This window comes from Wolffia australiana, chromosome 2 (genome assembly GCF_029677425.1).
Source record: "Wolffia australiana isolate 7733 chromosome 2, ASM2967742v1".
Classification (NCBI taxonomy): Eukaryota; Viridiplantae; Streptophyta; class Magnoliopsida; order Alismatales; family Araceae; genus Wolffia; species Wolffia australiana.
The window spans coordinates 4,961,040-5,022,980 of record NC_135836.1 but is presented as its reverse complement, the minus strand read 5'-3'; the positions used below and the strand labels follow the sequence as shown (position 1 = coordinate 5,022,980).

Below are 61,941 nucleotides of genomic sequence, written 5' to 3'. Positions count from 1 at the left end.
CAGACGAGGGAGGGAGTGAGCAAGTGTGAGATAGCGAAAAGAATGAGAGAGCCAAACATAAGGACAACATAACAAAGAGCTAAACGAAACACAGAGAAAGAGAGGGCGGAACAAGAGCCTGGGACAGAGCGCAAAATGTGCGAGAGAGAAGGAGAGAATTAGAGGCCCACTAAATGAGGGGGCGAGAGAGAGAGAGAGAGAGAGAGAGAGAGAGAGAGAGAGAGAGAGAGAGAGAGAGAGAGAGAGAGAGAGAGAGAGAGACGCAGATATAGAGAGATGGAGAGGCAGAGGGAGACAGAAAAAAGGGGAGAAGAGAGACGCAGAGGAGCGCGGGAAGAGCGAAAGAGGGGAGTAGAACGAGTCGGCGAAGCGCGCGACAGGCCATTAAGAGACAACGACAGGAGCAAGTGGTAATGAGGAAGGGTGGGCAAGGATTGAGAGAGAGATGCGTGGGTTGGTTTTCTGCTTGGGTTCACCGCGAGGCAATACTGGAGAGCGACGAAGTGAAATGCGGCCGCAGCAAAAGGTGAAGGATGTGTTCCTCCAAGGCGGCGCGAGGCGGACCGCCACCACCAGCGGAAAGCGGTGGAGCACCGCCATCATCTCCGACGAAGTATGGAGGAACGCCACCACCACCTTCGGCAGGGCGCCGGACAGAGCTTGATGCAATGGCAGGTGGAAGAGCGTTGGGCGAGGTGTTGGTGGGAGAAGATCCGGTGGAAAAATTGGATGTGATGCCGACTCCGCCAGATGCACTCCAAAGCATGTGGGAGTCCTCCAAAAGATGCGCCTTCGGCACATGACTCGGCAGTGCCGCCAACCATGCCGAGTATGCAGAGAGCCTCAAATCCACCCAGAACGCTCTCTTTGTGAGTGAGAGTGATGGTTTAGGTTTTTTTCTGAGTTTATTTTGTGATTTTAGGTCTGAGTTAGGTGACGTTTTTTGTGACCATAAAGGCTATATATTTTAGAGTGTTTTCTATCCCATTTTGAAAGAGTAACTAGTGAATTTTGTATTTCTTTTCTTTCTCTTCCTAGTGGGATCCTAGGTAGTGTGTAGAGGTGTTATTGGGTAACTCCTTGAGCATTCTCTCCACTAAGTGGGGGTGTTTATCCCAACAAAAGGCCGATGCCGTCCGGAGCAACGAGCGCCACCGCGTACATCGCCGCCTCTGCCACAATTGAAAATCTATCCGAAAAAACAGAGATTACTTAATCGTCACCCTTGTCTTCCCTTCCGTCTTTACTCTTTCTCACTCGTGTGCATTTTTTCTCAGCTGGCCGCGGTAAGCTGCGCCCTTGGTCAACGTAACTGTCATCCGAGAGTTGAAGTTGTGCCCGCAGTCCCCCGTATTAGATGATACGAAAAGGAAACCATATAATATGATGCGGTCCTTCGTATCAAGTTGGAAAGTCCTTGACGTCTCCACCGGCATGCCTGCCTCCTCCGAACTCCCTATATATAGCGTCGCCGCAATCGGAGCTGACCCACCCGTGCCTCGAAATTATCCTTTTACCTTCTCTGCTCCTTCGCGCCCCGTGGTCCTCGCCTTCATTCTCCGGTGCGATGGCAGCAAAGACTCAACTGGCGGCGGCCTTCCTGCTCCTGAACATGGCTTTCTTCACCTTCGCGTCCAGGCAGCTGCTCGGCACTTTGCTCAGGTGCGTCGGTGACATCACCTAGGCCACCGCGTGTAATGTCGCGCTCAGCCTCGTCAAGTGCGACGGCATCACTCCCTTCGTCAAGGGCGCCTGCTGCAAACTGATCGCAGTCCTCACTCCTGAGGCGGCGGGCAAGTGCCTCTGCGCGGTGGCCAACGCGAACCTTCTCGGGATCAAGCTCGCCGTCAACATCCCCGATAGCATCAACCTCGTGCTCAGCGCGTGCGGCAAGCCAGGCAACGTTCTCGGATGCTAAGCTAATCCGTCCCGACGGACTGTATGCCGATGTGTGGCCTTGCTCAAGCCTATCTGAAACCTATCTAATAAAATCCACCCTATCTTGAGCCCCCTAGTCTCTCTCCATGGTGCGTCGTAGAATGCTCGCTGTCGCTCGCCATGTCCTGGCATCTCTCATCCCCAAATTATGAGGGCGCCTCCCATGCTGATAAAGTTGAAAGCGTTGCCTCCTTCCCGCAAGTTGACGCCTCCCAAGTACCGCAGAGTCTGTCGGCATACCAGGGAATCTATCCGCATCCCAAGTAGGCGCATCTACGTGTGTTCTTTCGTGACGATTAAGCCATAGAATCACTGGGACGACGACTTCTGCACTTTTAGTATATCCTAAAATCATAAAATCACCGAGCCCCCTAGTCTCTCTTCGTCTTTTGTTGTTGAATGCTCGCTGCCGCTCGCCATGTCCCGGCACTCTCGTCCCCAAATTATGAGGGCGCCTCCAATGCTGATAAAGTTGAACGCGTTGCCTCCTCCCCGCGAGTTGACGCCTCCCACGTACCGTAGGGTCTGTCCGCATACCAGGGAATCTATCCGCGTTCCAAGTAGCGCATCTATGTGTGTTTTCTTGTGAAGATTAACCCATAGAATCACGTGGATGACGACTTCTGCACGTTTAGTATATCCTGAAAATCTTAAACACTTTTGCTCCCTGCTTAGTACGGAGACCCTTAATGCCGTATTCCAACGGCTAGGGCTCGGGCAGAAAAGGCAGACACCAAGAGGGTCACATAAGTGCCCTATTAAAGTCCCATGAGAAAGAACACGAGGTTTGCCGCTTCTTCTCGGCCACCTGGGGTCTTAGGGAACGGAGTGAAAATATCAAATTGTGAAGGATGGGAAAGTGAGTACAGGTCAAAAGGTGCGAGTAGTACCCACATAATACATCAGAGTTAAGGAAAAGACACGTGGAACGAAGGAGGCTGACGAAGCCAATTCATACGGGTTTCATAGGTCCTACCAAAATCTAAGAAAAGGCCCGACCAAAGAGCATATTATTTTTTGCACTCAGCTGCCCTCTCTGTGGGCATGCTGAAGATATGAGCAGCAAACAATTTCTCTCAACAAAACTCTAGTTTCGGGGCCGACGCCAGCAGCTCATCCGGCATCCAGAGTGAACTTGACTAGGAAATTTACCTTTTCAACGGTGGAATAAGGGCAAAACCGATCGGTGAATTCTAAAAATCTTCAACCTCCCAGGCCTCCGTGCTGTGGAGCAACGTATCAACAGCCGTGGCCAGCTACACGGCTACCTATTAGCCTATACGGCTATATGTCCGTCTACTTGTCCATCTCTCCATCTTTGTTTCCTGCTTTCTCTACCTCAACGAGTGGACTGGCCTGTCAGTTTCATTTATCGCTAGACTTAAAAGGAATCTCACTCAGTCCTCAGTTAAAATGCCCTATGCCAACTCCTTTTCAATGCGAGTCCATTTTTGTTCACGCTGCCCTGGACCACTCCTCTTTTCCTAGATCACGCCAAGCACATTTCACTGTCTAAACTGACGTGGATATTCTCGTCCCCAGTACGTCCTCAGATCTTTCTATTCCTCGTTTGTGCATAAGCCACTGAAGTTTCTTCTCTTCCTTTCCGTCTTCTAGCTTCCGAGTATCTTGAGATATGTTTTTAGTGAGTGAGCCGATCGATTGAGGCCTCTTGCCGTGACCTCCCACCATTTATCTTGCTCTTTCTCCTCAACCCACCATTTATCTTGCTCTTTCTCCTCAACCCACCATTTATCTTGCTCTTTCTCCTCTCCCTCTTTTTACCTTTCACTCTCCCGTCTCCGTCTTTTTATCTTGCTCTTTCTCCTCAACCCACCATTTATCTTGCTCTTTCTCCTCTCCCTCTTTTTACCTTTCACTCTCCCGTCTCCATCTTTCTATCTTGCTCTTTCTCCTCACCCCACCGTTTATCTTGCTCTTTCTCCTCTCCCTCTTTTTACCTTTCACTCTCCCGTCTCCGTCTTTTTACGTCGCTCTTTCTCGTCTCCCCACCTTTTATCTTGCTCTTTCTCCTCTCCCTCTTTGTATCTTTCTCTCTCTCGCCTCCATCGTACCTTTCTCGCTGTCGTCTGCAGAGTTGCGGTCTCTCCTCGGTCTTTCTCCTTTCGCATCTCTGTCGTTCGGTCACTGTGTTTCTCTCTTCTCCCGTTCGCTGTGTTGTGCTAGTCTCTTTCGTTTCTCTTGCCCTTTCGTTTCTCCTTCTATCGCACTTTGGTCTCTCTCGCTGCCTTTATTTCTCTCTCCCTGCTCTTTCTGGTATCTCTCTCTCGGTACTCTGTTACTTTTTCTAATATTCTCTCTCGATCTTTCTTTTTTTATTTTTACTTCTCGTTATCTCGCTGGTTTCCTTCTTTTTCTTACTCCTCTTCCCTCTATGCCTTTCCCTCTTTCGTTTCGCGTTCTCAGCTTCGGGTTCGGACAATTGGATTACAGACCTTAAAGTGAATGAGCGTGGAGAGGTTACGAAAAAGGGTACTCGTATCTGTGATTTTGTGTAGGAGCGCGACTAAATAAATCCCTAATCTGAATGGAAAAACTATGCGATGGCTGTGGGTGACCTGTTTCTAGACTACGGAACGGCGGATTAAAGACTTCCCCGTTTTCGCGTCCTTTGGGCTACGGGATATATGGGCCTTATCGGCTTAACTGTATGCCCACACAGACGACTCACACTGCGCAGACCATATCTCACCTCGAGTGTATTTACGCTACTTCATCGGGGAGCTAGAAACCGACATCACGTATGGTCCTCTAGTCCCGTTGGACTAAGGCCGATGCCTACATAAAAATAATTATCAAAACGAGATATCGCCAGCGTAAAGACTGATAACTGATATCAACGCCTGTTACCCACAGGTCGGCCAAGCCGAACATTGGGTCGCCCCTTTCAACATCCAGTTCGGCATCTGACTCGATATCGGCATCGGCAGAGAGTTTTCTGATGATACTACACTGTATTATTCAATCCTCGTGCGAACTGTGTGATATCGCAGTTAAGTATTCAACACTTAATTATTCAATCAGCATGTGATATCGCAGGGGCTACACACAGCAGAAGAGCCCAGGGCTCAAGAACGACAGTTGGACTATTTGACCGATGATTTACGAAATTATGATCAATAAAAATATCGAATCGGTTGATCCATCCCGTAATCCAAAATGATATCGACACATAATCATGCGGATGCCTCGCATCGAACGTTTGGCGACTTATTATTGTTCTATAGATCAGAATGTCGAACCTATGACGATCCATGTCAGATACTCGCCGGAGAAAACGACGTGGTTGGACGTCGCCGGCGAGATCACCTTCAAGCACCAATGACACAAGAAGAAGAAAGGCTCTTGGAACTCAGAAAACATATATTAAAAAGAACTGATTACATCGTCTTAAATAGAGGAGCAGAAGCGGAAGTTAAAATAACTTCCTTTCCCACGTTCTGCTCACATGGGTTGACGTGGAGAAATTCCCACATAACCGTGGAGTTATGCGTCCACGTTTCCACGTGCAAAGGTCACCTTCACAATCTCCTCCTGAGCTTTGTTGTGCTCATGTTGGACATCGACGAGGCCAATCATGGTGCGAAACTCATGGAACTTGCCTTTTCCAAGCGGCTTCGTCAAAATGTCGCTTAACTGTTCTTCACTTCTGATAAAATCCACGCTAATCTGTCCCTTCTCTACTGATTCCCGGACAAGATGATACTTTACTTCAATGTGTTTGCTGCGCCCATGGAGAACTGGATTCTTGATCAGTGCGATGGCAGATGTGTTGTCCATCCTCAGTGTTGGTACGCTTGGGGTTGAGCCCTGCATTTCTGCTAGCATCCGCGCGAGCCACAAGCCTTGACAGACAGCATTGGCAGCCGCAATGTACTCCGCCTCACAACTAGATTGAGCCACCACCTTTTGCTTCATCGATTGCCAAGTAATGGGGCTGCTGGCTAAGAAGAAAATGACTCCAGTTGTGCTCTTTCGAGCATCAACATCACCGGCGAAGTCACTATCACTGAACCCTGTCAGCTGGACCTCCTTCTTCTTCTTTCTTTCAACATGAGACCCCAGCTCTTGGTTCCAGCTACATAGCGGAGAATTTGCTTCACAGCTGCCATGTGATCCTTTCGTGGCTCCTCCAAAACCGACTAACATAGCCAACTGCAAAAGCAAGATCTGGACGAGTATTGACCAGATACCTGAGACTCCCACGATGCTTCTACGCTGTAGCATCAACTAGTGGTTCCTCGCTTCTCTTGCTCAGCTTCAGACGTAGCCATTGGTACTTGACAAGGATTACAACCTGTCATGCCGCTCCTCTCCAAAATCTTGGCGGCGTAGGCTCTTTGGCTGATCGAGATGCCCCTCGTGTTCTGCTTCACTTCAATGCCGAGGTAGTAGCGAAGCAGGCCGAGGTCGCTCATCCGAAATGCGTCAGCCATCTCCTTCTTGAACTTCTTGATGTCGTCGCATTGGCGCCGTGATGACTAGGTCGTCAACATATACTCCCACCACCAACTGCGCATTTGCTCTCCGCTTGGTGTAGATAGCATGCTCCAAGGGACTCCTCCTGAATCCGAACGACGTTAGCGTATTGTCCAACTTCGCGTTCCAGGCCCTTGGCGCTTGATGCAAGTCGTAGAGCGCCTTCTTCAGCTTGAGCACCTTGTGTTCGTTGCCGGCAATAATGAAACCAGCAGGTTGCTCCACGTACACCTCTTCTTGGAGATCACCATTCAAGAATGCCGACTTCACGTCCATGTGATGCACCTCCCACCCCTCGTGCGCCGCGAGAGCGATGAGAAGGCACACCGTGTCGAGCCGTGCCACAGGAGCAAACACCTCGTCGTAGTCGATCCCCTGGCGCTGCGCGTAGCCTTTCGCCACAAGACGTGCTTTGTACTTCACCACGGCTCCGCTTTCATCTCGCTTCACCTTTTACACCCACTTTAACCCGATCGCTCGACGACCGTGCGAGAGATCGACAAGGGACCAGGTGCGGTTCTCCTCGATTGATGCCATCTTCTCCTCCATAGCCTTCTTCCAGCTTGGATTGCATTCTGCCTCAGCAAAGGAAACAGGTTCATCAGAACTTACAGCATGCAGCTCCTCTGCAATTGATGCCCGTGATGCAAGCCCATGCGGAGAAGCCGGCCCGATGATGTCGTTGATGTTGCGGAAGCGGAGTGGTGCATCATCACCGTGATCAGCATCCAGGTTGTCAATACGAACATGGGGTGGAGTGGCGAACTTCACGTCCTCTCCTCCATCTTCGATCGGTGTTGCTCCTCTAGAGTGCACAGACGATGGAGACATTTGCCTGTTGCGCCGCATCATCCTCCGCACGCGTCTGATTTCCGATGGTATACTCCACCATGAAACCGTTGCTGCCCTCCTCGCCTGATTCTGCACCGCTGCACCAGTTCCATTGAGCATTTTCATCGAAGACCACGCCTCGCGGTCGCATGGACACGCTTTGTGGTGGGATCATAAACACGATAGGCTTTGATCCACGCCGTAGCCGATGAAGATCATCTTGCGCGCCGCGTCCTCGAGTTTCTTGAGATGTGGCGTTGTGTTCCGGACGTAGGCGATGCAACCGAACACCTCGGATGGTGCACGCCGCTTCTTCCCGCCACGCCTCGAATGGCGCCATACCATCCACACTCTTTGTTGGGCACCGGTTCAGATGTATACAGCAGTTGCTACCGCCTCACCTCACAGCCAGTCTGGTAGCCCTTCGCCTTGAGCATGCTCCTGCAGTTGCTACCACCGCACCATTTTCGCGCTGACGACCCCATTCTGCTGCGGGCTGTATGGCGCTGTGAGTTGACGATGAATACCTTCTCTCGCAGTACTCCGCAAACTCGTGAGGTGAATTCGCCGCCGATCGGCACGGAGCGCTCCCATCTTCAGTCCGGACTGTTCGCCCAAGCCTTGATCTCCTTGATGGCCGCTGCAGCACGGTCCTTTGAAGACATCATGGCCACCCACATGTACCGCTTCGATCATCCACAAGTAGAAGGAAATACTTGCTGCCGTTGGGTGTCGCCGTGCAAGTGGACCACACAAGTCGCCATGTACTAGCTCCAGAATGCGCTGCGCGCGATACCGCCCTGCTCAGAAACGGCGACCGCTTTTGTTTGCCGGGCGAGACATGCCTCACATAACTGGTCCACCCGACCAACTTCTGGCAACCCACGCACGAGCTCCTCCCGAGCCATCTTCCTCAGGGCAGCCATGTTGACATGGCCAAAGCGCTGCGTTATCTCCAGGCTTCCTCGTCGAGCCACGCCAAGCACACCTGGCCGAATCAGCTTGACGTGGAGGATGTACAGCCGGTTCTCTCCGCGCATCACCTTTGTTAGGATCCGCCCACCTGGTTCATGGATCTTCATTGCCCCCTCTCGATGTCGACTTGATACCCGCCTCGCTGTTGACCGACGCTGATGATGTTCGCCGTCAATCGGGAATGAAATACACCCTCCGAAAGACCGTGCTTGCCATTCTTGCACTGGAACATGACAGTCCTCGACCTTCGATCTGTGCCACCGAAGTCGCCGCTAAACGTACTAACCCGAGCACTCCCGCATCCAGCTCGGTGAAGGCCATACGGGAACCTGACATGTGGTTCGTGGCACCCGTGTCCAAGACCCACATTTCTTCATCACGTGGTTCCTTGTCTCCAAGATGGGCGAACACCTTCTCTTCCTGCAACTAGATCTGTGTCGGGCGTGGAGTGGAGTGGAGGTTGGTACCGAGATGTCGATATGACCGGGGTTGACTCCACAAAAAATAGTGAAGCCCCCTCCTCTTCTTGGACGACGTGGGCCTGCTCCTTCTTGGACTTTGAGCGGCACTCACGAGCCCAGTGGCCCAACTTCTCGCATTTTCTGCACTCATCGTTGGACCGACCAGAGTTGCCCGACGAAACCTTCTCGTTGCCTCGGGCTGGCCCACGCCACGCCTGCCACGGCGTGCTGAGTTGCTGCTTCCTCTGCCAACATACTGCTTCTTTTGGCGCGCATTCCACTCCTCCTCCGTCAGGTACAGCTTGCCCTCGTGGTGCATCGACGACGGCGTCTCTTCAAAGGCATCCTCCGCCGCCTTGAGCCGGCCCGTCAGATCCGCAACAGTGAGCGTTGATACGTCAACGAGTGATGGCGACCACGATCTGCCTGAAACGTTGGGGACACTACGAATTATTTTCTCAACCACTTGGCGCTCTTCGATTTTGTCGCCGAGAGTGGTGAGAGTCACCGCCATGCTGTTGAGACGAAGCGCGTAGTCCTCAACAGACTCTCCCTCCTTGAAAGTCGCCAAGTCGAACTGTCGCCGCAAGTTCTGAGCCGACGTCTTCCTCACACGGTCATCACCGATCCGCATGGTTGCGATAGCTTCCCATGCTTCCTTGGCCGCCTCTCTCTGCAATCACCGCCACATCTCCGATGGCACGGCACTGCAGAGCGCCGACCACCTGCATTTCTTCATGGGGTTCGCGCCGCTTCCTCGATGGCGCTCCAAAGCAGCCGGGCCTTAAGCTTCACCCTCATGAGAAGCGCCCATTCTGAGTAATTGGTCTTGGTGAGCATCGGAAACCCGGTCCCGGCGCTCACCTCACGAATCACCCTCTGCACGATGCCGTCCTTCCTTCCAGCCATCAGTGCGTGTTGATTGCACGGTCACGATTCCAGCGGCTACACACTACCACGATCGACTCCCTGCCCGCAACCCTGGCTCTGATACCACTTGTCAGATACTCGCCGGAGAAAACGACGTGGTTGGACGTCGCCGGCGAGATCACCTTCAAGCACCAATGACACAAGAAGAAGAAAGGCTCTTGGAACTCAGAAAACATATATTAAAAAGAACTGATTACATCATCTTAAATAGAGGAGCAGAAGCGGAAGTTAAAATAACTTCCTTTCCCACGTTCTGCTCACATGGGTTGACGTGGAGAAATTCCCGCATAACCGTGGAGTTATGCGTCCACGTTTCCACGTGCAAAGGTCACCTTCACAATCCATTAAATATTATTTACGTGCTTTCCTTTAGGATTAATCGGCCCCAAATTTGTTTCTCACCTGAAGACACGGCTGCGGGATTGGGAAGCGTGTCTTTGTGTCTTTAGTAAAGACATTGATAAATTACGTCGGTGCGATTCCCGAAAAGAGAGAGAAAGACGGGAGCGAGTGAAGAGTTCGACGAGATAAAGAAGATATAGGACATAGAGGATAAACGAGGAAGAGAGGTGAGAGTTGAGAGTTTATTATTTATTAACATCCATCATCCAACCCTATTTAGCGCCATCTTCCTCCCACCTCACGTATCTCCTACGCCTTCATGATATTGTCAAATGTCTGCCTCTCCATTCATTGGAGAAAACGTACACCACTTTCTGCTTCCTTCATCAACTGAACCATTTCACTTATCACTCTATTCCTACTTCTACCTCCTTTATCACTGTGTCTCCTACGGTTATCATGTCTAGCCTTCAAACTTACCTATATCATTCTAAACCCCAATTTTAATACAAAACCTCGAAACATATATCTTTTATTATCATCCCCCATAAGTACTCGTCTTGTCTAATCATCATTTGTTCACGACTTCCTTCATCTTTCTCTCCCATTTTCATTCGCATTGATCACGATCCACTATCAGTATGATATTGGTCATTTTCTTTTTAAATACATTTTATCCTAATCTTTGATCTTTATCTTCATTCTATAACTATCATTTACCCTCTACGTATTTCTTTGCACCCTCTCAAATCCACCCAAGTGGAGAGAAATATCTCCCTAAGATCCGTTCTCAGTGGATATAAGTTCTGCTCATCACTATCTAGTCGAATTACTCGTGAGTAAATGAATATAAATGTTCTTGATTCAATTTAAATTCTCAATGACGTAATTTTACCCCAAATTTTGAGTCTATCAGTGAGTGATAACGAGAGAGTAGATATTTCCTCTTATCATATCCCCTTATTTATCATATTTTCTCATCACAAGGACATAATAATATGTGATGCAAGTAGTAGATAACAATGGATGGAGATGGATGATGGTGGATGGTAATGATCTACCTCACTGAATCGATTAAAGATAGAAAAATATAAGGCAAGAGACTAAAGTTAGATGCCTATGTTGCACCAGGATCAACACATCTTCCTGATGCATATCAGCATTCCCACTTCTCTGTTGTTCTCCCAACACTCAAGACACCAAGAACAACCATGATATACCGTCCAACCCTCACTCTCTTTAACTCTGCCTTTTCTAGGTGGAAGTGAGTTTAAAGATGTTTTCTACAAATATCAGGGTTCAATTTATAGATCCAACTATATGGAGTGATAGAAGACATGAAGACAAATCTACTCTAACAATGTGAAGTCAATTAGAGTTCTAGATCGTTGCATATCAAGCCCTAAATTTAGATAATTATTGGTCATTTAGTGAATCAAAATATTTCTCTCTCGTTAGTGGTTTCACATCATTTTTAGGATTTATTCTTCGTCAGGGCATTAAATGGAATCATTTGTTAGGATTGATCCACGTCATCATCGAGCGATGGCTACTGACACCCCACATGTCCCTTTAGGAAAAAAGATAAAGAGTGGAAATAATTTTATATAATAATGACATTACTAAATAAAGGAAGATTTTTTCTATGTTGGCGCCTCAGAGCAAACCATGTCAAGATATTATTAATCATGTCCAATAGAAAAAGGAAACATGCACGTCATGTGTCTCATGCTGCGTGATCAGCACCACAATGGTTGACTATTTAATTTCTTTTCAACTTCATCCAATGATCCAAATGTCACACTCAAATTACTAAACCATTCTCTTACTCTATCCTTTAAGGTTAGTCATCATCATAACTTGACTTGAAATCCCTGGTAGTTGATATAAAGAACGGCTTTCACAAAATTGATCTAAATAAGCATACGGATCTTATCAAGTAAACCATGGAAATATTTCAAGGAATTTCTAAATGCATTATCCGCTAAGGGTGCATGCACTGAAGTTTTTGTTTTGTTCCTAATTGGCTCATAGTGCTCTTTAAATCTTCTATTCCTTTAAGGAATTTCACTTTCTTCTTGCTCACTCATGTCAGAAATAATTTCCTTAGTTTCCTTCTGGAACATAATGGTTTTTTTCTAACTCTAGAGAAGTCCATTCAGGCTTTTTAGATCTTGTATCTTTCATAAACAAAAAAAAAAAAAATTAAAGAAAACTTGAAAGTAAATATGAATACCACTGAATGCCACAGTTAATAAAATGTCAGAAAATATTGTAACTCAAAATTAAATTTTACTTGCTCAATAACACTTTAAGGCTAACTGATAAACGATAATTTGTGTTAAATAAGTCATTTTAAGGCTCTGATTAATGCAATAATCTTTAGAAATTGTCCTTACATATAATAGGGTAAGTAAGGGTCAAATCCATAAGGAGCAGGTTATAAGACTAAATTACATTTAAAATATACTTTCAAATTTTTTTTAGGTGATTTTATATTTTTCTAGATTTTTAAATATTTTCTAAAGAGAAAATCAACTAAATGATGGAAAACTAGTCAATACTATTTTAAATAAATGATATAAATATTTGTGTTTTTTCTAATAAGTTATAATAGTTTACTATGACTTTTTTAAAAAATATTTAGTATTTTTTAGGGAAAAAAATAAACTTTAAAGACAAATAGGACCTTATGCCCCACTTCCATGGTGAAATTGTGACAAAAACAAGGAGCGAATGAAAATTGCTGTAACTTTTGCTACAAAAGGAAAACTTTTAGTGTCTTTTGATGTGTTTGAAATCTTGAAGTGTAGGCTGTTCTGTAGAATTTTTTCCTAGAGAAAATGGTGAGAAAATAAAATCAAACATTCCTGAGATCACACCAACCTTGTTGTCACTTCCCCCAAGGCCCAAGTGGTGTTGTTTCTCCAAGAATCTTAATCACGCTTCAAGTTTTTCTATCCCACACTCTTGTATAACAAGAGTAATCTCACACTCTAGTAATCTCACTATGGAAGAAAAGGTATTCCATAGTCTCAACCTGAGGATAGATTGGGCAACAACGGCAGCAACAAACTAAGATAGTGACCAATACAGGTCACCCGATCATCAGTGGCCATGGTGCATGAATCACCAAAGGAAGAATGAGATGTGAGTAATAATCGCCGGATGCCACAATGCATCGACCCCAAGTCTATGTAGCGAATCTCTCTCGAAAGTGATCCCAAGAGGACCAGCATGAGGAATTCTCATCAAGTATGAGTGTCTAGGTAAGGCGATCTGGGGAAGTCCCTATTTTAGTAGCCATAGCCGACGGTAGTGGAATCTAACGAAAGACCATATTTCTCCCTAAAAAAAATTCTTAGAAATTTACAAATTTCAAAACATCATTCTAAAATGTATTTAATCATTAAAGGCTTGACAACACACATATATATAAACAATTTAATATCAATAAAGATACAAATATTTTCATATATAATATTGATACCGTATGCAATCAACTAATGTATGAGACAATTGACAAGTGTACAAAGCAGGTTTTTGGTTACGTAAACTGTGGTAATGGCCTTGAGGACTTGTTAGAAAGCACATCTTAGGCATTAATGTTTTTGACCTCCCATGACCCACAAATATTAGATTTTCACAATCAACTTATTCTACTTTCGCTTGATATGAACCTTTAATAACCATTTTCGATTAGTCTTCTCCACATTCTGAACTATAAAACAATGATAAATTGTAGAAGAATTAATGTGAGAGATCTGTAAAATCGTGTGTGAATATCATTTTGGATTCTGAGATGGATCGGCGCATTCCATGTCTTAAATTATTACTCAAATGCTAATATTGTTATTTTAAAACCAATCATTTTTATCTTTCACGTCGCGTCTGCATATTGACAAACTCAAATTTAGGGTAAAATAATGTTGTTGTTAATTGAAGTCTAATCAATGAAATTTATAAATCAATACTCATGTAAATGCACAAGATAGGGGATGACTATGGGTCATCTCCACATATCATGGATATTAGGAATTTTGATTAACTCTAGATAGTGATTTAGTGAGGATGAGAAGAGATAGATATAGCATAAGAGGTATCACTCTAATCTAAATGGTGAGATGAGAGGAGAGGCACTAGGTGTTGGATGAAGAAGTAGCTAGGATCATGTGAATAGAGTGGATGGAAATGAGGGAGTTAGAGGGAAAAATAGGTAAAAAGAAGATGGTTGAAGTAGCTGATCAACGAGGAATGAGATGAAAGAAGATAGTAGTTTAGAGTTTGTTAGGAAAACAGAGAGGGAAACATGAGGTAGGATTATGACAGCATAGACAATATGTGATGTAGGTGTTAGAAGACGATGGGTGATAATAGATGTTGATGGATGTTGGTGAATGGTGGTGATGAAGTGTATATGATCTACCAAAGCGAATGTGTTCGAGATGGGTCAATGTAATGCAAGAGATGAACATTAGATCTCGACGTTCTAGAGAGTTCAAGGCATTTCTTTGACACATATCTGCCTCCTCACTTTGCTGTTGACCGCCAAGATCTCAAGACACCAATAAAACCCTTGATGGAGCTTCAAAATATCACTCTCTTTCAATCTGCCTCTCTACGAGGAAGTGACTTAAGTAAATTTTTTATAAAGATCATGACTCAATTTACAGATCCAACAATATTGATGGATAGAGGACAAAAAAACAAAGCTATGCTCAAAATTTCAGCTGTATTGATATATGGATTGTCAGCTATCAAAACGTGAATTTGGAAAATTCTTTGCCATCATTTTAATCCATAGATTTCTTTCACCTGGTTCTCATAATTGGGCACCAAATTAGTGTGCTTCCTTAAGATTCCCAATTAATGATTGACACATCAATGCATGTGTACACGTGGCGCCATGTACCCCACGACACATCATTGGGGTCAGCTATTGTTGACCAGTCAAAGGAGAATTTTATATTCAAATAATGCCTTTTACGTTCACATTTAATGCAAAAAATTCAACCTTTTTTATTGGTCCACATCATCATCTGCAATAAATGTCATAATGATCTTGCTGGCATAACGATTTACAAATACCCAAGAAAGTATGGTTATAATGAATGGGAATTCCATGATGAAGTATCATGTCGTATAACCCTGTGTACTGATACCCAAATGAAGATATCATGATATTATTCCAAAGAAGAAGGTTGTGTTTGCTTTTTCGAATCCCAATGTCAGTTGACGATAACAAGGACATATGTTGAACTTGACATTGAAAGAGAAATCCAATATTACGCTAGAGTGACATGTGTTCTTTGGAAGATGATACAGAACATCAGTTTATGTAGTAATGATATATGGTTTTGATTATCATCGTGACATTGACATCATCCTCCATTTCACAAATTTGATAAGGATATGGAGGTTTTTAGAGATTCTCACTTAGGTTAAATTTGTAATTGTTCATTTTCAATCCTAGGTTTATGTCCTTCATGTAGATTTTTGAATGATTCTTCATGTAGATTTATGATATATCATTTACAAGAATTCTATTGATGGAGGCATGATTTAATGGAATAAGGATTGAGTTATAAAGTAAAATATCATAAACCCTTTTCACATAAACGTCAAGAGAAATCTCCTTGATATTCTTCCAAACAACACTTGTATGGTTCTCGTGAAAATTTCCAAAGACCACAAATATCATATCAATACATTTTATTGAGAGAAATTGTGTGCGTCCATGGAACTCTTGGATCGATTGTATCCAATAGGCCTACTGTGCTTAAAAGCACTTTTTGGATGGAATTACACAAACCACCTCTTTCTTCATCTCATGATCCAGAAAGTTACAGTCAATTAAGTGTCACCAATAAGTTTATGGAAGGTTACTTGAGATTATTCACATCAGAGAAAAAAACATTAGCTAAAATGTGTATCATGGGCTGAATTCCAATATCATACTACTTATCATTCAACCAACCAATGCTACTGCATTGTGGATTCCTAGCCAATTCCTTACTTATGCTTTTAGTGGAATGGGATAAAAAATTATCTCAATTCAAGAATCAATTGTCTTAATCATAACATTAAATGAATTAATATCCAGACCAGCATTGCACTTACACCACATTTAATGTTGTAGACAACATTTTTCTCAAGATAAGCCCATACTTAATGAAATAATTTTCCTAATGGCTATTCAAAAAAAACAACTCTCAATTTTTTATTCCATTCACGATAGCAGATAGAACTGGTCCTATCTCATAAAAAATGGGACAACCAGCCACAGCTCCAATACAACAAGTATTTCATGTTTCTAAATTTCATATGGTGATAGGTTATGATAATGCTGATGTGGCCTTACGTACTAACCACTCTGGCGATTATGAATGGCAGGTCTATCCCATGAGAACTGTAACATTTAGGGAAATGGAAGGACCTTCCCAACTATGAAACAACCTGGGAACACATGAATGTGTTTGAGAGGCAATTACCTTCCTTCCCCATTGGGGACCAATTGGTTTTGGGAGGAGGGAGTACTGATAGGAACCGTCATAGTTCCTAGTAGAAGAAACGAGCCAGGAAAACTCATATGACCAAAAGTTTGACTGCACATTGACTAGACAGGTCAACCAGCTTTGACCAAGGTGCGTAAGGTCAGGCAGAATTATTGGCAGTTTCAGTTTCTTCAGTTGACGATTGGACAATTGTAGATCTTGCTTCATCTGGATAAGTAGAAGAGCCGATCAGGCCTTCTTCTGTGTTCTTTTTTTCTTCCCCTTCCTATGTCATACAAATAGGATCTAACAATAAGTCTGTTCAGTAGCCAAAGCCAAAAGTCTGTCGTATAAAAATCTACAACATCATACAAAAAGACACAAACCCGAATACCATAGTCTCTTGAGTCCTCAACCCTTGGTGTGTAGAACTTAGGATGCCCTGAAGGTGATTTAACTTTCATAGTGGGGTGGTTGGCGCATTAGGTGAGCACATGAAGGCAAAAACCCTATGTGGATTTGTCTCCAAGCCCTCACACTGTATTCCAAGTAAATGAGAAATGAAAATAAAATATTCCCCACACACCAAAGGGACCATAATGATCAACATTACAAATACCCTCTAGGCCCATGTCAGACCCATTTTTGTGTGCCTTGGTGTTTTGTTGATCTTATGTCCATATTTACTCATTATACATTCCATATGTTGTTTCAATAGGCCTAAGAGACCATTTGAACCATATGTGAACAATATGTCTGGTTACCTAGCCCATCGCAAAGCCCAAGATAAGTCGTGTGAAAGTGCATGTTCAATGTAAAGCTATTTGGCCTCCTCCCAGCCCATGACTCAATGGATTCTTCAAAATCAACATAGATTTATGTAATGATTTTAATTTAATTTTTTGGGTATGAACCTATAATAAAATTTTTTTACTGAATGTTTGAACATTCATATAGATTAAAAGTAATAAATCTACAAAAAAATCAATGCAAGACATTTTTTAAGCATGCGTTAGAACAATCTTGGATTTTGGGATTGCTCAATGGATTCTGATACTTTTATTTGTCATCATTTCTTGAATCCGCTCTCAAATAAGCATATTTTCCTTTTTCAAAACTGTGGTTCACATCTTTCATAGAGCCTTGAAATATCCTATTTAGGAGAGTCTCACTTACCTTGCTCCTGAAATTAGTTACAATTACCCAATAAATCATGATTATGGTGATAAACCCAAAATGTGGCATGCAATTATAAACATTATAAGATCATTTTGGGATCATTTTATGTGTATTATCTTCAAATTTACAAGAATTTTAATCTCATGCACTAAATGAAGCAAGTGATAAAACAATGCATGTTAATGTAATTTTAACATATTTTACAAGTCCAAGTTTTTCTTACTAAAAATGTGTTTAAAACATTGTTAATATAAATGATAGTAATGCTCCCTCAAGTATGTCAATCTATGCTTTCTGCAGTGAGGAAGTCAAAGTTCAAAAGAGAAATAAAAGAAAGAGAGATAGAGGAAGAAAGAGTATGTGTGTGTGTGTATATATATATATATATATAAGGATTTTAGGTGGGCAGCCAGGGCTGAGTCAGGGCGCAACAATGCCCAAGCCAGCCACATGCGAGAAAACCCAGGGCACTCAAGCCCGCTCGTAGCCGCCAAGCGGTGGCACCCGACATAAGCCCAGAATTCATCAAGAAGCCCACACAGAGAAGCCCACATAGAAGCCCACTAGGGCCCATGCATGCGCATGTAGCCATCCCGGCCTGACGCCCATGTCATGTCAGGTCATTTTAAGTAAATGGACATGATCTCATCCATCCAATCTCTTTTTAGAAGATTGGACAATGAGATCTGTCTCATAATATTTAATCTTTTTCTTTCTTTTTCCAGTGTGTTGATTGGCTTTGACGGATGACGAGGACAGTGGGACCCCTTGACGGGTGATTCACACATGCAGATGGTGATGGGGATGTTGACATGGCAAAATGGGTTCACCAGATTAATCAGGGTCTATGGTTGTGATTTAGTTGCAATTGATTGACAAGTCTTCACAAAGATTGGATGTCCACAGACATATCCATCCATCTCGGCCTTGGCAGTCAACATAAGTGGCCGGACGGTGTATTCTGGGAAATAGAGGGGGGACCATATGACATTTTATGGCCCTTGGAGGGCCCCTCTGGCCAGAAAATTCATCCACGGCCAGCAAAGTTCCTCCAAGTCATTGAAAAGGCAGCTTACAACCCCTAATTTGGGAATCTTCCGATCATGATTTCATGTTGGAGGACTGTTCTGGTGGTGATGTCGAAGGAGGTCTGGAACACCCCGGATCTGCACTAGCACGATGGAAGGTATGAGGAGATGATTACTGAAGATAGGAGGCAGCAATTGGTGCCTCTAAAATCTGACTGCCTAAATTAGGGCAATATAGGTTGGTTTCTTAGTTAATTTGGTAGATATCTACCTCATATTCATGTTTTTTTTCATATATTGGGTTAAAATTTGTCAGTCTTGATTGATATCATCCTGTTTCTATCGTTCATCCTCGTTGAGGCATTCTATAGAACACCTGCAGGATGTCGACAAAAACACCCAAATTTCTTTTGGTTTTCTGCCATAAAAATATATAAATTTAAATGTAGAACTATATAATAAATACTAAAGCTAGATAAGTCATATTCTACCATTATAATGGATGTATTAATCATATATACTCATTCTTAATTACTTTTAATAGTCCCTTTATCTTATCTCTCTCTATATATCTATCTAGATAATTGGTTATATTTTAAACTAGATAATCTCTATTCTCTTACCCAATTCCCCTACACATAAACTCAGGGATAAATATGTATTTCTCTATCCCACTAATCTGGATCTTAGTAAATATATAATTCCTTACTTTCCTATTGTAAGTAACACTTTCTATCTCTTTCATTCATCTTCTTACCTCTGATTAAACTAAAATACTTCTCTCAACTTACTACATACATCTTATTACCACAAAACCTTGTTCACCATCTAACTAAAATCATAATATCCATCTCCTAGCTTCATATGACAAATTATTGATTAAATGAGTAACATTCTATCTCCTATTAATGTTATTTTATTATTCTATCTATTTTATTAATCTTCTCTACTTCTTCCACTACCTACATTAATATCACCCATAACTATAATACCATTCATCCAGTTCAAATATCTTACCTCTTGATTACCTCTAGCATCTATAAAAGGATACAAATAAGTTCTTATATCCTCTCTCATCTTTAGTTCTCTCTAACATCATTTACCCTTCATTATTGTTACACCTTATCTTAGTTCTCTCATCCATCTAATATTTCCTCCTCTGACTAATTACTTATCACTTACTATAGTGAGCATCTTTATTATTATTATTACTCATTATCAATTATAACTCAATCATTAAATTAACATCTAAAGGCCATTTCTTGTGGAGATGACCTTGGTCCTACTATACAATTGAGTGAGTTTTCTATTTTTTATCAAACTTATTCGATTTTGGCAAACTCAATTACAATGACATTATAAACAAGCAATTTGCCATCATCGTAATGTGACTAAGCATAAAACTATCTTATGATGTTTTTAAGAAGAAGAAAGCTCGTGTTCGCTTGTTCGGATGTCAGTGCCAGTTTTGGATCACACGATAAATGCTGAACCAGGTACAAAATGAGGATATAAAATATTCCCATAGACTTACATTTGGATGGTGGATGATGACATCCAATATCTTTTTTGTAGTACTGATATTTGGTTTTTATAATGGTCTTGATATCAATCTTCATCTTTGTCTATGGGATTAGATGACAAAAAAAGATGCCAATTATGCATATTGTTTTTTTTGTTATCTGAAAAATGTTTTAAGTACATGTGAAATACATTAAAATTATAATCTAAAATGAGCTAATAAAATATATAGTAAGTTTAACTATGCAGCCGTAAGTGCAAGAATATGCAAAAAGGGACGCCTATGACCAACCATGGCATAATCAAGAATACATCATTGATAATCACAAATAATGGGCTAATTCTCATTGTAATTTCACGCATTTGATAAATGTATTCTCCATAAAATTATCATAAATCCATTTCACTGTTGCTTAAAATCACTTACTAAATTTATAGAATCAAATTCTATTTTTTGTATTTATTTTACTTTAAATTCTTTTATGACATATATTTTATAACGAAAATACCTTTTATCCATCAGAAAATATAAAATTAGGTTTATTTAAATTTTTATAAGGGGTTATTAAATTTTTAGAATGATCTTCATATTTTTCTAGGTTTTCTCGTTCTTTTATGGAGTTGTCTGAGTAAAAAAATTTTTAAAAATAATTTTTATAAGTTAAAACATATAATTTAATTTTATCTAAACATTTAAAATAAAAATTACAAATTTTTCCACTCCTAGACTTGTGTGCCTTGGTGGTAATTTTTTGACACCAATAAGGAGAGAAAGAAAATTAGATGGCTCAGATTGCTCCGAGTTCAAACGATGATTTCTAACAATCCAAAAGTTGTTTTATGATAATGAAAAATGCATCTTACTTCTAGTCAACTTTAGGATTCACTTGTCTGGATGTTAATATTAGGACATCTTGAATCTAATGACAAAAGGGGAAAAACCTATATCCACTTTAACTGATATCTAACTGTCAGATTACCATTTTGGATATAAGTTGTTTTAATACCAATGCCTACAATCAATACCCATCTTGGTATTGGAATCCACCTTCACCTATAGGTTAGGACATATATAGTGGCAATAGTTTACAGATATATGTTCTCATATACATCATATTATTTTCACTTTTAAAAATAAAATTTCACCCAAGTTGAATAAGCAAATGTATCCAATTTTTAACAATGATACATGGTTAAAGATAATAATTTTATGTTAAGCTCAATAAATTGTAAGCTCATTAAATGCCAAATAATAATCAGCAATTTGTTTTCTACTCTGTATATTTACCACGTATGAGCAATGGCTAGGTGAGACAATGAAAAATGGGGAGTGCATGAGTAATGGTGGATAATTTTATTTAATAATATATTTTTTTCTAAAAACGTATTGCCAAGTTCCACATAAGTCAAATGTAATTGAATTTCCTCCATAATAAGTTTCTTAACAAATATTATCAACACTAGTGATTTTGTTATCCATCACTCTTGCCTTTTATCCATTTTGCATCTTTTCATTATGTAGGTGATGACCATGTGAACACAAACCCTTGATACCGTGCTCTCTCCTTCCACTTGGAAAACTTGATCGGAATTCGAGAGTGTTGAAGTTCAAATATGGAACCTTCAGCTTTTGACATCTATCCATGTACACTTGTGTTTCATATTTTCAAAGATGACATATCCAACTTCATGAATTTGTTGAAAAACTGTCATTTAATTTTTTACATTTGGATCAACAGACTATCAGCTTTCACCTCCAATTTGAATAAGCTCACATAATGTAATTGTCGTATTAATTCATTTATTTTTTTCAAATTCAATTTATTATGAAGCATATGTCCCTTTGGATATATTCAATGTAACATTATTCTTACCACCTTGAATGCGTTCAGCTGACAAAAAGCAGCACCATACAACATATTATGCATAATTTTTAAACAACGTTTTATTAATACATTCATATCATCCTCAACTTAGCATTATTGGCATTCTGAAAAATAACTTAATAACTATACATCTTTAGGTCCTTACCTGTTAGTATAAGTTATCTTTAAAGCCATATAATAATCAAGGAATATGATGGATATTATGTGACCGTCAAGCCAATCAAATTACTGTGTTTTATTTAAGTTCATTCAATGAAACATTTATTCATTGTGAATCATGTGTGATTTTTATAGTGAAGTCCATGAATATGTGCAATGACCTAGTGAATTATGATAATATTATAATAAAGTGATCACTAGTCTTTAAATACGCATTCAATGGCTAGTCAAGATGGACATCTAAATATTCAGATAGCATACCACTATCTGATTCTACTTATATGATATGTATAGTTGATTTTGTAACCATCTTGAATCAAAGCACCAGAACCCCAACAGCTCCTACAAATCATTATTCACTAAAACCCTTGAAGTCATCCATTCCGACTTGTGGGGGCCATCACTTGTGGAATCACATTCTGCTTTTTCTTTATTATCACATTCTGGTTTTCTTTATCAAGAGTCTTCATAGTCGTAGTCCTTATCATATTCAGTGCCATAATCATAGAGATAATCAGAATCATAGTCCTAATCATAGGCATTATCATAGCCACAGACATAATCATAGCCACATGCATAATCATAAACACACACATATCATAGCCATAGTCATAATCATAGCTAGAGTCATAGCCATAGTAATAGTCAATATCAGTATCATCGGCATAATCATAGCCACATGCATAATAATAGCCACAAGCATAATCATAGCCACAAGCATGATAGTAGACATAAGTATAATCATAGCCATGATCATAATCATAGCCACATGCATAATCATAGCCACGATCATAATCATAGCCACAAGCATGATAGTAGACATAAGTATAATCATAGCCACGATCATAATCATAGTCATAGTCATAATCATAGTCATAGTCATAGTCATAGTCATAGTCATAGTCATAGTCATAGTCATAGTCATAGTCATAGTCATAGTCATAGTCATAGTCATAGTCATAGTCATAGTCATAGTCATAGTCATAGTCATAGTCATAGTCATAGTCATAGTCATAGTCATAGTCATAGTCATAGTCATAGGCATAATCATAGTTAGAGCCATAGCCATAGTGTCACACGGTCAAATCTCGAGCTAGGTCTCTTGCTCAAATCTAACATGTGCTGGCCTCAATGCTCAGAGCGAAACACTAAGCATCCTTGATCTCTTGCAGCGGAAGTCTTTGCAATTGCTTAAAGTCGTATAGAAGGGGTTAGAGGAGATGGTGGGGATGCAGCCCCGTTAGGGAATAGGGTCATTGCATTCATATCATGAAAGGTTACATCGTAGTCGGGACAATTACATGGGGAAGACGAGGGGTGATATAAACGAACGAGACGAGGTGCATCGCGCCAAGGTAGTGTTGCCTCTCCACCTTGAGGCTGCCGCTCCGTGCGCGCACACCCCCTCTGCCGCTACACATGTGCCCTCGAGCCGGTGCCGCGCGCCCGCGGGCGTGGCGATCACACACGCCACCCCTGCTTTGACGATCACACACGCCACCCCTGCTTTGACGATCACACACGCCACCAGCACCCGCGCTGACACCTTCGCGCGCAGTCTACGCGACAAATCGACGCCTCAAGCTGGGCGTTGCGTGCCCAGCACTACCCGTAGGAGCGCTACACACCCTCTATGCCGCCTCGGCGCTCTCCGTGCGCTACATGCCTTAGTCTCTTGGCGGGATGTCTACCTACCCCGTGCCCCGCACACGCAATGCGCGCGCTGCCCGCGCGTCCGCTCTGCGGCACCTGGCACAACTCTGCGCGCTGCACCCGCGGCACGCCGCCCCGCTTGCGCGTCCCGCGCCCATGCGTGGCACTTCCTGCTCCCGCGCGGTGCTTGGCGCTCGCGCGTAGCATTGGTGCCCGCGCGTGGCGCTTGGTGCTGGCGCGCGGCGCGCACGCTCTCACGCCTGTCAACCCGCACGCCCAGCACGTGCGTACTTCACCTGATCCGTCCCGCCTAGGGAGTGAATGGGTACGCGCACCATCTATAGTGTATCATCACATACAGGGGCGATGGCCTGAAAGATCAGGTTTGGGCATCGCTACCCATAGATGACTCAGTTGTTAAATATCATGAGTCTCAAACGCGGACACACCCTCCCAATAAGCACGCAGGCCTCTGGGCAGGGAATGTCGCTTAGTTAGGTGCCTAACTCATAGTCAAGTCATAGTCATAGTCATAGTCATAGTCATAGTCATAGTCATAGTCATAGTCATAGTCATATTCATAGTCATAGTCACAGCTAGAGTCATAGCCATGGTTATGGTCAGAGTCATAGTCATAGCTAGAGTCATAGCCATGGTTATGGTCATAGTCATAGTCATAGTCATAGGCATAGTCATAGGCACAGTCATAGGCATAATCATAGCTAGAGCCCTAGCCATAGTCATAGTCTTAGCCATAGTCATAGTCATAGTCATAATCATAAACATAGTCATAATCATAGTCATAGTCATAGTCATAGTCATAGTCATAGTCATAGCCATAGTCATAGTCATAGTTATAGGCATAGTCATAGCCATGGTCATAGTCACAGCTAGAGTCATAGCCATGGTTATGGTCATAGTCATAGTCATAGCTAGAGTCATAGCCATGGTTATGGTCATAGTCATAGTCATAGTCATAGGCATAGTCATAGGCACAGTCATAGGCATAATCATAGCTAGAGCCCTAGCCATAGTCATAGTCTTAGCCATAGTCATAGTCATAGTCATAATCATAAACATAGTCATAATCATAGTCATAGTCATAGTCATAGTCATAGCCATAGTCATAGTCATAGTTATAGGCATAGTCATAGCCATGGTCATAGTCATAGTCATAGTCACAGTCATAGTCATTGTCATAGACATGGTCATAATCATGATCATAGTCATAGTCATTGGCATAGTAGTCACAGCCATAGTCATAGGCACATTCATTGTCAAATGTCATAGTCATCGTCGGCAAATACTATGTCCGACCCATTATCCTTCAAGTTTAGAATCGAATTGTTGAGGACGCTGTTCATGGCAACTGCTTGAGGCCACAGAAGAGGCGAATTCCAATCTGCAATCTCGAGATATCTTGATGATTTGAACTAATTTTTGTTCTCGGAGTTAAGGCCATGGCCAATCCCTCCTTGATGCTTCTTCTCATCGCACTGTGCTTTCTCCTTGGATCGTTTCCCGGCGCCGAGTGCCGGAGATTTCACCTTCCTGCCGATGAGAGCCGCTACCTGACTACAGAGGAGCGTTGGTTTAATCAGACTCTCGATCATTTCGCCCCGTCGGTAATCTTCTCCGAGTTCATCGATTCAAAGTTTTTGGATTGTTTTTTCTTGGCGAATACTCCTCTAGGTTACGGTGAGTTTGGCTCGAAGAATTCAAGGTTTGATAGATGCCTAATGGTATCCGATGATTTATGCCTGGTGTTATCTACAGAAAACTGGTTCGCCAAAAGCTATTTCGTTTTCCATTTCCACTTCGCTGGCGTAATTATGATATTGCACCCTAAACTTAATCGGGATCTTCGGCATATTTCTTCTCGCAGAGGAATTTGTTCTCCTTGATTGTTCCGCTTGACTTTCTGCTTCAGTTCCCTTCTTAAAACTTTCTACACGGGGTCGCATAATTTTCAATTTTTCTTGATGTTCTTCACATCAAAGCAGGGAATATTGATGCCAACACGTATTGGAACCCCGCAAAGAAAACTAGTAGTCCGAACAGCTTTGGCATTACAGTTCCTATTTATTGCAACTTGAATATGGGTAATTAGAAAAAATTATACTCTTCTTGCCCCAATTTTTGTTAGTTTAAATTTGAGGAGGTCACATATCGAGAAGGAACCATGCATCAGGCCCTATTATGCACTGGCCCCACGATTCAATAAAAATTAAGAGAGAATGCCCTTCAAGATCCTATCTGGTATTCTTTACCTGATTGGTTGGTAGCTTAGGAGATTCACCAAGGCTAGCGAGGAGGAAGCCAATCTGGCAAGCTCCTTTACAAAAACCCAGTCAATCTGGCATCATTCTGCTATTTGGCATTTTATGACGTGCAAAGTTCTCTTTGTATAATGAACTCGATTCCCTTCGTGGATATAATTTAGCCTAAAGACAACGAGGATTGGATAATTCAATATTTTTTTTATTGGAAGTTGTTTGTTTCAATAATCATTATTATTTATTTGTATCTTTGGGAGAATCACTTCAGTGGTATCAGAGGAGTTGAGCCTTAGGCATACAAGAAGATGAATTAATATCCTACAGGAGATCAGTGGAATTTCAATGGAGAATGACAAACCCTATGGAGCAGGTAGCAGATCTTACAGTACTAATTGCTGAGATCCTCTGAAATTGCTGCCTCAAGCGCAAAGGTTAGATGTTGAACTTCGTTTCAAAAGAGGAGATCTATCTTTTTATCCTGCGAAAAATGCAGGACGTTTGATCAGATGTGCAGAATGATTCTTTTGGCTACATCCTATGCCAGATCAAGAAACAATGCACCTGGCTACATCCTTACACCTTGAAGAGTTTGCTTTAGATTGAGTTATTCCATGCAAGAAGTTGATTTTAAAGGTTGGGAAGATTTCAATGAACAATTTGCTTGAAGATATGGTATTTCTTCTAACATTATCTATTAAGCTTTATTTGAGATCCAGCAGACAAGTTTTGTAGCAGTGCAATGAGCTGAATTTGAGAAATTAATAGCTCAAATGCATAATTTGTCTTATGTGTGGCCTCTAACAGCCCAACTCCTGTACCTTTTAAGGTGCAAGACTTTATTCGTACAACCCCCCTCAGAACATCCAAAATTATATTCCTAAGCTACTGAATAAACGCCACAATCTCAAGCTGACTGAAGCAGAACTGCAACTGCTCAAGGATAAGGGCGTATGTCTTTATCACATTGACAGTTCACTCCAGGGCATTGCTGTCATACGGGCCTGAATCTCATAATGGTTCTCAAGGGCGACCAAGATCCCGAACAACACAATGAAGAGCCTGATTTTATGCAGTCAGATGAAAATGCTATCAATGTTTGCTTCCCAAATTTCATTTTATTTTTCACAGGCCTGGTCTCCAGATGGCTTGGTCAAACAATGGGAAACATGAAAGGGCAATGAGTCTGAATCCATGGAGATTGTGGAGACACCCACATCTTTCTCTGGTTTTCACTTGTTTCATCACTCTCCATTCCACTCTTCCAAGGCAAAACCTTTGATGTATTGCTGGCTAATGGTGTGGTGCAACAATCTAGAGGAATCTGTCTGAGTGTCCCAGTATATATGCACGGTCTGCAGATTACACAAGACTTCATTCCCTTAACATTGAGTAAATTGAAATCTTATTTGACATACAGTGGCCAGTAATTAAAAATTATTCCATCTCAACATATTATGGAACAAAAGAATCTATTCATCAAGGAGAATTCAGGAGCTGCCACCTAAAGAGCCATAATTGACTTTCTTGAGCTTCCTCTTACTCCCCATGAGGCTCCTCTCACACCTGACTATAGAAATCCCAACAGACTCCATCAGTCCAAGACTTCTTAAAGAGTAAAAAGACAGTTTTGAGAGTTCCATGTAGCTTACGTCCTCCGTTGTACCGTGGTGTACAATTTACTACTTATCTTTCCATTTGCTCAGTTTAATACTGCTTATCCTATGGTTTTTGAACCGCAAAGAATTTCACTATCCAGATTTGAGTACGAACCTGGTAAGAGTACTGTGGTAGTAGATGCCTTATCCCGGGCTCTTATACTATCAGATATCAAGGCTTTGCGCATATCCCGACGACAGCTATTAGATCAATCCATCATTCAGAAAGAGATCAATCAAGACCCAAAATTTCGAAAGGTGATTATGGAATTGAGACTCAGTCCTCTATCACATATCAAATTTAAACTGTACAATGGTATCTTACTGTATAAAGGCAGACTCATTTTAACTGAGAATTCCTCATTATCACCCAAGGTATTACAGACATCATGATTCAGCATCAGGAGGACATACAGGGTGCCGAAGAACATATAGGAGAATTGCTAAAGATCTGTACTGGCCACACATGAAGAATCATATAAAGACGTATGTCAACCAGTGTCACCCTTGTCAGATTAACAAGATATCACCGGCTGGGTTATTACAACAGTTTCCAATTCCAGAGCAAATTTGGGATGATATATCCCTGGATTTTATTGAAGGACTACCCACGTCACAAGGATTCAATTGCATTATGGTTATTGTCGACAGACTGAGCAAGTTTAGTCACTTCCTACCACTGAAACATCCGTTCACAGCGAGTGCAGTGGCAGATTTATCTGTCAGGGAAATTGTGCTCATACATGGAATGCCCTCATCCATCGTATCCAACGGAGACAAAATTTTTACCAGCACCTTTTGGAAAGAGTCTCCAAGGCACCACATTACGAATGAGCTCGTCATACCATCCTCAAACAGATGGTCAAACAGAGGTAGTGAACAGATTTTTGGAAGCATATTTACGTTGTTTCGCATTTGAAAGACCGAAATCATGGTCCAAGTGGTTACATTGGGCTGAGTTTTCTTATAACACTGCCTTCCATTCATCTATCCAAATGACACCCTTCAGGGCAGTGTATGGGCAGGATCCTCCAAAACTGTTACACTGTGGTTATCCATCGTCGCCCCTTGCGTCAGTTGATAGTCTTGTAAAGGAAAGAGATGATACTCTGAAAATACTGCAAAAAAATTTACTAGCCACTCAATCTAGCATGAAACGTAAAGCTGATAACCAAAGGGGGGACGTAGAGTTGGATGTGGGTGATCGAGTTTTTTTTGGGATACGACCCTACCGCATGAAATCCCTTGCTAAAAGAGTAAATGAAAAATTGTCTCTAAAATACTTTGGTCCTTTCCGAATTTTACAAAGAGTGGCAACTGTAGCCTACAAGTTGGATTTGCCGGACAGCTGCTCTATTCATCCTGTTTTCCACATATCTAAACTTCGGAAAGCCCTGGGCTCAGGCAGACAAACCCAAGTACTTCCTCCAACATTTACTGATAACCTGGAGTGGCCAGTATATCCAGCAGAGGTCGTATCTGCCAGGAAACGAAATGGTAGAGTGGAAGTTTTGACCAAGTGGGAAGGACTTCCAAATGAAGATGCCTCATGGGAACCCCTATCAGTCATTCGAAGTCAATTTCCAGACATTCACCTTGGGGACGAGGTTTTTTTTTTGAACTAACCTTGGGGACGAGGTGATAGTCGATGAGGGGGGGGGGAAATGATACGATACCTATACGAGTATACGAAAGGAGAAAGAGGTATAAATAACTAACTGTTTCTTGAAACTTAGCCTAGAAAGAGGAGTGGGCAGAAAGTTAGTAGGCCAGCTGGGGCTGAGATAGCCAAATAACTAACTGTTTCTTGAAAGTTAGCCTACGAAGGAAATAAAGGAAGGGGTATAAATAAAGGTGACGGGGACCAGAGAGGTTATGGAGGATTTGGTGCTTTTCTTGAACGAGCATTCTGGAGGAGCAGGAAGCTGCATTCGGCTAGGAGTTCTTCCGGGGTACGGGCTTGCAGAGAAACCTGAAGACGACGTCGGGGTATTCTTTTAAGACAAAGAGCTAGAGCGTGGATCTTCTGTAAGTCCAATTTACAGCATTTCTTACCAATCTGATACTGTAGCATATCAGATTCTCAGTTGGAATTGGGAGAAAATGTAAGGATCCTACCATATAGTATGAGATATTTTGCAAGTCATGGGAGAAATGTAAGGTTTTCTGAAAAATTATCGCCAAAATGTTATGGCCCGTGTAGCGTCCATAAAAAATTGGGACCAGCCGCCTATAAATTGGATTTACCGTCATCATCCCGCATATACCTTTTTTTTCATGACGACAATCTCTGCAAGTCTGTGGGAGACAATCAAAATGTTTTTCTGACGCTAATCTCTCTCATGACTTGGAATGGCGAGTTTTCATGGCGGCAGTTCTATAATATTGGTTCAACAGAGACAGTATGTAGCTCCAATTTCAAAGCAACATGACAAGATGCCATGCCATGAAGAAGCAGTTCTCTCAGTTCTCTTGGCTGTCCAGGGGGGGGACAAAGATGCTAATCTGCCCAAGAGATGCTCAAGGAGGTCACACATCAAGAAGAAAGCATGCGTGAAACTCTATTAAGGCCCACGTCTCTATAAGTAAAGGGTGGATACACCTCAAGATCCTGTTGGGCATTCTATATCTGGTTGGGCGGAGTTGTGGGAGCTGAGGAGATACTCCACGGCTAACAAGGAGGGAGCCAATCCAAAGAGATCCGTGGTGAGGACCCAGCCAATCTGGCATCGTCCTGCTATTTGACATTATCTGACGTGTAAATATCTCTCTCTATAACGAACTCAATGCTCTTCTTGGCTTTGCTTTAGGAGGAAGACAAAACGGATGGATAATTGAAAATTCGTTCTTTTGGAAGTTGTTTCTTTATTTGATCAGATCTTTGGGAGATCTGCGTCAGAATTCTCACATTCTCAGGAGCTGAAATGCTTCAGTCTTCCTTCATATGGTGTACTAGTGAACCCCAAAGGGAATTCCTGGTGAAGTAAATCTGTGATTAATGGAAAGAGAAAAAAGAAGAGAAGAATTTGGGGCAAGAAGGAATAATTTTTATTGCTGAACTGGGCCCCCTTTTATAGAAGAAAAACTTCACTTGTTAGAAAGGGAATATTCCTAAGGAATATTCCCTGTTTCCAGCGGTCATATATTTTGAATATATGACTGTTTGAAACAGAGAGGTCCAGCTGCTTTTAAAGCAGCTGGACTCTCCAACGGCTGGGTTTCAGCCGTTGGAGAGTTGGGCCTGACTGTGGTCAGGCCCAACATATATTAGGCCCTACTGGGCCTACACTAATGGGCCCTTAATGGGCCCTTAGTGGGAAGTTAGGCGGCCCATGTTGGGCCTGAAGTAGTTATTTTTATTAATATCTCCTAGGGTTAGGCTATTACAGAGTACAAGGCCTCGGGCCCATTAGTTAGCTTAAACCCTACTAAGTATCCTCCATGACCTAACACCCCCCCGCAAGTTGGGTATAGATGTTGATCATGCCCAACTTGGACACCAACACCTGGAATTGTGGGCATGGGATGCCCTTCGTGAAGATGTCCGCGGTCTGTTCCAACGTAGGAACATATTGCGGGACTATGTGTCCTTCGTCAATGTTCTGCTTGATGTAATGCCTGGCCACTCGTGCGTGTTTCGTGCGCTCATGTTGGACGGGGTTCTTCGCCATCGCAATGGCTGATTTGCTGTCTGACTGCAAAATCATACCTTTACCGTCATATAAGCGTAGGTCCTTCAGGATGCCTTGGAGCCACATGCCCTCGCAGACTCCCTTCTTCAAGGCTCGAAGCTCTGCTTCGGCACTTGAGAGGGAAACTTCCTTTTGCTTCTTGCTGCGCCATGTAACAAGGTTGCCACCGAGGAAGCTGCAGTACCCGGAGGTAGAGCGGCTGTCTTCAAAGGACCCTGCATAATCAGAGTCAGTGTATAAAGTAACACTAGGCTCACCTCCTGTCCAGGAGTACAGTCCCTGTCCAATAGTTCCCTTCAGGTAGGCTAAAATTCTGTCTGCTGCGCCTTGATGAGACTCCCGTGGATCGTTCATGAACTGATTCAGGGAGTTAACTGCAAACGCAATATCAGGTCTCGTATGATTGAGGCATAGGAGTTTACCAATGAGCCTCTGAAACGAGGTCCTGTCCACCGGAGCATCCTTCTCATGCTGTTGTGCCTTCAGTTTGACATTAATGTCGACTGGTGTGGCGGCTGGACGACAGTCCAGCTTACCGGTTTCTTTCAACAAATCTAGAATGTACTTGTGCTGAGACAGTACAATCCCAGTCCCTGAGTATGCCACTTCAATTCCTAAAAAATACGTTAGAAGTCCAAGCGATTTAATATCAAATGATGAAGACAGGTACCTTTCAAGGTTCTGAATTTCTTCGTCATCGTTCCCTGTTATGATTATGTCATCCACATAAACAATTAATATTGCTACCTTACCTTCCTTACCGTGCTTTATGAAAAGTGTATGGTCTCCTTCACTCTGGAAGTATCCTGCTGTCAACATGGCCCGAGAGAACTTACCGAACCATGCTCTGGGGGACTGCTTAAGTCCGTATAGGGACTTTCTGAGGCGGCAGACGTCGCTGGGTTTGTCGCTTACCTGATATCCAGGAGGTTGTGCCATATATACCTCCTCTTCAAGTTCTCCATGTAGGAAAGCATTCTTCACGTCGTACTGGTGTAGTTTCCATTTGTAGATTGTTGCTAGTGCAATCAGAATTCTGACCGTGTTTAGTTTTGCGACCGGGGCAAACGTCTCATTGTAATCAATCCCATATGATTGCGTATACCCCTGGGCCACCAATCTGGCTTTGTGTCTTGCAATTGACCCATCTGAATGGTACTTAACCGTAAAGACCCATCTACAACCTACTACCTTTTTTCCCATAGGGAGAGAGCCTACTTCCCAGGTGCCGTTCTTCTTAAGTGCTTCCATCTCCTCGTCCATTGCCTTTCTCCATTCTAAGGATGTCAGAGCTTCTCTGACGTTCTTTGGGATAGACACAGCTATCATAGCCTGCACAACCTGAGTGTATTCTGGGGAAAAACGACTGTAGGAGACAGTTGCTTACCGGATAGAGTTTGGTCTTCGTACACTTCCGGGTTCCTTTACTAACTGCAATCGGCCATCCATAGTTGCTTCGGTTTGGTTCTTCTGCTGGTATTTCATCTTCACTTATGGCGTCGGCTATCGGGCGTGGTCCCTCATTTTCCTTCAAATCCGGCACAGTGCCCTCTTCAAGTTCCTCTGCACTATCCCTATGGGAAAAACAACTAAACTCCATACCTTCGGCATCTCCTTCCTCTGATTCCAAGTAGTCCCCGGATCTGCCTGTTGTCTCATAAAACATCCTGACCTCGTCGAATCTTACATCTGCAGAGATGTACACTTTCCTTGACTCCGGATGGTAGCACTTATACCCTTTCTGCGTGGTAGAGTAGCCCAAAAATACGCACTTTACTGCCCGATGATCCAATTTACCTGCATTGTGGACATAAACATACACAACACAGCCAAATACTTTGGCCGGCAGGTTAGTCTTTAATGTTATGTTAGGAAATTTAGCGGATAATAGGTCGATTGGGGCCTTGAGTCCCAATGTCTTTGACGCTGTCCTATTTATGAGGTGTGTGGCCGTAGCTACTGCCTCAGTCCAGAGATGTTTAGGGCAATTTCCCTGAAATAGGAGTGCCCTGGCCAATGTCATAATATGGCCAATTTTCCTTTCAGCAAGCCCATTTTGCTGAGGAGTATTCACACATGAAGATTGATGAACAATTCTCTTCATTTCCATGTAGTTATTTACTTCTCCACAGAAGTATTCCTTGGCGTTGTCTGATCTCAAACATTTAATCCTTTTCCCAAACTGATTTTGAATCATTTCGCAAAATAACAGAATAATAGATGGTACTTCTGCCTTGGATTTCATTAGATATACCCATGTATACCTTGTGAAATCATCTAGGAAGAGAACAAACCATTTCTGGTGGGATAAACCAGATATGGAGCAGGGGCCCCATACATCACTATGAACACACTCGAAGGCCGAGGAGGCTCTGTGGTTCGTACTGACGTATGGGGATCGTTTGAGTTTCGCAAATTGGCAACTCTCACAAATTAAAATTTCAAAAGGAATTCCTTTAAACATATGAGGATGCAACTGTTTTAAGATATGAAATGAGGGGTGTCCTAGTCTCCTATGAAGAAGGATGACCCGCTCCTCGCTCTGGGCAGTATAGACCATCGACTGCCCTTCTCCTTCCCGTGATTCATCTAGCATGAGAAGACCACCTCTCCGGCTAACAGATGAAATCTTCTGTCCAGTGTCCTTTACACATAAAAAACAGCAGTCAGAATCCAAGGAGAATCACACCCGGTATTCTCCACTAGCTGAATTAGAGACAAAAGATTTGCCTTTAATTCAGGAACGTGAAGAACACCCTGCAAGATTTTTCCTTTAATGAGGATTGTTCCTCTTCCTTCTACCCGTAGGACTCCACCATTGGCGGTAAAAACTTTAAGATTCCCCTTCTCAGACTCATAAGTCTGAAATAAGGACCTGTGGGGTGACATGTGATCTGTCGCCCTGAATCCAACACCCATGATACTGAAATTGATTTAGTATTTGTAAAAGTGGTAAATGAAACACTTACCAGACTGCACGAGGGATGTTGAGCTCATCTTCTGCAGGATTTTGCTTATTTCCGCTTGAATAAGCTTCTGAATGTCGCTCCCTGATTCCTCCTTCTCGGTGGAGGGTGGTTGGTCGCCTTCGCTGGCCACGTAGGCCTTCTTCTGCTAACCTGGGTTCCAGGTCCCTTTCTTGATCTGCTCCTCCTTCCACGCCAGCCTTCGGCAGTCCCGCTTGATGTGCCCTGGCTTTCTGCAGTACCCACAGATCAGTTCTGAGGTGTTACCTTCCTTTGGAGGGGCTTTGGCTTGCTGAGAGGATGGTGCCACAGGCTGTGGTGGTGCCCCAGGTTGAGACTCCTTTTTCGCTAAGTGAGCAGCAACGGTAGGTTTGGAGGTTTCCCCTCCCTTGCTACCCAATTTCTTCCTGCTTTCTGCTCCTTGGAGCTCTGAAATTGCCTCTGCTAGCGTGGGAAGTCTTTCCCGGTGTAGCAGCTGACTTCGGAGGGTCTCGCATCGAATTGAGGCCCATCAGAAACTGCAGAGTTCTGAATTTTACTTCACGGAGGTATGAGGGGGAATTTTTATCACCTGTGGGCCACAGGAGATCTAATTCCCGCCAAATCGCCTTCAGCCTGGCCGAATAGGTGGAGACCGTCAGATTTCCCTGCCTTAGCGTCCGCTCTTGCTCGCGGAGATCATAGACCCGAAAATCGCTGTGCATTTCTGCACATGACTTGTTGACTTCTAACCAGAGGTCCCTGACGCCGTCGATCAAAAGGTAGTCATCCTTCTGTTCGTCTTCCATATTCTTCAACATCCAATTCATAATGAGAGCCTCTTCCGACTCCCATACTTCCCAACCGGCTTCGTCTTCTGACGGAGCTTCTTCAGTCAGGTGTCTCCCAAGGTAGGCTGCCTTGAGAGCCCTCTGTACCATAGTGATCCATTTTTGGCCATTTAGGCCATTGTACTTCATGTCCAGGTCGGGTAGGACAGGCCTTCCCTGGACTGGTGTGGTGAACTGCATGGCGGCAGGGGCTGCTGGGGCAGCAGCTGGAGTGGAGGCAGCTAGGGAAGCAGCTAGGGAAGCAGCTAGGGAAGCCAACTCCTCAGCCTCCTTTTCTGCTTTGGCTGTGGCTCTGGTTCTGGACTTTCCCATAGAAATTTTTAGAAGAAAGAAAAGTCACAGAAATCAGAACTTCACTAGACCTTCTGGTGGGCTTTAAACAGTGCTTCAGAAATGCCTCGAACAGGGCTTCAAACAGTGCTTCAGGAATGCTTCGAACAGAGCTCTAATGGAAACTTCAATCAGGGCTTCAATCAGGGCTGCACTAGGTTCAGATCAAACCTTGCTCTGATACCATGTGATTAATGGAAAGAGAAAAAAGAAGAGAAGAATTTGGGGCAAGAAGGAATAATTTTTATTGCTGAACTGGGCCCCCTTTTATAGAAGAAAAACTTCACTTGTTAGAAAGGGAATATTCCTAAGGAATATTCCCTGTTTCCAACGGTCATATATTTTGAATATATGACTGTTTGAAACAGAGAGGTCCAGCTGCTTTTAAAGCAGCTGGACTCTCCAACGGCTGGGTTTCAGCCGTTGGAGAGTTGGGCCTGACTGTGGTCAGGCCCAACATATATTAGGCCCTACTGGGCCTACACTAATGGGCCCTTAATGGGCCCTTAGTGGGAAGTTAGGCGGCCCATGTTGGGCCTGAAGTAGTTATTTTTATTAATATCTCCTAGGGTTAGGCTATTACAGAGTACAAGGCCTCGGGCCCATTAGTTAGCTTAAACCCTACTAAGTATCCTCCATGACCTAACAAAATCTTATGTCACATAATGAGAATTGATTTTCATTTGGATTCTATTGTTATTGACTCTGTGCACAAATGCAATGCTTAGTTGATATACCATATTACAAGATAAACCGTGGCACACTACAGATGTGTTGACGAGTTGGTGGATCCTGGAAGGGTACTTGTTTCCTTTTTATTTTTGGCCTTTGATTATCCTTGTTTATTTAAAGGAAGATTTTAGAATTTGCTTATGGTGATTATTTTGTACATTATATTTCCACAATATCACAACTAAAATTGCAAAGCTTGGACTTGAATTCGCGAAGACTGACTCTGCTAGAAGCTGTGTTCTGAATCAACCGAAACAAATTTAACACCTGAGATTGTTCTGAATTCAAAAGCACCAGAAAACGTCTTCACAAGGAAAACTCAAAGAGATTTTTTTACAAAAAAAATATATTTGGTTGCGGCCTAAAAGGGTATATACATGCTTTAATATTGGCTAGACAGAAGAATACACTCAACATATAAAGTATGGGACTAGATGGGTCTCCCGTTCATAAAACGAATTGGCGGAAACATTTCGTGACATAGTTAACAGATCTGATGGGTCTGGAAACTGAAAACTCAGACACAAGGTTTGTCAGACTGACCAGATACCTCTGATGAGATATTTACCTGACAACTGTGAAATCCTAAGATACTGAAAACCAATTTGATAAAATAACAAACAAGCATAAGAGCCTAGTGGTTCATCATTTCGTATGGACATTCTACTACCTGTTCGGGTCAATATGTACGAAACGATCATTTGCGTTACATCCTGGGCTGCATCATTTTTTGCTGTTTTGATTAATGTTTCATGATAAAAACAAAAAAGTCTAATCTAATAATATCAATCTTTTGCAATTCATTTACCATTCATACTTTTCCTTTTTTTTTTCCAGGATCATCGCCATTTCAGGCAACGGTACTTTGAGTATCTTGGATATGTTGAAGATCCCCAAGCACCCATATTTTTGATAATTGGAGGGGAGGGAACATCTCGTGGAATATCAAACAACTATATTGCTGTGAGTTCCATAGTCTTTTGTCATAAGACACCCTCCATGAGCTCAGTATTTGTGTAAAATTGTACATTATAGCAATCTAAGTGATAGCATATTCTAGATGTGCAATCGGTTCCATTCAAACTATGAGTACAAGCAGTGCTATGATATTCGCATTAGGCTTGAAGAGAGTCAGGAAATAAAATTATGGCTAAATGTCGAACATTCTTTTGAAATCAGAGCTTATTTTTATGAGAGAATTCTTATTAAGGTGAGTTTTCGCTATTATGATGCACAAATTCTAGGAGCCCATTTCACAAGCAAAACAGAACGTTGTGAGTTTAACATTGCCTTCTCTCAGTAAGACGATTTTCTCTCACAAAATACTTACAGTGGGCGATTATTCTTGGTTCGTTGATTTCTTTCTTGCTGCAATCTAGAGCTTGCAGCTCTGTTTTTAATGAAGCTTGTTAAGTAATTCCGCTTAAAGTCTGTGAAGGTTCAGAATCTTCATAAGTTCTGATACATTTTACAGACTGACCCTAATGGGCTTCTTAGATGCAATCTATTTTGAATTCCAGTATACTGGACCTAGTTAGGTTAGACTACAAGAAGAAAAAGTGTAAGCATCAATGTTAAGAGAGGAAGGAAGAAGATAATGACATAACTCAATAGAGTACATGGCTGGGTATACATATACCCTAGGAGAGAGAGAATGATAAGAGGGCTAATGGGCTTATAGAATAGGGCCCATTAGCCCATAAGGCTGACTATCTCACTAACACCCCCCCGCAAGCGAAGTATGGATGTCATCCATGCCGAGCTTGGACACTACACGTTGCGGATGGAACAAATTCCAAGTCAAAGATGCCCTCGTCCACGCGCTCCTTGAAGAAGTAGCGGTGGAGTTCCATATGCTTGATCCGTCCCTGTTGGCCAGGGTTCTTTGCCAAGGCGATTGCCGACTTGTTGTCGCAGTAGAAGTGGATCGGGCTGGAATACTCCACACGAAGGTCATGGAGAATTCTGTATATCCACTGGCCTTCAGAGGCCCCATCGGCAAGTGCCCGGTATTCGGCTTCAGCACTAGAGCGGGACACTTTGTCCTGCTTGCTGCTCTTCCAACTGATAAGACTGCCGAAGACAAAAGTGCAGTACCCCGTGGTGGAACGACAGTCCACAATTGAGCCGGCAAAGTCCGCATCCGTGTACACCTTCACGGTCCGCTCCATACTCCGAGGAAAGAACAAGCCCTTCCCGGGGCAGCCCTTTAGGTACGCAAGTACCCGGTTGGCCGCCTGACGATGGATCTCCCGCGGAGAGTGCATGAACTGACTGAGGAGGTTGACGGCGAAACTGATGTCGGGGCGGGTGTGGGTCAAGTACAGAAGTTTCCCCACCACCTGCTGGTACTGATATGCGTTCACCGGTGCTGAGTCCTCCCCCTTACCCAACTTGACGTTAGGGTCGATGGGAGTAGTAACCGGTGCACACTCAGTCATTCCGGTCAAGGCCAGTAGGTCAACGGCATACTTCTGCTGTGACACAAAGATCCCCCGGGGGGAGTAGGCCACCTCAAGGCCGAGGAAGTAGCGAAGAGGCCCGAGGGCCTTGATTTCGAACTCCTTGGCCAACGCAGAGCTGAGGCAGCCGGCCTATGCAGAATCGGACCCGTGATGAGGATGTCGCCAACGACACGGCCAAGATGGAGACACCGCGAACTGTGACGGAAGAATAGGGAGGCATCCCCATTGCTCTGAGTGTAGCCCTCGGTCTTCATGACCGAAGAGAACCGACCGAACCACATTCGCGGCGACTGTTTCAGTCCATAGAGAGACTTCCGCAGCCGGCAAACGGTGCCCGGAGGGCCAAGGGTATACCCAGGAGGTGGCTTGCATGTACACCTCCTCCGTCAAGTCACCGTGGAGAAAAGCATTCTTCACATCGAACTGTCGTATCGGCCAGTCGGAATGAGCCGCAAGCGCCAAGAGGAGACGGACTGTTTCCATCTTTGCCACAGGAGAGAAGGTCTCGAAGTAGTCCACGCCATACGACTGAGTAAACCCCGAGCCACAAGTCGAGACTTGAGGCGCTCGAGAGTACCATCAGCATGATGCTTCTTGGCATGAATCCACTTGCAATCCACCGCCCTCTTGCCAGGAGGAAGTGGGACGACTTCCCAAGTGTGGTTCTTGAGCAAGGACTGCATCTCCTCATCCATCGCCGCTTTCCAATGAGGAGAAGCAAGAGCATCGGATAGGCGACGAGGGAGGGGATGCGACTCGATGTGAGAAAGAAAGGACCGGTAGGAAGGGCTTAGCCGATCAAAAGATAGATAGTGAGATAAGGGGTAGAGAGGTGTGCGAGTGCACTGACAAACCCCTTTCCGAAGGGCGATAGGCCATCCCAACTGAGCATCATCATCAGTAGACGAGGGTGACGCATCGTCCGACGGAGGAGCGGAAGCAAAGGAGAAGAAGATAGCTCCCCGGGGGTAGGGGGAGGCTCCCCGGGGGAAGGTGGTGCACTAGGAGAAGGATACGGTGCACCAAGAGTAGGAGGTAGCTCCCCGGGGTGAGAGATGGACTTCCCGGGGTTAGGAGGTGCACTAGGGGGAGGATACGGTGCACCGGGAGGTGAGACGGTAGGAGGCAAGGGAGAGAAGGTGGCTGGGGACGGCGACGGTGGAGGAATGGGTCCCACAAACGGAAAGGGTTCCAAGGAAGGAGTCGAAGACGCCTCAGCCAGCGGAAGGCGTGGCGAGGTAGAATCACCGAAGTAAGACTCATGCTCGGCAAAAGTGACGTTTGCCGAGATGAAAAATCTCCGAGACGGAGGGTGGTAGAAACGGTAACCTTTCTGGAGAGAAGCGTACCCGACGAAGACGCACCGGAGAGCTCGAGCATCGAGCTACGTGCGAGAGGGAGCCGTATCGTGGACGTACGCCGTGCACCCGAAAATGCGAGGGAGGAGTCCAGTCCGCAGTGAGAGATGGGGGAATGCCGTGAAGAGACGATCCAGTGGGCTGACAACCCCGAGGGGCTGGGAGGGGAGACGGTTTACGAGATGGGTACTCGTTAAGACCGCCTCACCCCAATACGCCCACGGAACAGAATAGTTCAGCAGAAGGGTACGGGCGGTCGACGTGACATACCCGATCCGACGTTCTGCCATACCGTTCTGTTCCGGGGTGGCCACACAAGAGGACTCGTGGAGAATCCCATGGTCAGCAAAGTACGTGGTCAGCTCGGTGTTGACGAAGTCCCGGGCGTTATCGGAGCGGAAGCGCTGAATACCTCGGCCAAACTGAGTACGAACCATGGTGCAGAAGTGACGGACCGTCAGAGCAACCTCAGATTTGGCGGTCAACAAGTAGACCCATGTGTAGCGGGTGGCCTCGTCAACAAAGATCTGAAAGTATCGGTGGCCCTTTAGGCTAGCCTGCGGGGCGGGTCCCCAAACATCACTATGGATGCGAAATAATGGAGTGGAGGAGTGCGAGGTGGACGGAGAGAAAGATGAACGACGGTGCTTTGCCAGTTGACAGGCATCACACACGATAGTCTGAAGGTCCAATCCAGTACACATCGAAGGAAAGAGATGCTGTAAAACTGAAAATGGCGGGTGACCCAGCCGTTGGTGAGCCAACTGGAGACGTCCCATATGCTGCACATCCGCCGGTCGGAGTTGGCGGTGAAGCAGGAAGCACCGAGAGCGTCCCCCATCGTCCAACAACAGCAACCCGTTCTCCCGCCTAATCGGTGTAGTCCGACCCACCTTGTCAGACAGAAACATCCCGTCAGGCTGGAGGTGAAAAGAACAGGACAAACTGTCAACCAAACGCTGAGGAGACATAAGTATAGCTCGCAGGGCAGGGACATGAAGAACATTGCTGACCACTCCGAGGCCGTCTACAAAAACTGCCCCAATTCCAGCAACACGCAACCGTCCACCACCGGCTGTAAGAACTGTACGGTCCCCACTATGCCTTCGAGGATACAAACCGGTCATTGAACGGGGTCATGTGTTCGGTTGCCCCCGAATCAAGAACCCAGCTCGTATCCGATACGAGAGGCGAGTAAGAAGCCGTACCACAATACCACTGTTCAGACTGAGGGAGAGAGAACGCACCAAATCCACCAAAATGTGCCGTCGACTGAGTCGGAGTCTGCATAGTAGTCATTTGGTCACGGAGACGGGCCAAGTCGGCTTGGAGCTGCTCAATAGTCGCCGGGCTGGTAGAAGAGGTAGAGGAGGAGGCAACCATAGCTTTCCCTTCGGTAGCCTCCTTCTTTTTCCGGTTGTCGTACTGACGCTTCTTGCACCACTTGCGAAGATGTCCAGGCTTGCTGCAGTAGGAGCAAATCAGCCCGGAGGGGGCCGCCTCCTCGGGGGGGGCAGGAGCGGGCGAGGGAGGCCGGGCGAGGAGGGCAGTCGAGTCACGAGCTGCCTCCGAGGAGAGAGTGCCAATGACATGAAAATGACTCTCCTCTTCCTGGAGTTCCTTCACCAAGTCATCAATGGAAGGAAGGCCTTCCTTGCGATGGAGGGCACGGCGCCTAGTGTCGTCATACTCCTTGTTTAGGCCATAAGGAAACCCCAAGAGGCGTAGGCGAAGAGTGTTCTGGAATGACTTGCACGTCGGATCATCCGTCGGCAAGTAGTAGTCCACCTCGTCCCACAGCTTCTTGTGTTCCAGCGCATAGTCCGAGATGGACAGTGCGCCTTGGCAAAAGTTGCTGGCTTTGGCAACGAGCATAAAGAGGCGCCAGTTGTCCCCTTCGCGGCCGCAAAATTTGTTGGCCTGGTCCCAAAAACCCTTCACGGTGGAGCAGCGAGGGAACCTTTCACGGAACGAGGGTGCCAGGGAGGTCGTGTAGAGCCATCCAAGGACGAAGTGTTCCTCGGCTTCCCACGCCGCATAGTGTGGATGGGTCGATGGAAGCGAGGCCTGTGTGCAATGCTTGAACAGTTGGCGAGCCTTGAGAGTAGTCTCGACAAAGTGACGCCACTGTAACAAATTCGGGCCTTGGAGACACGTCGTGTCGGGAACCGCCGGCAGAGAATGAGTAACCTTGTGTGACAAGGGTTCTCGTAGAAAGTCTGCATCGGTGAAGCCATCATCTGGGACGGCCGGTTGACGCGTCTGGCCCGTGGAGTAAAGTTCCTCCGACATCAGAGCCGTGGTCTCTACGGAGACGGCTGTTGTGACTGAGGTTGCGGCCCGTGCTGCGGCTGCGGCTGCAAGCTGCGGCTGCGGCGGCGGCTGCGGTTGCTAGCAGTGGCTGCGGCTGCTGCTTCGGCGGCGGCTGCGGCTGTTGGCTGTGGCTGCTGCTTCGGCGGCGGCTGCGGCTGCTGGCTGCGGCTGCGGCGGCTGCTTCGGCGGCTGCTGCGGCTTCTGCTGCTGCTTCGGCGGCGGCTGAGGCAGCTGGCTGCGGCTGCGCGCGGCTTCGGCTGGCGCGCGGCTGTGGCTGGAGCTCTGGAGCTCTGATACCATGTCAAGAGAGGAAGGAAGAAGATAATGACATAACTCAATAGAGTACATGGCTGGGTATACATATACCCTAGGAGGGAGAGAATGATAAGAGGGCTAATGGGCTTATAGAATAGGGCCCATTAGCCCATAAGGCTGACTATCTCACTAACAATCAAGATTAAAGGGAAAAACATAAATGACATGAAGTGGAGACTAGCCCAGCACAACCAATCATGCTTCTGTACTGCTGTCTTCTATATCCAATATATGAATCAGCTTCTCAAATGTAACAATTTGGCAGACACGTAATAAAGATATCAGTACAAATTCAACCATGTCTTATATATTTTTTCCCGTTCTTTTATTTGTATATTGGACCAGGTTTTAGCAAAGAAATTTGGCGCTGCCATTGTTTCTCTGGAGCATCGTTACTATGGCAAGAGCTCCCCTTTTGAGCTTCACACGACAGAGAATTTGCGATATCTTTCTTCTAAACAGGCACTTTCTGACCTGGCTGTTTTCCATCATTATTACCAGGTATAACTGCTCTATGCACACATTATTAGAATTCGGTGTATTTACTTGGCTTTTATACGGCGACAATCATGAACAGACTCTCACATAATTAGGATATTACTCTCATGTTTCACAACTATGTGTTTAATTGTTGCATATGCTTAATTTCCAGTATCCTTTTTATGGTTTACTGCACTTCCGTATCATTTCCTTTAACTAAGAGGCTTCTTCTTGATAACGATTTTCAGGAGTTGGTGAATACACGTTACAATCGTTCTGGTGTGGAAAATCCCTGGTTTGTTTTTGGTGGCTCATATTCTGGTGCTTTAAGTGCCTGGTTTCGGCTTAAGTTTCCTCACTTGACATGTGGAAGTCTAGCAAGCTCTGCAGTTGTTCAAGCCGTTTATAATTTCATAGATTTTGACAAGCAGGTCATCCCATTGAATTCAACCTCCTCATTTTCTGTATTTATCCTTATATTTTTTGATACTGCTATTGTATTTTCCTGGGACGTCATGGTTTTTTATTTGAATTCTGGGATGTATTTTCCTCGATGCTCATACTTTTGTCTTTAACTCTAGATTGGAGAATCGGCGGGTCCTGAATGTAAAGCTGTACTTCAGGAAATAACAGCACTCGTTGATGAACAGCTGCTATCAAACAGAGAAAACGTGAAAAACATGTTTGGAGCTTCAGAGGTATCATTATCTACTCTTTTTTCCGGGAATCTCAGCATCCACTTTGGAGTTTGGTCTTTTATTCTGCTGAAGTAGAACTCAATTGAGGTTTTCGTTACTGACCTGTTTGGGAATGGCAGTTGAAAAATGACGTTGACTTCTTGTATTTGCTTGCTGATGCTGCCGTCATCGCAGTATGATTGATTTTATTGAATCAAATGGAACTTTCAGACTAAGGTGATGAGAATAACCTCTAATTTATTTCATGTCGTTGCAGATTCAGTATGGGAACCCTGATCGCCTGTGTGCCCCTCTCATAGAAGCCAAGAATAGGGGAAACAATTTAATTGTGAGTTTTCCTCATGCTAGTGTGCAACTCTTTAAAGCATTTGTATTTCTTAGTTATTGTCTTTGTAGCCTTATGTTCCAAGAAGTAGCTTTTCTGCTTGAATAATTTTTCTTGCATTCAATTCAAGTGATAAAGAGAGATTTAATGAATGGAGAGTGTTGACTTGAGATGCGGCACTCGTTGAGTATCTCCATTCTCTAAAAGTTGGTGTAGTGATTAGGGCATCCGAAAAGGCTTAAGTTTTGCAAGAGAGTGGGAGAAACCCAGTTAAGAAAAAGGATAACGAGCCTAAAGATAATGGACCTAATTGGCAAAAGAAGTAATGTTTCCCAATCAGGCCATATATATGTCTTATGGGTTCCAGGCCAGATATGTGAGAGTCCAGGCAGGTACCCTCCTCAAGTTGGTGCACTGATGCTTCTAATGCCTGACTTGCTTAAAATCCTGGAAAACAAGTCCCATGGAATTCCTTTGGTAAGCAGGTCTGCGGACATGATTGGACGTACTCTAGATGAATGATCTTCTCGTCATTTTTTTCAGGATGAAGCGACAGTCTATCTTGACATACATCATCCACTAATATTATATCGGATTGTGTCAATGTTGATTCCTGATTTAGAATCACAATGCAACACAGCTGAGCCAACGGGGGTGATTTTTTAGCTCCTCTAGGGTACATCTGATACATAATATTCCGCAGATCCGCATTGCAAGAGCCCTAAACTTGGCTTATGCACTTGACCTGGAAAAACTTTTGTGCTTCAAGTGATCAGATTCATTTTGAGTAATGTATAGAATCTGGTGGTTAACCTGGAATCAATGGATGACCCAGCATAGTCTGCTTCCCTGTTGATCTCTAGTGTCATCGGATGTCCCTTTCTGGACAGTAGGCCGTGTCCCACTGTACCTTAAGGCAGGAAAAAACCCTGTATACTTCCCGAATATCTGGTTCTCAAGGACTGTGCATAGCTGGTATCTGGCTCAGAGTGATTCAGGTACATCAGCCAGCCAAAATGTCATTAATACCACTGTCTACTGGACAATCATCCCATACTCCAAGCTTCAGATTAGGATCAACTGGTACCACCAAGCGCCTGCATCCAGTCATCTCATCTCACCAAGCAGATCAAGGATGTATGTATGCTGAGATATAATTGTACTTTCAGATGAATATTCTACTTAAATAATAAGGAAGAACTCCAATCTTCACTGGGTTTCACTTTCACGTTCCTGAGAAAGTTGACTGGTTAACAGCCGGATTTCCTTCTCCTTATCGACTATAAGAACAATATCATCAATGTAGATCTGAAGAGTAGAATGTTTGTCCCAATTTTGCATCCTTAATGAGCGGTGTATGGTCTCATCACCACAGACAGGTTAAGAAAGGTGATTGGAAATCTAGTCAGACCTTATTGGTCAGCATTCAATCCAGGCAGGCAGCTGATGAACAGCATAATAGGGGCAGGAAGAATCCTAGTGACATGTCAAAGAAAGAGAGACTTGTTGTGGACAGTTGACTTTGCGAAGTTATTTTATTCACTTGACTGTTCTGTTTTGTTATCCGCTATTAGATAGAGAGGCTTTCCCACTGTATGGGGGCATGGGTTCGACAGTGTGTTACTTCCCATTCCTTTTCGATTCATGATTGGGCGCAGGAGGAGTTGGATCCACCAACAAAGAAGGGTCAAGTGGCACCAGTATTGTTTGTCCTAGCAGTGAATGCCCTGGCTACAAGTTCCATTCAGGCATGTGCATATGACTTGTTGCGGGGTTTAGAGGCAGTGAGTTACCCAACAGGACTTCATTACTCCAATATGAAGAGGCACTGCATTATTTGTGGAAGGCTCTTTGGAGGAGGCTAGGAACCTCTCCACACAGTTAGACCTATTGCGGATTTTTCGGGTGTATAGATTAACTGAGCTAAATCTGAATTCTTTGGGTCGGCCTATCACAGGAGAAAGAACAAAGCTTTAAGGTTTTGGGAACGCCCATTGGATTATTACGTGTGTGCTATTTTGGATCTGGGATTGATGAGGGGACGGCTTTCGACCAAGAATTGGCAGCTGGTTGTTAAGGTGGATAGGAGACTGGAAGGGTGGTAGGATAGAGGGCTGGTGAACAGAAGCCTCATGGTGCTGCTGTGTTAGCTGCTTTTGGTGATCTTTTTTAACTGTTGATATTTAAGTTACCATCAGGTATTGGAAAGATTTTGAAGCCTTGCGGAGGAGATTCTCTTGGAAAGGCTCCAGACCAGGGAATGGCAGCGTGATGGCTTTAGTCTCCTGGGATGTGGCTTACAGACCCATGGGCCAGAGGGGGGAAAGTTGTGTTGCTGAAAAAATGGGCTGGCAAGATTATGAATTTGGAGGATGTGGTTCTGAATACTGTGAAGGATATTTTCGGCATGGGGAAGAACAGGGAGTGGCTCGTGGTTCAAGTCAAAGGGATATCTACTTTTTGACGTGACATTAGGCTGATCTTCCCTTAAATCCTGGAATTCTTTGGTGCCAAAGTTAGGGATGACTCTTTATTTTTTACCATAGTTAGATGATTGGTCTGCTCATTTTGCATCCTACGAGAGGATTTTCCATATTTTTTGTCCTTTCACGGAATCCTCATGCGAGATTAAGGGATTGATGGGATGGCATATGGAATCTGTTTTTGGAGACGGTTCTGTTGTACCAAACGGTGGGAGATTTGTTGAGCATGGAGCAGCCCTTATTACACTTGAGACCATTGAGCAGGACACAAGATGACTTAGAGTGTAAAGGCACCTCATTTTTGGTCCGACATGCCTTCATAAAGATCACAGAGGGTTTAATAGAGGAATTGACAATCATCCACACATGTAGACTAATATAGAAGCAGAAAGTTCCTGCAAAGGTGTGGATTTTTTTATGGCTGCTCATAAGGTTGTGACATGTGCTACAAGTCCTGCAAAGAGGGCTGTTCCTGAATGCTTTGGCAGAGTGTGCTATGCTGGCAAGGTGCATGGAAGACTGCTCTCACCTTTTCTTTGAGCGTCTCTTTGCCCAGGTGATATGGGCCACAAAGCGGATCGGGGGAGTTGATGTTGCATCAGATGTGCCTTTCTGGGGTTCTATCAGGAGAGGCAGGGCCAGGAGGAAAGCAGAGTGGGCAAAGTTCCTTGTGGTGTTTTGGGCTATGCGGCTGCACTGTACTGAGGTTGTATTTACAGGGAGGACGCCATGAGATATGGCATCCTTCATGACGTGTAGAACCTTATTTCATACAGTTTTTAAAAGTGACTGAAGGGGGATTTTGATCATTCGCGTATTTAGTTTTCATTTATATCTGTAGTCTCAGGTTGGTATCAATTTCGGTGGACCTTCCTTATTTTCTTTTAAAAAAATTCGATGGTGTATGGTCACTGTTGCTGTGGTGATACCCCTTAATTTGCATGTTGCTGGAGAATCTTCCAGACAGCTTCAATGTCTTATTTCTCATCCATGCCCTTTTCCACCTCTCGTCTCTCAATGCTTCATTAACATCCTTTGGAATACTGACAGAATCAAGGTTACTTTGAAACGTTTGTGGCTGAGGTGATGGATATGTATAGATAACGACATAACTCATGGGGTGCATTGGTTGGAAAGACAATCTGGTCAGCACTGAGATTCATCTTTAGAGAGAGAGAGGGAGGGAGAGGGAGAGAGGAAGCAAGGGAGAGAGGAAACACAGACAGAGGGAGAGAGCTGGGTAAAGCAAAAAGAAATACAGTTGTTAGTATGCGTACACTTGCCGTTTCTCAAGGCAATCAACCAGCGGTGAGATTCATCTAGAGAGAGAAAGAGGACGATACATAGAGAGGGAGAGAGAAAGAGGACGATACATAGAGAGGGAGAGAGAAAGAGGATGAGAGATAGAAAGCGAGAGAGAAAGTGGAAGATTGATAGAACGCGAGAGAGAAAGAGGAAGAGATATAGAAATCTAGAGAGAAAGAGGAAGAGAGAGAAGTCAGAGAGAGAGAGACACAGAAACACAGTGTGGGGAGGCGCGTAATCCGCAGTATGGATGTTTTAATGTGACTTTCTAGGAAACCCTTTGTTACAATTTCTTTTTTTCCACAAAAAGAAAGATAGTGTAACTTTTTTTTTTTGGATCAAAAGATAGTGTAACTTTTTTGTTTGAATCAAAAGATATTGTAACTTTGATTTGAATGTTCTCTACAATTTTGTTTGCATATAGACCAGAAATAAGTTTGGTATCTTGTTTTGGATTCTGTTTAGGAGATGGGAAAGATTTTGGCTCATGAAACCTGAGCCTAACAGGAAAATAGAACAACCAACATATCTCATAAATGCTGGTAAACAAGCATACTCTCCATGAAGGATTGTTACGGATGAAATCATCTGATAGAACTTTACATCTTTAATCGGATTGATATGTTGCAATCGTTCCATTATGGATGTCAGAAAAATTAAGGGGATATTGAATTGCTTAAATAATGTCATTTTACTCAATAATTTCTATTACTAAAAAAACACTTCATTATTTTTTTTGAAACAAGGTTAATTGCATTATTTCCCCTTGAAACGTAGAAATACTGTGGAGTTTTCAGATTTTGACTCAATTTTTCTGCAATTTAAGTGTTAGCATCATAAACTGTTTGGTATATCTTTACTAACCCATCATTATGAACTTCATTTTACTTGGGACACCATGCGTGACTCATGTGTTCTATTAGTGTGCATTATTCTGGTCCCACTGTTAGGCCCATGTATTCTGAAACCCTATGTAAGACGACTCCTCTCTTTTGTAAGCAATGTATTCTTTCTAGCAGGAAAAACCCTGAATGCTTGGTGTCAGAGGTCCAGGGTTGTTGACATGGTATCAGAGCCAGATTCTATCTGGTGGGTTCTATTCAGAGGCCCATTGAATGGTCGTTTTGGGGTTTCTGCAACTGGTATACTTGAAGGGGACCCACCATTCTGGACTTGACATGTAGAGAGCAGCAAGTTAAGAACATCCTGCATGTCACTCTCCCAGGAATCTGTGAACCTTCAAGTGTAGAGTGACCTCTCTACTCTATAAATAAAGGCCTGCGTAGGAGGGGCAGGTATGTCCAATTTTCTAATTCTTGAAGAAGAACCCGAGTCGTTCGAATCGGGAAGGTCCAAGAAAGTGGCGGGAGATCTCGTCGCTGCTTGGAAGGAGGAACTCGCCATCAAGGAGAGCGCCTAGAGGTCGGACTCGTCCGTCGGAGCTGGAGCCATCCCTGTCGAGGAGGAGGAGCTCCAGATTGGAGACGTCTCGTCGAGGAGGGGGAGCGCCACTGGAGGATAGAGAGTTCTTCGTACCTGGAATTATCCAACCATCTTGATATTCTGGAACATATTTCGGTCTTTCAAGCAGTATAATTCATCCTATCGGAAGTGCATTGATCCATAAGCTATCAGAACATTATGTGAAAGTCTGGAGGAACAATTCAATACAGGACTCCTTATAGGAGTGACCCAGTTTGCGAGGTATGAAGAGCCTTAAAAGAATTGATCTACACATGGATGCTTGGTTTAATGACTGGAGTAATTATTTGTGGTTTCTTACAAAAAACTGAATGACCCTACTGATATGTGCTTGTAACTATGACTTGGTACTTATCTATGATGATTCATGCTTCATGTTCGAACCTCTGTTTTGATAGACAAATGAGAGGACTGAATAATGGAGATAGATTGAAAAAGTGTGTGCGAGAAAGAAAGGGAGAAAAGGTAGTCTCAGGTTGACATGTTTGGAGGATCTCCTCATGAATCTGTCATAATCCTCAACCCACATGAGGGCTATTTTTGTCATTAATAGAAGAATAGTTCCCTTTTGATAGAATCCTGTTGAGGACTTATTTATAGAAGACCCAAGGAACATATCAGTCTTCGAGGAATAGGTGTGAATATCCTGTTTCTTTTGCGTTTCTGTATGTTTGGTTTTCTCTACGCTTTGATTCAACGTGGATCATCAACATGGTATCACAGCACCAGTGGCCTTGATCCAAGTGGAGGGAAAGAGGTCAATGCAGCATTGGTGGCAGGCCATTACAGTTGCCGTCGGCAGAGTCTCATAGCTCAGGAAAGTGCCCAATGACCAGTGTAGCACTGGAGACCGCCTTTCTCTCAATGAACCCCCTCTGCAAGGTCCTGGCAGCCGATTTGACAACTATTCTACCCTCCTGACGGAAGATCTGCTACTAGTACCAAAATATCCCTGACCAATGCTGGGGATCCTAATAGGACCCAATAGAAGAGAGCACCAGGGAAGTTCTCAATTGTATCCTTTTCGTATGATTAGTTTATGGATGTAAATTCTATGAACATTTTCTGAGTTGAGTTGAGGTACAGTATTTTTCATTCTTGATCTTTTTCTAGTAGCAATTCAATAAACTCGAGGTCAAATTTTTCTAATTGTAGAGATACCTCGTGGCAATCATTTGAGTGTCAACATCTCTACTCTTTCCAACAGGGAGGGGATGTGATATGATTCTGATAAATACTATTCCAAGAAGTACCAAAGAAGACGGAGGAGATCTGGTCAACCGACCTTTGACCGAGATCAGTAACCATGAAGGAGAGGGACCGCTCTCCCTTATAAATAAAGACCTCGGGGACGGGACTGGATATTCGTTCTATTCTCTGATTCTTGAAAGGGCCCGAGTTCGTTCGAATCGGGAAAGGTCCAAGAAGTGGCGGGAGATCTCATCGCAGCTTGGAAGGGGGAACTCGCCATCAAGGGAGCTCCTCAGGTCGAATTCGTTCGTCGGAGCTGGAGCCATCACCGTCGGGGAGGAGGATCTCCAGATCGGAGACGTCTCATCGAGGAGGGGGAGCGCCACCGGGGAATCTGAGTTCTGTACTTGGAATTATCCATTCATCCTACTATTCTGAACAATTACGGTTCAAGCAGCATAATTCTTCTTTAAGGAATTGCGTTGATCCATACGTCTAACAGATTCCCATCGGATGATAATGATTTGCTCCTCAGTCTCTCAAAAATACGAATCCAAAAGTATTGATGAGAAGAATTACCAGACGGATGATACTTCGGAGTGCACAAGAAGAAAGAATTTCAATATACGTAGATCCAAATCCAGAAGAATGAGAGGGAGGAGAGATTGAGAACAATGGAGATGGAAGAGGAGTTCTTCGACAGGGCGGATCACTCCCGTCGCCACGGAGGAGAGTATCTCCCGCTCCCGAACCGTCGATGACTTTTCCAGAAATCCCTTGGCGCTTTCCTTCTCCTTATTTATAGGCGGGGTCTTCCTCACGGGTCTCTCTGACCTTGATTCGACGTGGCAGTGGGGGTTCTTGTTTTCTTCATTATTTTTTCCATGTAAGTACGGGGTAGACCCGTATCAGGATGTCCATTCATAGTTTTTGTTGGGCGCTTTGAGAAATTTGTAAAATCTTATCTGCTAATGAAAATGAGTTTTTAATCGAGAGTGATGTTCATTGGCAGTGGCAGGGAAATCCTTTCCACCCTATCTTCTCTTTAACTATTTCTCCATGTCATAAAAATGTTGACCTTTGATGGATCAGAGTTATTTGCTACTCTAAACTCTCTTAAATTAATTCAAAACCCCAATCATTTATGGTGACTAAATTATGTTGGAAATTAGATTGATGGCTACAAACTGTATGAGGGAATTTATACTTTCAACATCTTATCAACAATTAACTGCAATGAGAAATTCGTGATGGTATGCCTTTCTCTTCTTATTTGATAGGGTTCTGAGTTTTGAACTGCTACACATTCTCAGTGAAGTCATACATTTTTTAAACTCTTCATCAGTCTCGGATCAGTTTAGACTTTATCAATACATGACAATAAGCGAGAATGTTCTCTAATTTGAATATTAGACAGCATTTCTACCGTTGCTAGTTTCTTCGTCAAAATATATTTAAGTTTTGTTCGCATTGGTCTTATGAGTTGTGAAGAGATTATGAGAGTCATGTCTTTTCAGAACAATCATCTGAAGATAAAACAGTTTCACAGGAACTAAGGAAACTAATTTAACCTTTTTTGAAACAGCATAAACTGATAACTTTCGTTTTCAGGAAGCATACGCAGCCTATGTTAAAGACTACTATTTGGGAAGTTTTCAGGAGTCCCTTCAAACATATGATCAAGAGTATTTAAAGAATGTTTCTGTTGGCGAAGACAGCGGTTATGTTCATTTCTCTTTTATCACATCAAAAGATTGGCTGAATATTTATGACTAAATTTATTTTCTCCTCTCTCTGTATTGCAGCCAGCAGGCTATGGTGGTTTCAAGTCTGCAGTGAAGTGGCTTACTTCCAGGTTGCACCACCTGATGACAGTGTCCGATCTCAAAAGATTGATTTGAAGTAAACATAATGAGGCGTACATTTATTTATTTTCGTCTTCCCTTTCTTTTTTGGTGGTTTCTTCCTTTGCTTCAAGATTATATAATATTGTCATGGTCATTTGATTCTTACCACTGACACCATCTCATTAAACTGAGATCTCAAGATTATATAATATTGTCATGGCCATTTGATTCTTGCCACTGATACCATCTCATTAAACTGAGGTATGGCAAGATGTTTTCATGCATAACCTCATTCCTATATTGATTTCTTTGTTGTAGATATCATTTAGATCTTTGCAAGAATGTTTTTGGCGATGGGGTCTACCCTGAGGTGGAGATGACAAACCTTTTCTACGGAGGCTCAAAAATTGCTGGTTATTTTTATCTTCTCCACTCATGCAATTCTCCCAATCAAAAGCATCCCAACTTATGTGTTCACAAGCTGTACAAATACTGAACATTTTATTAGTTTTTCCTAATTTTGATTTATGGTTTTTGTCCGAGAAAAATAGTCCGCTGAAAAAAATTGATCGGGTTACGTTTACGAGCATCTTTTTACCTTATTGAAAGGGATCCATCATTTTTACATTATTGAATACTTTGATTCTGATTCTCTGTGTTATTTTAAACAGAGAAAAAAAGGACATGACTTTTAATTGATTTCCAGTGCTTGCAGCTCCGGTTGTTCCACAAATCAAAAGAAAATGACATATTTTCATTTGACAACATTTTCCAATGTATCCAACTTTTTATTTACCTCAATACTGATGCGTTAAGGAAAATAAGATTTTGATCGTTCTTGATCCTAAATAATGTTAAATTATTATTATTTCAGTTTCAGAGCCTTTTTTCTCTTCAGTGTAATGATAGGTCTCTTTTATTACAGGATCTAGGATAATTTTTACAAATGGCTCTCAGGATCCGTGGCGTCATGCGTCCAAGCAAAAGTCTTCCAAAGACAGTCAGTATCTTCATGCTTTCCATCGGAATTAGCATTCATCCAAGCTCACATAAGTCATAGCTCCCAATCCAACACTCAAGATTGAAATTGCCAGCCTAAAAAGGAATAAAAATAAATCAAGAAGATAGAAATTTGTAGTGATCGGTGTTGCTAATGACAATGGCAAGAGGACGATGAGGAGTCATCATTGTCCCCGTCATTCACCATTGCCAGTATAATGATCACTATGAGAAAATCGTCATCGTTATTTTTTCTCGTCCCGAGGGAGGACGAAGCTGATAGTCTCATCAATCTAGGTCTGATAGCTTTAGATGATGAGAGATGATTAACTCTTCTTCGTCATTTGTTTGCGCCCAGGATAATGATGATTATAATGAAATCGTTATCATCACTCAAGCAGGAGGTGACCACTGATTTTGGATGATGACGTTAATGAACACTAGTGTAGCATCTCGTAAACTAAATTGGATGTTAGAATTGGCTGTTTATTAAGTTTTTATCTGTTAAAGCATTGACTGATTGTCATTCAATTCAGCCAATATTCATGAATAACAATCTTGTAATACCCATTGTTCTTATTCCTTACTCTTTTCTTGTTTCTGTCACTTCTATATGGAAAACACAGTGCCTTCATATATCATCAAGTGCCACAACTGCGGCCATTGTAGTGATTTCAGTGGATGCCCTCAATCTCACTTCAACATGAAAGGTAAGCTTCTGTTTTTGCAAAAAAGAAAGAAAAATATTAGATTTTAATTGGTTCTGGGTAAATGACTAAATAAGGAATTGAGACATTGTAGCCTGTTTTCGCTGATCGTTTTTCTGTTATTTATCCATTAATTGAAGTTTTATTTTACCAGGCAGCTCAGAGAATTGCACTTCTCCTGAAGCTCTTGATAATGTCAGGGCAAAGATTATTGGGCACATCGACCTTTGGCTTTCAGAATGCCAGAAAACAGGTTGGTGTATGATCTTAATTCTTTTTTATCTTTTAACTCCAATCATTTTAATTTATATAACTTTATACGATTTTGATGAGATTTTGAAAATATCTCTAATGCATCCTCATTAATTTCTTTCTCTACCAGATGATAACCAATCGGGCTTCGTCGACATGTAATCAGCCAGTGACAAGATTGTTCTCTTCGAGACTCTACTGTTTATGATTTCTTAAGATCAAATGGTACTGGTTAATTATCCAATCTAAAATAAAATTAAAATAAAAAAGAAGTTTTGTTTTTGATTTGGTTTTATTTACACAACAAAATAAAAGAGAATAGAAAAGCGTTTCAAAATATTTATCCATTGAGCATCTTGCCTCTCTTTTACTATTTTTATAAGTGCATTGCAATGGGAAAAAAATGTTTGCCAATTTTTTATAGCTTGATTATCTCAATTCAGAATCAAATGAGTGCATTATGGTGCGTTTAGAGTGAAGAAACTAGTAATTAATTCTATATTAAGATGCCTAATGGGTAGTTTGTAGTACAAATGGGGAAAGGAGGGAAAATGGAGGGAGAAATCTGAATTAAGGTCAGGAATTACAATCCGAATCGAAAATCCTCTTCCTTGCGGCTGAGAGAGAAAAAGAGAGAGCAGTATGTGTGAGAGAGAAAGAGAGAGAGAGAGAGAGCAGTATGTGTGAGAGAGAAAGAGAGAGAAAGCAGTATGTGTGAGAGAGAAAGAGAGAGAGAGAGAGAGAGAAAGCAGTGAGAGAGAGAGAGAGAAAGCAGTATGTGTGTGAGAGAGAGAGAAAAAGAAAGCAGTATGTTTGTGAGAGAAAGAGAGAGAGAAAGCAGTATGTTTGTGAGAGAAAGAGAGAGAGAAAGCAGTATGTGTGTGAGAGAAAGATAGAGAAAGCAGTATGTGAGAGAGAGAGAGAGAGAGAGAGAGAGAAAGCAGTATGTGTGTGAGAGAGAGAAAAAGAAAACAGTATGTGTGTGTGTGAGAGAGAGAAAGCAGTATGTTTGTGAGAGAAAGAGAGAGAGAAAGCAGTATGTGTGTGAGAGAAAGAGAGAGAAAGCAGTATGTGTGAGAGAGAAAGAGAGGGGACAGTGTATGTGAGAGAGAAAGAGGGGGGATGGCGTGTGAGAGAGAGAACGAGAGAGGGGACAGTCAGGCAGTGTGTATGAGAGAGAAAGAGAGAAGAAGTGAGAGATGGAGAGGGAGTGGCAGTGTGTGTGTGCAAGAGAGAGAAAAAGAGAGGAGAGAGAGGGGACAATGTGTGTCTGAGAGAGAGAGAAGTAGAGGGAATCTGTGAAATAGAGGTGTACAGACAGTGCGAGAGAGGATAAACAGCTTGAGGTACAGACAATGCGAGTGACGAGAGAGAAAGAGAGAGGTAAAGACAATGCGAGAGAGGAGAGAGAAACAGATAGAGGTTCAGACAACGTGAGAGAGGAGAGAGAAACAGAAAGAGGTTCAGACAACGTGAGAGAGGAGAGAGAAACAGATAGAGGTTCAGGCAACGTGAGAGAGGAGAGAGAAACAGATAGAGGTTCAGAAAATGAGAGAGAGGAGACAAACAGGAAGAGATACAGACAATGTGAGAGAGGAGAGGGAAACAGGGTGAGATACAGACAATGTGAGAGAGGAGAGAGTAGTGTTTGCCCGTCCCGATACCGGTACCGGATGCCGGTATCGGGACGGATACTGTACCGGATACCAGAATGGCAGATTCCGGTATCCTGTTTTTTCGATATCCGGATATCGGATATCGGCTGCTACAGTGCTGATATCTGATACCGATATCCGTCCCGATTCGGCATCCGTCTCCGTCTCACGGGGACAGATGCCGGTATCGGATATCGGATGTGGATATTGAAAACCGATATCCACATCGGATCAACCTTATTCTTAATTTTCGTAAGGTTGACCGTGTATTTTAGATTCAAAATTTTTGAATCTAAAATACACGGTGACTCGGTGACATTCGGTGACTTGGTATCGGGACGGACTCTGTGGAGCTTAGACGGCTTAGACGGCGGAGGACGGCAGAGGACGGCGGAGGCTACAGAGGTAGGTCTTATGTTCATTTCCTGCTGCTTTCATCTCGTAGCGCAATGAAATCCTGCTGAATGATCTCCTTATTTCCACTTTGTAATTTTTTATACTGCGATGTGAAACTTTGTTCTTGATCTTAGAATGGAAAATAGAGAAAGTAAAACTCAAAAGATGAAAAAAATCTTGTCACGCAATGATCTTCTTATTTTCGCTTTGTTAATTTGTTGAAATCTGATCCGTGACTTTGTTCTTGATCTTCGAATGGAAAGGAGACAAAGTAGTAATTTAATGAGAAAGAGGATCCATCACAAGTAGGTGTTGTGGTGAGAATGCCAAGTTTTTATCTTCTGCTATGCTTGAATTATTTATTTTTTTTAAATTATGCTTGATTTATTCTTAAGCGGAATTATTCTTAATGCTTGAGCGGAATTTCTTTCCTTATTCTCTCTTGCTCTCTCATTCTTACTATCCTTTTTTCGTTCTCAAATTACATTTCACTGGAATTATTCCTCCAATTCTCCTCCTCTTCTCTCATTCCATCGCAATCTATGTTTCTTTCTATCTTCTAATATTTAACTCTTCCTTTCTTCTCTCATTCTCTCCTACTCTGTGATTAATTCTGTAATTCTTTCTCCCGATTTTCTTTCTTTCGCCCTTTATCTCACTCTGTGACTCTCCCTTTCTCTCATCCAATTCCAGTGTAATTCTTTCTCTAATTCTCCCTTTCTTATCGAATTCTATCGCATTCTCTATTCCTCTTTATATTTCTATCTCTATAAGTCTCCCTCCCTTCTCAAATTCTCCCTTACTCCCTACTTATTTCTCTCAATTTTCTCTCTTCCCCCCTCTCTCTCACTCTGTCACTCACCTTTTTTGTCATTCCATTGAAGTGGAATGACACTCTGAATCGTTCCCCTAATCCTATTGTTGGGTTCTAGTGGCCTAGATCTGGATGAACAAATCAAAATGATGCGCAGCGGAAGTCTTTAGCGAATCGAATGGCATAAAAAAAAACCATTGAAACAATGTACCTTTGCACGAATCTCATTTGTGATTTCTTCGATCCCGGAGCGAGACGAGTCGAGCTGCTCAAGTGTGCAGCCTCTAGACGTATCCACGCGGTCCTCGGTGCGTCGGATCTCCTCCTTCTCGTTGACAAGCCCCGTTCTTTCTTCGTCGGCGTCGTTACGTCGTCCCGATCACATCAGAGATGGAGAGGGGGATGTGGGGAGAGTGGAGAAGAAGGGGAAAGGCCCCTAAACAATTCTGGCCTGGGTGAATTTAGTTCAGGGCCTTCCCTTATTTACACTAAGTGGGTATTTTTCATAAAAACCCCCAAAACTTAAGTATATCTTCCAACGTCCAAAAGACCATTCGCATGTGACCCTCTAGGCCCATTTATCAGTCTAGTTAACGACTCCAGCGGCCCAATAACCTTGATTGGTCTTCCAAATTAATTAACTATATCATCATATAGATTCATTAATATCGGATCGATTTAACCCAATCAATAGGTTGAGTCTCCGACACGTGGGATGCCAAGCTACACCTCGTGTCCTAGAAGATACAAAGGAGTGTATATCGACTCACTCATGGAACATGTTCATCATTGGTTAGTGTGTATGTATAATCCCTCATCCACTTGATGCTCCTTGGACGACTTAGGGTATGGTCAATTGTCAAACCCTAATCGGTCATCCGAGTTAGTACTGATGCATTCGGAAATCATCGGAGAACTCTTCTCCGATATTTCACTGCCTTGGCTAAGGACTTCATTGCATCGTCTTCCTTGAGCTGTCACCTCTTATAACGAGGGTGGACGATCCCATCTTGACTACTCAATCGCCTTCGTGTACTTCTTGATGCACCCGAACTAAGACCGTTTAGAATCCCATGATTAGAGACTCGTTGGCCATAGCCAAAGTACAACCGTCCGTCCACAAGACGTCTTTGGTGTCTCAGGTCTAAGGACCACTTACACAACAGTTCGGTATAATACCATTCAGGGATTCGTACGGATCAATTCAGTGAACTCTTTCCACTAAAGAGCACCCACTATCTATCCTTAGTGTCGCCACACTAATGGCTACGGGACCGGCCATACTCATCATATGAGTGAGGCTAGATAATGCTATTCTATCCGGATACTTTGATGTCCTTCTCGCGTATCCTTTGAATAGGAATGTTTAGAACACATGCTTAAAGACTAGTGATCTCCGTATTACGATCTCATCATAATTCACTAAGTTCGATCATGTATTCATGGACTTCATTATGAGCATCACACGTGCACTATAATGAATATGTTCTATTAATGAATATGGAACGAGATGCGGAATGTGTGATTGGCTTGCGGGCCACATATATTTCCATCACCTATCACACTCTTTGAATCTTTCCATGTTCTTTCTCTTATTCTTATTCTTTATTTTCCTATTCTACCTTTTTAATCTCTTCTTTTTTCACTTTCTCCTTTTTCTCTTCTTGTTTTTTTTTCCTCCTCTGCGTCTTCCTTGTTTTTTTATTCTTCTACTTCTTTATTTACCTATTCTATGTTTTTTTTCTCTTCTTTTTTTTCCTCCTCATTTTTCTCTTCTTTGGTTTTTTTCTTCTCTTCTTCTCCATGTTTTTCTTCTTCTTCTTGTTTCTTATCTTATTCCTAATAATTGATCTTCTTCTTCTATTTTTCTCTTATTCTTCTTCTTATTTTTCCAACTCTACTGCTTTAATCTCTTCTTTTTTCACTTTCTCCTTTTTCTCTTCTTGGTTTTTATTCTCTTCTTCCTGTTCTTTGTTTTTTCCCTCTTCTTCCTCTTCTTTATTTACTTCTCCCACGTTCTTACTCTCTTTTTTTCCCCCCTCCCTCGTTTTTCTCTTCTTCTTCTTCTTTAATTTCATCCTCTACCTTTTACTTCCCTTTTCTTGTTTTTTTCTCTTCTTCTTCTTCTTTAAATTCCTATTCGGCCTTTTTATTCTGTATTTTCTTCTCTTCTTTGATTTTCTCTTCTTCGTTTTTTCCCCTCCTCTTTCTTCTCTTTTTTTTGTGCCATTCTGCATTTACTCTCTTCGTCCTCTTCTTTGGTTTTTCACTCTTCTTCATCTTCTTCATTTACTCTTTCCACGTTTTTATTCTCCCCCTTGCCCCCCCCCTCATTTTTCTCTTCTTCTTTTACTTTAATTTCTTCATCAACCCTTTTCTTCCCTTTTCTTCTTATTTACAGTTCTTCTTTTTCTTTAATTTCCTTTTCTACATTCCTCTGCTCTATTTTTATCTTCCTCCTCTTTCTCCTCTTTGTTTTTTCCCTCCCTCGGCATCCCTCACGTTCTGACCCCACCTCTTTAACTGTATAAACATGCATTCTTCCTCGCACCTCAATCTCAATTTTTCTGGTATATCTAACGTTCTTCCTTTATCAATATATTCCATTCTCCTTTGGTTCACTATTTATTTAATTGTGGTATTCGTTGCATCCGTTACTTAATTCATGGTTTAAATCGCAGTTTGGCATCATGTGATGCCGTTCTCTCCATTGTTTTTCTCTCCTTCTTCATCTTCAATCTCCTCCTCTACCCCTTTCTTCCCTTCTTCCCCAGATTCTTCTTCTACTTTCTTCTCTTATGATTATTAATTTATCTTCCAACCTCCAACTCTCCCTCACTCTTTTCTGACCATCTATAACTCTCTACCTCTACAACTTCCATCTCGTTCTCTCCCCCCTCTTACGTTCTCTCCCCCCTCTTCAATTCTATAATTCTGCTTTCTTCATCTCACCTCATTATCATGCTCTCTGTCTCAATAATTCTTGCTTGAATATCTATCGTTCTTCCTTTACTTGTATATTCCATTCTCCTTTTTTCACTATTTATTAAATTGTCATATTCATTGCACCCGTTACATAATTCATAGCTTAAATTGTAGTTTGGCATCATGTGATGCCGTTGTGTTGACTTTTGGCTTACCAAATTATGACATCAGAAACATGAACCCACTCGGAGGCAATGACCCAGCCCAAGAAAGATCTGGGTCAGGAGCTGTAGGCCCCCAACGTACGGAGGTGGGAACTTCTCGTGCCGTACAGAGTCAACCTCGTTCGAATCGTTCAGTCATCATTGACTACTTCGAACAGATGGAAGATGGATACTATACATGCTTACTATGCTGGGAGTTGAACCCGCACAGTAAGAGGAAACCCATAAAGAAACAAGCCGACAAAAGCACAAACGTATTTTGGCAACACTTCAAATCCTGGCATCCAGCTTGTCACGCGGAACTGAAGGGCGAAGCCCCTGAAGACCCTGGTCAGACACGCATCATTGATAGAATGCAGAGCAAACAACAAGGAGAGCCTAGCCGACGGGGGCCGATTAGAGGGCACACTCTAGATGAGTCGAAGAATTTCATTGCACGATTCGTATGCCTGATTGATTCACCCTAGAGCATTGCGGACAACGTCGCCTTCAAGGAATGTGGCGTTACGCGACGCTTATCGACTTGGATCCTCCAAGTGCGAAGGTCATAAAGAGGTGGACCATCCAAATGCACGGCCGAACGAAACATGATGTGAGGAAGCTCTGGGAGAGTGTGGCCCGAGTGTCACTCACCGTAGATGCGTGGACTGCGGAGAACAGAACTGGATTGCTAGGCATCAACGTCCACTGGGTGGACGACACATGGACGTACAAAGAGCGGGTACTTGCCATCTGAGAAATCGTCGGCAAGTACGATGGGGAGAACATGGCGTCCATTGTTCTCCAAGCACTAGATGAATTCTGTCTGCGGACGAAGGTCAGCACTCAGCGTCTATCTCATTTTATTAGTTGAACTTGTGCCTTTAAATGTGCAACGTAAATATGCAGGTCTACGCCGTTACCACTGACAATGCCACGACGAATAAGAGGATGTTGGCATTGATGGCGAGAAAGTTGAAGAGCACAAACCTGACGTTTACTGCCAGGAGGCACGTCCCATGTGTGGCACACATTCTGAATATTGTCGTGCAAGCGGCGATAAAAATCTTCGGTATTCCTTCGGCCCATGGTAGAACCCGAAGAATACAAGTGACGAGGACAGCAGAGCACTACAACATCGACCACGACAATGATCTCGGTGATATATACTCAGTGTCTGATGACAATGAGGGACCACGCAAGCCGTTATGTTTGGGTGATGCAGTTGCAAAGGTACGCACTCTAGTGCGGAGTATTCGGAGCTCTACGCAACGGAGAGAACTCTATGCACAGGCCTGTGAAGACGACCCTGAAGTCGGGGACTCCAACATGGTCGTCTTAGAGTGT

General features: G+C 43.2%; 3 protein-coding genes across 5 annotated transcripts; 2 read left to right on the top strand and 1 right to left on the bottom strand.

Moving 5' to 3' along the window:
- Positions 1-1,567: 1,567 nt before the first annotated feature.
- On the top strand, positions 1,568-1,918 carry LOC144715783 (uncharacterized). Its single transcript, XM_078590778.1, has 2 exons — positions 1,568-1,662; positions 1,711-1,918. The coding sequence occupies exons 1-2, from the start codon at positions 1,568-1,570 to the stop codon at positions 1,916-1,918; spliced, it is 303 nt and encodes a 100-aa protein (XP_078446904.1).
- A 6,429-nt stretch (positions 1,919-8,347) lies between these two features.
- On the bottom strand, positions 8,348-9,339 carry LOC144715771 (uncharacterized). The gene is made up of 3 exons (XM_078590752.1): positions 8,888-9,339; positions 8,712-8,846; positions 8,348-8,573 (listed from the first exon to the last, which is right to left on the bottom strand). Exons 1-3 carry the CDS (start codon positions 9,337-9,339, stop codon positions 8,348-8,350), a joined length of 813 nt encoding a protein of 270 aa, XP_078446878.1.
- Positions 9,340-25,209: 15,870 nt separating this feature from the next.
- On the top strand, positions 25,210-54,884 carry LOC144716598 (putative serine protease EDA2). 3 transcript variants are annotated; one of them, XM_078591778.1, is made up of 14 exons: positions 25,212-25,522; positions 37,219-37,344; positions 43,178-43,333; positions 43,561-43,743; positions 43,894-44,010; positions 44,130-44,183; positions 44,267-44,338; positions 52,408-52,516; positions 52,602-52,698; positions 52,962-53,056; positions 53,569-53,643; positions 54,269-54,352; positions 54,504-54,602; positions 54,732-54,884. In XM_078591778.1, the coding sequence occupies exons 1-14, from the start codon at positions 25,358-25,360 to the stop codon at positions 54,761-54,763; spliced, it is 1,464 nt and encodes a 487-aa protein (XP_078447904.1). In that variant the 5' UTR covers positions 25,212-25,357; the 3' UTR covers positions 54,764-54,884. The 3 variants fall into 3 exon arrangements, 2 of the variants coding, with proteins under 2 accessions (XP_078447905.1, XP_078447904.1); XM_078591779.1 differs by lacking the exon at positions 44,130-44,183 and having other exon boundaries at positions 25,211-25,522; XR_013584943.1 differs by lacking the exons at positions 54,504-54,602; positions 54,732-54,884 and having other exon boundaries at positions 25,210-25,522; positions 52,962-53,126; positions 54,269-54,343.
- Positions 54,885-61,941: the final 7,057 nt, after the last annotated feature.

What these genes read in the sequence shown, in the direction of transcription:
- LOC144715783 (XM_078590778.1), top strand. Translation starts at nt 1,568, where the DNA reads ATGGCAGCAAAGACTCAACTGGCGGCGGCCTTCCTGCTCCTGAACATG. An exon ending in CTGCTCGGCACTTTGCTCAG is followed by an intron (nt 1,663 to 1,710) that starts GTGCGTCGGTGA and finishes TGTCGCGCTCAG; the next exon opens with CCTCGTCAAGTGCGACGGCA.
- LOC144715771 (XM_078590752.1), bottom strand. Translation starts at nt 9,339, where the DNA reads ATGCGGATCGGTGATGACCGTGTGAGGAAGACGTCGGCTCAGAACTTG. An exon ending in CAGCCCGAGGCAACGAGAAG is followed by an intron (nt 8,847 to 8,887) that starts GTTTCGTCGGGC and finishes CGATGAGTGCAG; the next exon opens with AAAATGCGAGAAGTTGGGCC. An exon ending in CCGGTCATATCGACATCTCG is followed by an intron (nt 8,574 to 8,711) that starts GTACCAACCTCC and finishes ACCACATGTCAG; the next exon opens with GTTCCCGTATGGCCTTCACC.
- LOC144716598 (XM_078591778.1), top strand. Translation starts at nt 25,358, where the DNA reads ATGGCCAATCCCTCCTTGATGCTTCTTCTCATCGCACTGTGCTTTCTC. An exon ending in TCTCAAAAGATTGATTTGAA is followed by an intron (nt 52,699 to 52,961) that starts GTAAACATAATG and finishes TCTTTGTTGTAG; the next exon opens with ATATCATTTAGATCTTTGCA. An exon ending in TTCAGAATGCCAGAAAACAG is followed by an intron (nt 54,603 to 54,731) that starts GTTGGTGTATGA and finishes TTTCTCTACCAG; the next exon opens with ATGATAACCAATCGGGCTTC.